Consider the following 72089-nt stretch of genomic DNA (forward strand, 5'->3'; position numbering starts at 1 on the left):
TCAAGATGATATTACTTAGGCCAACGTGACATACTATCAGTGAGGCATGTTTTACAACACACACAGAGGAGGTAGAACACCCATTCTCATGATTCGACAGAACACTTAGGCCATTGCACTCAAGTCACACACACTTCTAGTTCACCTTGTGGAAGTACATGCCCCCGGAAGATCCAACCTACAGTGTACACAGTCCATCCTCAACTAGGAAGAAGCACTTGTCATCAAAGCCATGTGCCTAAGCTATATGGGAGACTGTCAGTCTGATATGCAGACTCAGTTCATGCCAAGTCCCCGACCAAGTCTTACATTGACCAGTGTATTCCAAATGAGTCATCCCATTCCCCATTGCGGCCCAACTGGACTGACCTACAGCCCCTCAATCTGAGAGATGGCTAGGTATTGCTTTACAGAAACATAAGTCCTATTTGATATAACACTAAAACAACAATGCCAATGAACGGCCAGCGCATCAAATCATGAATTCTCTTGAACACACAGTAGTCCATCATGCTTCATTACCAAACAATGAAAATAGCACTCAGGCGACACTCACTGTAGGTATCAGGGTCCTCAAAATGTGCCACCTCTCCCACAGTGTACGGGGCTGGTCCACCTGTAAAGCATGAAAGGAAGAATATACTCAGACTGGGTGAACTGACAAATAATTTCTGTTACAATGACACTGTGTGAATATGACATGGTAATGATACACTTTCCCACATGCTCATACTGCATGGATGACTTTGTATTCAACATTAACATTGGATGAGTCTCCTGCTACAGTTACACACCCTACTACACACATGCAGTGGCCAGGACAGTCATGTGTCGTCCAAGTTAACCCTCCATTAGTATGCCCCAACAATAATGTTATCCATACATCTCAGCATGTGCATCCCAGAGAGACATCCCAAAACTGGTTCAATGAGGACTGCATGACCACTCACAATCAAACTGGCTAGGTGGACATGTTCAAGACACAGCAACCACACACACATGTGACATATCTGTGGACAACATATCTAACTTCATGTGACGTGAATGCACCACACATGTATAGCATCATCATGGGTTTCAAATTTTCTGTCTAGCTATGGCGTCTACATATGTAGGTATGTTGTTTCTACATGACTTACTCACTGGCCATTATGACCTGTAGAGTACAAATAGAGCCGTTAACGTGTTGCTTGTCTGACACAAATGCAACACTACATTACATACAGCTACAGGCATCTGGTATGTGTAGAAAAAATGAGCCATCTGACTGCTAGCATTGGTCTTCATACACATTGTGCAACAAATACACATTAGGGCACATATCTATACCTTTGTAGCGCAGCATCTGCATCATGTTGTCACGCAGAGTGGGGGCAAACTTGCAAAATACAGATATTTGTTGTAAGTTGCTGCTGTTTTTGCGTGAAAATGTGGTTAAAAAATGGGGATATATGTGTATAAACATGGGCCTAGGTTTCCCTAGCATTACACACAGTCAGCTACTTATCTAGCAGATTGGGTAACAATCATCACCTGTTCCCACACAGATTTCTATTATTCCCATGTAATTGATTTGTACTCACCAACATGGCCACCAATCCTGATTCCCAGGTGGTCCAGCAGGTCCTGTTCCCTGGTTATATGATCTGCCCAGCGGTGCTTCAATTGATGGACATTGCGCATGCTCCCGTAGACCCGGACCAGGTGATGGCGCACCTTCTCCCACCGGATTTTCCTTGCCTCCGTGTGATACCCCTGTATCACACGGCCCCCAGCCTCCAGCATCAGTGGGAGGAAATGGCAAACTAGCCATATGAATCCCCCCAATTCATCATCACCCATCCTGGACAGGCGAGGCCTACCTGACATATTGACAGCAAGAGTAATTTACAAATGAAATAAGAAAGTAAAAGTGGGAAATGGGGAAAGGTAGAGGTGTGAAGGAAAATGAAAAAGGAGAAAAATAGCCCAACTAACCCCAAAAACTATGCTACCCACAACAGACTCCCACAGACAATACAAACAAAAACAGGAATAGACAAAACTTGACTAAACATACTGAGACAATGTTATGCAACAAGAATAGATTCACAAAAAGACAAAATACAAGGTACACAGGACACAAAAGCAGTAAAACACAGGACAACACCTTTCACACAACCACACAGTCTAGATAAATCTGAGACTGCAAAGTGAAAGTGAAAGATAACTCCCAGTACAGATTTTGTAAACAGGATATCCTATTACATCACTTCCTTGAGAAAATGGCCGCCGTTTTTATTTTCCCGTTATGCGTCATATTTTCACGCATACACAATTGTGCGTCATTTTTTTTAACGCATAACATGGCACATGATGCCGAGTCCAAAATTATGATATGAATATTAATAATTTTTTAATGTACATGAGATGACCAACATATTGTCCATGTTGCGTCATTTTTACCACGCATACATCATGGGCGTCATTTTTTTCCACGTACAGTAGTGCACATGATGCTGAGTCAAAAAATATGATATGAATATTAATATTTTTTTAATGTACATGAGATGACCAACATATTGTCCATGTTGCGTCAATTTTACCACGCATACATCATGGGCGTCATTTTTTACCACGTACAGTAGTGCACATGATGCTGAGTCAAAAAATATGATATGAATATTAATAATTTTTTAATGTACATGAGATGACCAACATATTGTCCATGTTGCGTCAATTTTACCACGCATACATCATGGGCGTCATTTTTTTCACGTACAGTAGTGCACATGATGCTGAGTCAAAAAATATGATATGAATATTAATAATTTTTTAATGTACATGAGATGACCAACATATTGTCCATGTTGCGTCAATTTTACCACGCATACATCATGGGCGTAATTTTTTTCCACGTACAGTAGTGCACATGATGCTGAGTCAAAAAATATGATATGAATATTAATAATTTTTTACTGTACATGAGATGACCAACATATTGTCCATGTTGCGTCAATTTTACCACGCATACATCATGGGCGTCATTTTTTTCCACGTACAGTAGTGCACATAATGCTGAGTCAAAAAATATGATATGAATATTAATAATTTTTTAATGTACATGAGATGACCAACATATTGTCCATGTTGCGTCAATTTTACCACGCATACATCATGGGCGTCATATTTTTTCCACGTACAAGAGTGCACATGATGCTGAGTCAAAAAAATATATGATGTAAATTATACTTTGATGGGTAAATATGTGAAACTTTTGGATACAGTTATATTTGACTCTGCATTCTGTGCACTCATGTACGTGAACAAATTATGACGCCCATGCTGTATGAGTAGAATTTTGAACAATTTTTTTTAATATGTCTTCATGTTTTTAACTGGGGAAGGTGATTTGTCATGGTCAAACGGTGCTATGTGATACACATTTGTGGTTGGATATGACACATGTCCGTTGTTGTATGTATAGAAGGCATTCACACTGTAATGTTTCGGATACAGTAAATAATGTATTGACCATATTTGTCAACATATTTAGGGTAATTGCTGATGGCTATTTTGAAATGATGGATGGGATACCATGATGTATTCCTTCTCCAAAATGTGTCCACAATTATGATGGTGATGCTTTTATCTGTAGTCCTAACAGGGAGTGCAATAGTCACTTACAGTTTTTATGGGGCTAACCATGTCCCATTATGATTTTGTGTTTCTGATTTGAGTTGGACTTTTGACATGTAGCCCACACATGTGCCTCATGCATGTGTTTAGTTCACAAGTACAAGATTCTTGTATGTTTGGGGGCGGTAGAGGTGGACTTAGGCCCCCAGCACCCTAGGATTTGAGCATACTGAATAGCTACTGTATCCATGTGTTTTATTTATTATCTTATGGCAAACCTGCAGCAGCAGGCTAATGTAAGGCCATATGGTATGAATGACTGTTGACCATTCATTCATCTCATTAGCCCATTTGACGTTTGCAGTAATGATGATTTGGAGCAAACTTGCATACCATTTCCCAATGACTATGTTTGCAAGACTATCAACGTTCCTGATGTGCTGATGAAAATTATTTAGTTGTTGTCTGTGTCCCTTTCTGCATTACCTGGTTTAGTGGCATGTTACATTCTTCCTGCTAGGTTCAAACTGGGACACAACTGTGATGGTCTACTTTCAGATATTAGGTTGATTGTATGACATATGTGTACATGTGTGTTGGAATGTGGATCCACTATCACCTGTCTGGGTGTATGTTGTCACTGTGACTTCATGGTCTCCTCCTGAGTTAGTGGCAGCTAATGTTGTTCCTATTGTGTATTGCTCATATCACACACTTGAGAAAAGCCATTGATGACATGGTCACGTACACATGGATGGTCCCACCCTGTCTCTGAACACGTGTGATGTGACTTTCAAATGATCTAAATTTTTGGGCTGGGTGAGAGACTGTCTCAGGTGTTTGGATCCGGCATGTGTAATTGCCACATTTGGACTCCTGTTGGCCTCTGTGTATGTTAATGTATCATGTCACATCCTACCCTCTGTGCATACATTTGTGATGTTAATTTTGGTTGTCATGATTGTTATAGCATTATTGCTCAATGAGACAACATTCTTCTTCAGCAATGTCAAACTAAAGATGGTCAGAAATGCATAGGCCAAAGCATGATGTGGTGTTTGTTATCTGTGTTTATTTACAAGTGTGGAATACAAGTTATTATGATACATTAAGAAAAAAAATTATTGACAAGCTGTTGGCGCCTACGCACTCCAGCAGCCGTGTTAGGTTGTTCCCCCTCCTGTTGCAGGCCAGCATCCTCCTCTTCGTCATCCTGAGGCATGTCTGGGTCCAGTTCAAGGAGGGGAATATTCCTTTTTACACATATATTGTGCAATATGGCACAAGTGAGTATGATCTTACAGACCATCTCTGGGGAATAGAGTAGGCTACCGCCAGTGATGTCAAGGCAGCGGAACCTTGACTTTAGGATCCCAAAGGTCCGCTCCACAATGCTGCGTGTCCTCTTGTGGGCATCATTGTATGCCCGCTCAGCAGCAGTATTTGGGTTCCCAAATGGTGTCATTATCCAAGGCTGGATGCCATACCCCTGATCAGCTGAAAGAGAAACACAGAATGGGATCAATTAGATGTAGGAGGCACTGTTGTACGGATCTTTGATGGCAGTAGTTGTCTTGTGTTGTCTATGACTCTTTTGTGTACTAATGTGACGACCTATGGTTGTTGGTGAAAACTTTGGCATTGAGATTTTTTCCTTGGCTGAGCAAGTGTTTGTTGGCTAACTGTTTGTCAGCAGTATGTATTTGTTTTTCCAGTACAGTGTGCCCTCCCTAGCATTGTGACTTGTGATACAGGTGTCCGTGTGTCCTCACTGGGGGTGTGATGATAGTTCCATGCAGAGTTGAAACATGAAAGTGTATTTGAAACGTTCATATGAACATACCCAGGCCATCCCATACCTTTAAACTTATGCATTGTATTAGTGTACAGGTTATTGTGAGACTTCCAATTTGCAAGGTGACATTTGGGCAACCACAGTCATTAATGTCTTCACATTAAGCTGTAGAGTAAATTCCAATGTGTGACAGGTTCAATGGTGACTTCTGAAACATGGCTAGTGATGTGAGTACCTTAGTGTGTTCCTGGCTAGGTGTTGCTATTGTGGTGTATGTGTTGTTTGTCCTAGAGGGTTTCTGTGCAGTGTGTATATGAGTTTGGTTTTTGTCCTTACCAACAAGTAGTGCATTGCCATATCGTCCATCCTGGAAGTGTTGGTTGATGGTGCTGTGACGGAAGATGAATGCGTCATGTACACTCCCAGGATATTTAGCCACAATGTTGCTGATCAGTCCTTGGTGATCGACTATGGCCTGCACGTTGATTGAATGTGCGTGCTTCCTGTTGCGGTAGAGGTGTTCTGTTGCAGCAGGTGGCACAAGGCGTACGTGTGTGCAGTCGATTGCACCAAGGATGTGCGGGAAGCCACTGATGGCGTAGTACCCCTGTTTATTTTCCTGCTGCTCCTGCAGTGTGTTTGGGAAGCAGATGTGGCGGGGTGTCAGGCGAATGATGGCATCCAGTACTTTAGGCAGGAATGCGGAGAATGATGGTTGTGATATTCCACCAACCAGGGCACCAGTTGTCTGAAACGAGCCACTTGCCAGCATGTGAAGTACGGCAAGCAGCTTTGTTTCTGTTGGGATAGTGCGGGGAGTCACTAAAGTGGGGGCCAACTGCTGTTCAATATTTCTCAGCAGCTGCTGAATGGCCTGCCAGTTCAACCGGTACCTCTGGATGATGTCCCGTTCCCTGAGGCCATGCAGGGTTGTTCTTGGGCGGAATATCCTCTCCTGCCTTCTGCGCTGTCTTTGGGGTCCCTGCTGTTGTTGTTGTAGCTGCTGTTGTTGCTGCAGGGCTCTGCGTCTACGTGCACGCTGAAGAAAAAGCACCTCCATGTCTCCCTGTTGCTGCTCTGCTGCTCTGCTGCTCTGTTGTTTGTTCTGTGTGTTCTGATTAAGTACAGGTGTGTTTGCCCATTTTAATGCCTGCCCTGACCGAGGCGTTAAAATTTCACGTTATTCGTGCTTTGCGTCATTTCTTTGCGCCGCCTACGGCCCGGGAGTCATTTTTGCCCGGAAGCATAAATACGACGCACCGCTGTGTGCGTCGTTTTTTGGAAGGGGAACACCTACCCTGCATGTCATTAACGCAGGGCGGGGTGCCGCTTCCAGAAACTGACGCACATAGCGCCATCTACCTTTTGCGCCGGCTCGGGCGTCAGGGTTTAAATATGGGGCAACGTTTGCGCTGAATGTGCGTCAAAATTTTTGACGCACATTCGGCGGAAACGGAGTATAAATATGCCCCTAAATTGTTGAGCTGGTCCATCTACCTACAGGGAATGGCCTATAAAGAGGAACATAGACCTGGGAGTACCCACTCCAATGCAGATGGACTCTCCAGATATTTCAACTTAGACAATGAAGACTCACCTGGCAATGTTAGCCTTATTGTCCCTTGTTTGGGGGGGCGGTTGTGTAGGAAAGTACAATCTTTCTTGGCATGCTACCCCCAATTTTACATGTATGTCAGTATGTTTTTGCCTGTCTCACTGGGAGTCTGCAAGCCAGGACCTCAGAGCTCATAGTTTAGTGCCTAAATGTGTATGCCTGTGTAGTGCCTAACTGTGCCACTGAGGCTCTGCTAATCAGAACCTCAGTGCTATTGCTCTCTCTGCCTTTAACTTTGCCACTATAGGCTAGTGACTACCTTCACCAATTCCAATTGGCATACTGGACCCCCCTAGTATATGGTACCTAGGTACCCAGGGTATTGGGGTTCCAGGAGATCCCTATGTGCTGCTGAATTTCTTTTGCCACCCATAGGGAGGGCAGACAATTCTTACACAGGACTGCCACTGCAGCCTGAGTGAAATAAAGTCCACATTATTTCACAACCATTTTACACTGCACTTAATTACCTATACGTCACCTATATGTCTAACCCACACTTAGTGAAGGTTAGGTGCAAAGTAACTGAGTGTGACGGCACCCTGTTACTAGCCAAGGTGCCCCCACATTGTTCAGGGCAATTTCCCTGGGCTTTGTGAGTGCGGGGACACCAGTACACGTGTGCACTACATATAGGTCAATACCTATATGTACCTTCACAATGGTAAATCCGAATATGGCCATGTAACATGTCTAAGATCATGGAATTGTCCCCCCATGCCAAATCTGGAATTGAGGTGCCAAATCCATGCATCTCTGGGGCTCCAGCATTGACCCCGGGTACTGCCAAACTAGCTCACTGGGGTTTTCTCTGCAGCTACCGCTGCTGCCAACCCTCAGACAGGTTTCTGACCTTGTGGAGTCTGGTCAGCCCAGTCTCAGGAAGGCAGAACAAAGGAATTCCTCGGAGAGAGGGTGTTACACCCTCTCTGTTTGGAAATAGGTGTTAAATGCTGGGAGGAGTAGCCTCCCCCAGCCTCTGGAAATGCTTTGAAGGGCACAGATGGTGCCCTCCTTGCATAAGCCAGTCTACACCAGTTCAGGGATCCCCCAGCCCCTGCTCTGGCATGAAACTGGACAAAGGAAAGGGGAGTGACCACTCCCCTGTCCATCACCACCCCAGGGGTGGTGCCCAGAGCTCCTCCAGTGTGTCCCAAACCCCTGCCATCTTGAATGCAGAGGTGTGGGGGCACAGTGGAGGCCTCTGAGTGGCCAGTGCCAGCAGGTGACGTCAGAGATCCCTCCTGATAGGGGATTACCTGGTTAGGTAGCCAATCCTCCTCTGAGGGCTATTTAGGGTATCTCCTGTGGGTTTCCTCATCAGATAACGAATGAAAGAGCTCACCAGAGTTCCTCTGCATCTCCCTCTTCAACTTCTGCCAAGGATCGACCGCTGACTGCTCCAGGACACCTGCAAAACCAAAATAAAGTAGCAAGACTACCAGCAACATTGTAGCGCCTAATCCTGCCGGCTTTCTCAACTATTTCCTGGTGGTGCACTCTCTGAGGGTTGTCTGCCTTCATCCTGCACTGGATGCCAAGAAGAAATATCCTGTGGGTCGGCGGAATCTTCCCCTGCTAACGCAGGCACCAAACCTCTGCATCACCGGTCCTCTGCGTCCCCTCTCATCTTGACGAGCTTGGTCCCTGGAGCACAGGAGCTGGATCCAAGTGGTCCTTCTGTCCAAATTTGGTGGAGGTAAGTCCTTCCTTCCCCACGCCAGACAGTAATCCTGTGTACTGCGTGATCAGCAGCTGCTAGGGCCTCTGTGCAGTTTTTCAAGGCATACTTCATGCACAGCACAGCCCAGGTCCCCAGTACTCTGTCCTGCATTGTTCAAATCGCTGAGTTGACCACCGGCTTCATGGAACCCTCTTTTGTAGTGTTGAGATGACCGTCATGCTCAGATTTCTTGAATGCCTGTTCAAGTGCTTCTGCGGGTGCTGCCTGCTTCTTTGTGGGCTCTCTGTGCTGCTGAGCACCCCCTCTGTCTCCTTCTCCAAGGGGCTACCTCCTGGTCCTTCCTGGGCCCGGGCAGCACCCATTTTCTTCACCCACGACTCTTGCAGCTAGCAAGGCTTGTTTGTGGTCTTTCTGCATGGAAACAACTCTATATCCTCCAGGACGCCGTGGGACATCTTCTGTGCAAAGGAGAAGTTCCTGGCTTCTTCCGTTGTTGCAGAATCTTTAGCTTCTTCCACCCAGAGGCAGCCCTTTTGCACCTTCATTCGGGGTTTAGTGGGCTCCTGCCCCCCTGGACACTTGCGTGACTCTTGGACTTGGTCCCCTTCCTTTACAGGTCCTCAGGTCCAGGAATCTGTCTTCAGTCCTTTGCAGTCAGTTGTTGCCTTTGCAGAATCTCCTATCAAGACTTTAGTGTGTTTCTGGGGTAGTATGGTAACTTTACTCCTACTTTTCAGGGTCTTGGGGTTGGGTATCTTGGACACCCTTAGTGCTTACTCTCCCAGTGACCCTCTGCACACTACACTAGGCCTGGGGTCCATTCGTGGTTCGCATTCCACTTTTGGAGTATGTGGTTTGTGTTACTCCTAGGCCTATTGTGTCCTATTGCATCCTATTGTATTGTACAGTTTGTGCACTACTTTTCTAACTGTTTACTTATCTGATTTTGGTTTTTGTGTATATTTTGTGTATTTTACTTACCTCCTAAGGGAGTATGTCCTTTGAGATACTTTGGGAACGTACCTTTATTTTTAGTAACTCTGAATATTGTGTTTCTTATGATATAGTGCTATATGATGTAAGTGGTATAGTAGGAGCTTTGCATGTCTCCTAGTTCAGCCTAAGCTGCTCTGCTATAGCTACCTCTATCAGCCTAAGCTGCTGGAACACTACTAATCTACTAATAAGGGATAACTGGACCAGACACAAGGTCTAAGTACCATCAGGTACCCACTATAAGCCATCCAGCCTCCTACATTGGTGGTGCAGCGGTGGGATAAGTACTTGCAACTGCTTTACCACTTTGTCATTGGTGCTTTTCATAAGAAAAACATATACCAAATACTTCAGAATATGCACAGTTGTCCTAAACAGTTTAACTTTCGTTCTTTAAACCTTCTAAAAAGTTTCTGAAAAGTTTTCAAAAGTTTCAGAAACGTTTTAAAAAGTTATGACAAGTTTCAAAAAGTTTTTGTCTTTTCTTTAAACGTTTCTAAACTTTTTTCTCTCTGTCCTAAACTCTTTCTAACAATAATGTGTGCAGTAGAACTTACTCTCACAGTTGTCCAGGCAACCTATGGTAGTTTAAACTTTAAGAGTTTGAGGGGTCTCTGCATTGAAAGAGGTTTAAGCATTGGTAAGAATCCTACAGAAAGATCTTCTCCTTAGCCTTCTCCTATAAAGTGACCAGAGCCAGTCTGGCCCATCCCAGGATCAGGAGGTAGAGGCGGGGGGTACCCAGCCAGACTCAGAGGAGTCCCCTGAAGATGCTGCGGAGGGTTCTTCCAAAGACCTGCCAGCTAACAGGCTGTCTAGTGACACTGGTAGTGGCAGGGGGTCACACACTATTAGGGCACCTTTCACTCCTGAAGGCCAGGTTACTAGAGTCCAGCCAGTCAGGGACAGGTCACACTCTGCCAATTCCCACAATTCTTCTGTGTCACAGAATTCCCAAGCCTCCCACCCTGAGGATAACATTATGGAAAGGGGACTCAGAAAGCTAAGGTTGGAAGAGGCCAGGCTGAAGCTAAAACAGCAGCATCTGGCCTTAGACAGGGAATCTCTTGATGTAGAGAGGGACAGACAGAGGTTGGAGTTAGTTCCCCATGGTGGCAGCATCAGTGTTTTTGATAGTAATCCGGTGAGAGAACAAGATTCCAGAAACCTGCATAAGATAGTCCCCCCTTACAAGGAGGGGGATGGCATTAACAAGTGGTTTGCTGCACTTGAGAGGGCTTACAGTTGGTCCCTCAAAGGCAGTGGGCTGCTATCCTGTGGCTATGTTTCACTGGTAAGGGTAGGGATAGGCTCCTTACTGTCAGAGAATGTGATGCTAATAATTACAAAGTTTTGAAGGATGCACTCTTGGATGGATTTGGCTTAACCACTGAAAAATGCAGGATAAAGTTCAGAGATGACAGAAAAGAGTCCTCTCAAGACTGGACATACTTTGTAGACTGTTCAGTGAAGGCCTTAGAGGGATAGTTACATGGCAGTAAGGTGACTGACTATGAAAGCATGTATAATCTAATTGTGAGAGAGCATATCTTGCATAATTTTGTGTCAGACTTGTTGCAACAGTACTTGGTAGACTCATATCTGACCTCTCCCCAAGAATTGGGAAAGAAGGCAGGCAAATGGGCAGAACAAGAGTGAGCAGAAAAGCTCATACAGGGGGTGACAAGGATGGCACGAAGAAGGATGAAAAGTCTCATGACAAGTGTGGGGACAAAGACAAAAATAATTCTGAGTCTTCGTCAGGCCCACAAAAATCCTCTGGGGGAGGTGGGTCCAAATCCTCTTCTCACAATCAAAAGAAGCCATGGTGTTATTTATGTAAAAGTAAAGGCCATTGGGCAAGTGATCCAACTTGTCCAAAGAAAAACACCAAGGCTCCCACCACCACAACCCCAACTGCATCCACTAGTGCCCCTAGTAATAGCAGTGATGGTGGGAAGAAAACTACAAATAGTCAGACAAAGGTTGTAGACTGCACAGACTTTGCAGAATGTTCAGTGAAGGCCCTGGACGGTTGGTTACATGGCAGTAAAGTGACTGACTATGAAAGCCTGTATAATCTAAACATGAGAGAGCATATTTTGAACAATTGTGTGTCTGATTTGTTGCACCAGTACTTGGTAGACTCAGATTTGACCTCTACCCAGAATTGGGAAAGAAGGCAGACAAATGGGTCAGAACAAGAGTGAACAGAAAAGTTCATACAGGTGGTGACATGGATGGCAAGAAGAAAGATGGTGATAAATCTCAGGATAAGCATGAGGATAAAGGTAAAACTAAAGATCCTTCTTCACATCCTAAACACTCTTCAGGGGGTGGGGATAAATCATCTTCTTCCTCTTCTTCACAACCCACACACACTAAAAAGCCTTGGTGCTATCTGTGTAAAAATAAAGGCCATAGGCCAGGGGATGAGTCCTGCCCAGGTAAACCCCCTGAAACTACCACCACTAATACATCAAACTCTAGTGCCCCTAGCAGTAGTGGTTATAGTGTTGGGACTGCTGGCAACAGTCAAAATAAGGGTGTAGTTGGGTTCACTTTTGGGTCCATAATAGAAACTGCGGTAGTCAGTCCCAAGACAGTTTCTGTCACACCTGGTGGCATTGGCCTTGACACACTGGCTGCTTGTCCCCTTACAATGGATAAGTACAGGCAGTCAGTTTCAATAAATGGTGTAGAGGCTCAAGCCTACAGGGACAAACCTATGTGATAAATCTTCCTTCATACATTAAAGACACCAAACACATCTTAAGTATTCTCACTGATATCAATTGGGAACCAGGGATGACTCTTGTTACCCTGGATGTGACTTCCCTCTACACTAGCATCAGACATACCTTAGGACTACAGGCTGTACGTCATTTTCTTAATAACAGATCAGCTAGCCTATATAACCACACCATGATGCTGCTAAAGATGATTCACATTATTTTGAACAATAACTTCTTCCTATTTAAAAAAGAATGGTTTCGTCAGAAACGTGGAGTTGCTATGGGATCCAGATTTTCACCAGCTTACGCCAACCTCTTCATGGGTTATTTTGAACATAACGTGATCTGGAGTTCGAAAGGGAACACATGGAACATGGACATATTATTTTGGGGTCGCTACATTGATGACTGAATTATGATCTGGACGGGGTACATTCCCAAACTGAACAGTTTTATGGAATACCTTAACTCTAATGACCTCAACATTGCTTTTGCTTGGGAGCACAGTAATAAGAGTATTCCCTTTCTTGATGTTGAATTATTCATCCACAATAACAAGATCGAAAGCCGTCTTTATAGAAAAAGCACGGCATGCAATGCAACACTACATGCAACGAGCTCACATCCCAGGCATCAGATTGATGCGATTCCGTTTGGTGAAATGGTCCGAGCTAGACGCAACTGTAGTTGGACACTGATTTCTTTCAATGCATCAATGATATGGAGCACAGATTTAAGCAACGGGGATACAAACCATGTATTCTTAAGCAAGCCCGTAATAGGATTTTAAACATTTCAAGAAGTGACACTCTCAAACAAAAATCTAGAACATTTAATAGTAACATTCGTTGTGTACCTGACTATTCACAAGCCACCTCAACACTATGCAAATGTATGACAAGGCATTGGCCGATATTACGAGCGGATACAACTCTAAGAATTTTTATTTGAGATACTCCACTTCTTACATTCTGTTGTGGCAGAACTCTTAAGAATACATTACGTCCTAGCTACCCTAGTAAACAACACCACAAAGATTGGCTCACTAGCCGCAATAAGGGATTCTATAAATGTGGGCAATGTGGAATGTGTAGATGGGCAAGAACGGGGATCTCTATCTTTCATAATCAGATTGGTGATCGATTTCCCATCACCTCTCACATTACATGTAACAGCAATTACGTAATTTACATGATCATTTGCAAGTGCAGCAAATACTATGTAGGCAGCACTATCAGATCCCTCAAAATAAGAATGAGCGAACACTATCGAGCAGTGAGACAAAATGACAGTCGGTATCCTGTGACAATACACATCAATCAATGCCCGGCCCAGGGCCTAACCAAAAGTTTTGAATTTTATGGGTTTGAGAATATATCCAAAGACCCACGAGGAGGGAATAGAGAATTACACCTTAGAAGACGTGAATGTACTTGGATCCTCATATTAAGAGCAGTGGAGGAAGGTCTTAACACAAATTATGGAATGGAGTACTTCCTAGGTGATTAATTTTACTATCATAATAACGTATAATTTGTACACTGTATGTCCAAGTATGAATTTAATCATTACTGTCAAACTCTATCAACACAGTATACAACACTACCTAATATGGAAGAATGAGCCCAGTTTAATTCTGGTGCTAAGATGGTGAACTCTGTTCAAATGTGAAGTGTTACTATTATTACAGTATTTACATTACATATGAATTCACACTTTATTGGTAAGTATCACCAATCTTTGATGATCACGTGAAACAAATAATTAGGACGATGACTACTTAGGATTACTTAGTAGATTACACTTTGTTTTTACTATTTTGTATCATCTCTTATTCTCGGGACCCTTCAAACAAATTACTTCTAAGTTACATTATTCTCCTCATCGATTAAAAGAAGGACCAAGTAAACATACTGCCCGTCATGCCGAAGAATTTTATACACACTCCTGAGACCTTACTTTGTGTCGTGTGATACCTTATTCGGTGTCTTTCTATCAATTTTGTAAGCGCCTAAGGCTGTTCGCATTAATTAATGCATAGCAATTTCAAGATGGCGCCTACTTTTTTCTTTTAACACTCTGTCCTTTTTCTCTTTTGGGCCAGCAGATGATTCTCATCATCGATTAAAAGAAGGACCAAACAAACATACTGCCCGTCATGCCGAAGAATTTTATACACACTCCTGAGACCTTACTCTGTGTCGTGTAAGACCTTATTTGGTGTCTTTCTATCAATTTGTGTAAGCGCCTAAGATTATTCGCATTAGATAATGCTTAGCAAATTCATCCACCCAGTTGGACACTGTCTTTTAGTTGTGTCTTTCACACTCCAAGATGGCGCCCACTTTTTCTTTCAACACTCTGTCCTTTTTCTATTTCGGACCAGCCGATGATTCTCATCATCGAATAAAAGAAGGACCAAACAAACATACTGCCCGTCATGCCGAGGAGTTTCACACACACTCCTGAGACCTTACTCTTCTATACCTTATACCTCTGGGTAGGTGACATTAATGTTCACTTTTGTATTTTGCACTTTATTTTGAGGGGGCTGAGTCTGGTTGCTCAACTTAGAAGCAACATATGATTCTAATCTTTGTTACCTCGGTTTTAGGTGAGACGGAGGGCTTACACGTACTTTTTCTCTACATACACGCCAGCTTAATTATCGGGAAACAAGACACAGCGCCCCCAACACAAGAATTTACCCAAAAGAACTGTTTTGTTTATAGGTACGTGACCTTTTACTTTTAGAATTATGCCATATTGCTTATGCTTGTCACTACTTCCTTAGTATAGTGATCTCCTCTTCTAGATCGCACCGTAAAAGATTTTGGATCCATACGTGCTGACTTATGAGTACTCCCTCACGAAGACTCGGGGATAATAGTGTTTTGCCCCGTCACGTGATTCCCACTACTCTTTCTCTATTGGTACGTGATAGTCCTTTTGTTAGTTCCTTTTAAAATCAGCTTACTCATTATCTTCCTACTAATGACTTACAATCACTTTATTTCAGATTGTACATTTTCTTGAAGAGTTTTACTTCATTAGGATAAGCCATTTATTCATGTTAACACCTTACTTATATTTTGGTACGTTTTTCTTTATTCAGACACACTTGCGAATGCTTAATTTAGCACACTCACTCACCAATTTCCTGGGTGTTATGACGCCTTTCTGTTTCCTTTTTTCCTAATGACACCGGGTCATTAAGAGTATATTTCTCAACCTTAGTTTCCGTTTCTCATTGCCACATATCTAGTGGGAGTCTTTATCCCTATTTCTAATTCTCAATTTCTACTTCGTTTCATGTGCACATCAAACTTTTGGTGATATTTATAATAATAACAAGTTTATCACTTGTGGTAGACTGTAATCATAGTTTTTTCTCTATGGCTCCGTTTGGTAATGTCACTTGATGATTTTAGACATGCACGCGATACTGGTGAAGGACTTGGCCACGATTTTAGTGTCAGGTATTAATTTTCCATAATCATGTATAACTACAGATTATGACCAAGCTCATTATTATGTTTCTTACAGCCCTGAGGAAGCCAATGAGATTAATTTCTCGGAGACAAAACAAGTGTTGGCTGTTGAATGTTGTTGTGATGACCACATATGGAATCTTTCTGATGTGATGAACATGTATGAAAACCTCGCACAAGAATAAAGACACTGAACTTTAACTCTGGTTGGATTATATATTGATTCTCCGAAGACCAAGAACCTAACTGTACAGACTCTAATCTTATTTCGTACGAGTGCCCTGGCCTTTTGAATACAGGGACACAGGTGCCAGTATCACTTTGGTGACTGAATACCTAGTGTCTCCTGCACAACACATCATTGGACAACAGTATAAGATTAATGATGTCCATAACTCAACTCAGTTCCTCCCCTTAGCTATAATTCAGTTTAGTTGGGGTGGAGTTACTGACCCTATGCAGGTGGTAGTATCACCTAGCTTACCTGTAGACTGTCTCTTAGGTAATGACCTAGAGACCTCAGGTTGGACTGAGGTAGAGTTTAATACCCATGCAGCCACGCTGGGTATCCTTGAGGAATTGCTTCCTCCCATTTCAGCTGAAATGAAAAAGCAAAGGAGAAAGAAAGGCCTGAAAACTCAGGATCCTTCTCTAACAACAGGTAAAAAGGGCATCAAAGTATCCCCTACCCACCCTGCCATGAAGGATACCATTCATGTGGTGGGATAAACCTCTCCTGGGGTGGCACCTGTACCAAGGGAACCATCAGCTAGCACAGCTGTACTCCCTGAGGTGGAAGTACCTCTCTATGGGATAACTAATATTGGTGAGATAAAGGACACCATTTTAGTTAACATGGAGCATCCCTCCAACCCTCCCAGAGAAACTTTAGTGCAGCAACTCTGCACTGTCTCACAACACTTAGGACAGCAGCCCTGCCTTAGTGTGGAGCTTATATGACAGCATCCCTGCCCTGCTCCACCTCAAGAGAAACAGCAACCCTGTTCTCTCTTACAGCCATACGGACAAAGGTTGTGCCCAGCTATGGTTTTATTGAGACAGCATCTGTGTCTGGCATTCACATCACTTGATATAGGCCCAGTGGACAATTCCCACTGCTCTAAACTAAAACATACTAATAGGAACTCTGAGAATATAACTTCACATTGTTGGCTAGCTAAAAAACTCCAAACAAGGTGGTTGACATACCCACAGGGAAGTAACCATACAGTGGATGCTAGCCAGGGCCCCAGTGCTCATAGGTTGTGGCCTAAATATGCTCCCTGTGTGGTGCCTAACTGTGTCACTGACTCTGCTAACCAGAATCTCAGTGCTTATGCTCTCACTGCTTTTAAAATTATCACTCACTGCAGACTAGTGACCATTTATACCAATTCTGATTGGCCCACTGGAACACCCTTATAATTTCCTAGTATATGGTACCTATTGGGGTTCCAGGAGATCCATATGGGCTGCAGTATTTCTTTTGTCACCCATAGGGAGCTCAGACAAGTCTTACACACGACTGCCACTAAGTGTGAGGGCCAAACTTCTGCATTACCGGTTCTCTGGGTCCCCTCTCATCTTGATGGGCGTTGTCCCTGGAACACAGGAGCTAGGTCCAACTGACCCCGACAGTCCAGTGGTCCTTCTGTACAAATTTGGTAGAGTCCTTGCCTCCCCACGCCAGACAGTAATCCTGTGTACTGTGTGATCTGCAGCTGCTAGGGCTTCTGTGCACTTTTACAAGGAATCCTTTGTGCACAGCACAGCCCAGGTCCCCAGCACTCAGTTCTGCATTGTTCAACTCGCTGTGTTGACCACTGGCTTCGTGGGACCCTCTTTTGTAGTGTTGACCGGCGTGCTCAGATTTCTTGAATGCCTGTTCAAGTGCTTCTGTGGGTGCTGCCTGCTTCTGCGTGGTCTCTCTGTGCTGCTGAGTGCCCCCTCTGTCTCCTCCTCCAAGGGGCGACTTCCTGGTCCTTTGTGGGCCCGGGCAGCACCCATTTTCTTCAACAGTGACTCTTGCAGCTAGCATGGCTTGTTTGCGTTCTTTCTGCATGGAAACAACTCTATATCCTCCAGCACGCCGTCGGACATCTTCTATGCAAAGGAGAAATTCCTTGCATCTTCCGTTGTTGCAGAATCTTCAGCTTCTTTCACCAGAGGCAGCCCTTTTGGACCTTAATCAGGGGTTTAGTGGGCTCCTGCCCCCCTGGACACTTGCGTGACTCTTGGACTTGGTCCCCTTCCTTTACAGGTCCTCAGGTCCAGGAATCCGTCTTCCGTGCTTTGCAGTCAGTTGTTACCTTTGCAGAAACTCCTATCACGACTTTAGTGTGTTTCTGGGGTAGTAGGGTAACTTTACTCCTACTTTTCAGGGTCTTGGTGTGGGGTATCTTGGACACCCTTAGTGTTTTCTTACACTCCCAGTAGGGAATTCTAAGGGTGTTCTAGTGTGCCAATCAGAATTGGTCAAATTAGTCATTAGCCTGCAGTGCCAATTTTAAAAGCAGAGAGAGCATAAACAATGAGGTCCTGGTTAGCAGAGCCTCAGTGATACCGTTAGGCACCACACAGGGAACACATACAGGGCACAACATATGAGCACTGAGGTCCTGGCTAGCAGGATCCCAGTGACACAGGCAAAAACAAACATACATATAAGTAAATATGGGGGTAACATGCGAGGCAAGTTGGTATTTTCCGACAAGCTCCACAGCCAACTTTTCACGAATCAGGTCCCGGAGAATAACCCCTTTGCTGCCAGGCCTTTTCCCCCTCCTGTGCCCAGCCTTTTTTTGGCTATTTGGGGCAGTTTGCGCTTAGGCCCTCATAATTTTTTGTTCACATAAGCTACCCATTCCAAATTTGCGTCCTTTTTTTCCAACATTCCAGGGATTCTAGAGGTACCCAGACTTTGTGGGTTCCCCAGAAGGAGGCAAAGAAATTAGCCAAAATATTGTGAAAATTTCGTTTTTTTCAAACAAATGGTAAAAACAAGCAGACTTGAATCAGAAAACCCAATTTTTCAACACAATTTTGGCATTTTACTGGGACATACCCCATTTTAATGATTTTTTGTGCTTTCAGCCTCCTTCCAGTTAGTGACCGAAATGGGTGAGAAACGATTGCTGGATCCCAGAAAGCTAAACATTTCTGAAAAGTAGACAAAATTCCGAATTTAGAAAGGGGTCATTTGTGTACATCCTACAAGGGTTTCCTACAGAAAATAACAGCTGAAATAAACAAATATTGAAATTGAGGTAAAAAACCAGCCATTTTTCTCCACGTTTTACTCTGTAACTTTTTCCTGCGATGTCAGATTTTTTAAAGCAATATACCGTTACGGCAGCTGGACTCTTCTGGTTGCGGGGATGTATAGGGCTTGTAGGTTCATCAAGAACTCTAGGTACCCAGAGCCAATAAATGAGCTGCACCTTGCAATGGGTTTTTATTCTATACCGGGTATACAGCAATTCATTTGCTGAAATATAAAAAGTGAAAAATAGGTATCAAGAAAACCTTTGTATTTCCAAAATGGCCCCAAGATAAGGTGTTGAGAAGCAGTGGTTATTTGCACATCTCTGAATTCCGGGGTGCCCATACTAGCATGTGAATTACAGGGCATTTCTCAAATAGATGTCTTTTTTACACACTGCCTTACATTTGGAAGGAAAAAATGTAGAGAAAGACAAGGGGCAATAACACTTGTTTTGCTATTCTGTGTTTCCCCAAGTCTTCTGATAAAAATGGTACCTCACTTGTGTGGGTAGGCCTAGCGCCCACGAAAGGAAATGGCTCAAAACACAACGTGGACACATCACATTTTTTCACAGAAAACAGAGGTGTTTTTTGCAAAGTGCCTCCCTGTGGATTTTGGCCTCTAGCTCAGCCGGCACCTGGGGAAACCTAGCAAACCAGAGCATTTTTGAAAACTAGACACCTAGGGGAATCCAAGATGGGGTGGCTTGTGGGGCTCTGACCAGGTTCTGTTACCCAGAATCCTTTGCAAACCTCAAAATGTGACCAAAAATACACTTTTTCCTCTCATTTTGGTGACAGAAAGTTCTGGAATCTGAGAGGAGCCACAAATTTCCTTCCACCCAGCGTTCCCCCAAGTCTCCCGATAAAAATTGTACCTCACTTGTATGGGTAGGCCTGGCGCCCACGAAAGGAAATGGCCCAAAACACAATATGGACACATCACATTTTTTCACAGAAAACAGAGGTGTTTTTTACAAAGTGCCTACCTGTGGATTTTGGCCTCTAGCTCAGCCGGCACCTGGGGAAACCTAGCAAACGAGCGCATTTTTGAAAACTAGACACCTATGGGAATCCAAGATGGGGTGACTTGTGGGGCTCTGACCAGGTTCTGTTACCCAGAATCCTTTGCAAACCTCAAATTTTGACCAAAAAAACACTTTCTCCTCTCATTTTGGTGACAGAAAGTTCTGGAATCTAAGAGGATCCACAAATCCCCTTCCACCCAGCGTTCCCCCAAGTCTCCTGATAAAAATGGTACCTCACTGCTGTGGGTAGGCCTAGCGCCCACGAAAGGAAATGGCCCAAAACACAACGTGGACACATCACATTTTAACACAGAAAACAGAGGTGTTTTTTACAAAGTGCCTACCTGTGGATTTTGGCCTCTAGCTCATCCGGCCCCAGGGGGGGCAGAAATGGCCTAAAATAAATATGCCCCCCCCAAACCCCCTGGGGAGCGACCCTTGCCTATGGGGTCGCTCACCCTTGCCTACGGTGCCCTGCGTGACATTGGCGTAAAAAAAAAGATTCCTGGTGCCTAGTGGTTTCTGCCCCCGTTGGGGGCAGATTGACCCAAAAACCGCCGATCTGCCCCCAAGGGGAGCAGAAATGGTCTAACTACAATTTTCCCCCAGGGGAGTGACCCTTGCCTAATGGGTCGCTCCCCATCTCTAAAAAAACAACAACAAAAAAAAAAAAATTGCCCTGGCGCCTAGAGGTTTCTGCCCCCCCTTGGGGCAGATCGGCCTAATAACAATAGGCCGATCTGCCCCAAGGGGGGTAGAAAAGACCTAAAATAAATTTGGCCCCCGCCACCCCACCCCCCCGGGGAGCGACCCTTGCCTATGGTTTCTGCCCCCATTGGGGGCAGATTGACCTAAAATCGGCTGATCTGCCAAATGGCCTAAATACAATTTGCCCCACCAGGGGAGCGACCCTTGCCTAAGGGGTCTCTCCCCATCTGTAAAACAACAACAACAAAAGAAAATCCCTGGTGCCTAGTGGTTTCTGCCACCTTCGGGGCAGATCGGCCTAATTAAAATAGGCTAGTCTGCCCCCCAGGGGGGCAGAAATGGCCTAAAATAAATTTGCCCCCCAGGGGAACGATCCATGCCTAAGGGGTCACTCCCCTTGCATGAAATTTGCGGGGAAAAAAACAACTCCCTGGTGTCTGGGGGTTCTATCCCCCTTGGGGGCAGATTGACCTCATAAAAATAGGCCAATCTGCCCCCAAGGGGGGCAGAAATGGCCTAAATATAATTTCCCCCCTAGGGGAGCGACCCTTGCCTAAGGGGTCGCTCCCCACCTCGAAAATACTAAACAAAACAAAAACAAAAAAATGATCCCTGGTGCCTAGAGGTTTCTTCCCCCTGACCATATAGGCCCTCATTCTGAACCTGGCGGTTTGAAACCGCCAGGGCAGAGGGCAGAGGAAGCACCGCCAACAGGCTGGCGGCGCTTCTTGGGCCATTCTGACCGCGGTGTTAAAGCCACGGTCAGAAAAGGGGAACCGGCGGTTTCCCGCCGGTTTACCCCTGGCCCAGGGAATCCTCCATGGCGGCGCTGCTTGCAGCGCCGCCATGGGGATTCCGACCCCCTTCCCGCCATCCTGTTTCTGGCGGTTTTTACCGGCAGGAACAGGATGGCGGGAACGGGTGTCGTGGGGCCCCTGGGGGCCCCTGCACTGCCCATGCCACTGGCATGGGCAGTGCAGGGGCCCCCTAACAGGGCCCCATAATGATTTTCAGTGTCTGCTTTGTAGACACTGAAAATCGCGACGGGTGCAACTGCACCCGTCGCACCCCTACAACTCCATTCGGAGCCGGCTTCATTGTTGAGGGGGGTTTCCCGCTGGGCCGGCGGGCAGCCTTCTGGTGGTCGCCCGCCAGCCCAGCGGGAAAGCCAGAATGGCCGCTGCGGTCTTTTGACCGCAGTGCGGTCATTCGGCGGTTCCCTCCATAGCGCCTTAAGAGGGGGGCCGTCCTTAGATGCTGGGGAGTTCAATTTGCGGAATGTCTTCTCAACGTTCCCATCCACATTCTGGGTCGCTACCCCTGGAGTCGCTTGTCCCACACGGGGACCTCGGGATAAAAAAAAAAAAACGTTACATTAACAATATAAGACATAGACTATACGCGTTCTCTGAGGGTTCCCTCGATGCTGCGTTTATGGGGGCTTTTTAGATTTTCAAGGCGTTCACACAAGGACTCCTTTATTTACCTGCAAAAGCTGCATCCTGAGACATTGTGCTTGGACCATCTTGAGCCTGGAGGACCTGTTGCAGAGCATCAACCTCAAGCTGTAGTTCTGCATCAGAATCTGTACAAGCACACAAACACATGGGAAACCATTAATGGTAAAATTAAAAAAATAACAATCATGCCATCTTTGTTTAGAACGGCCTGTGACCCATAACTCACCTTGTTGCATTGTCTCCATTTCCTCTGGGGACCCTGCAGGCTCTTGGAGGTCCTACGTACCAAAGAGACAGAATTGACTTTAAGCACAACTCATTTAATGTTATATGCATAACCCCTTCATAAACTATGCAAAATGTTGAAAAAATAAATTAATTAATTAATTTAAAAAACAGAAAGTCTCTCAGGATGCTATTTGTTGAGCCCCTATGCTCTGGAAGTATCATACACAGAGCCACTTGTAGACCTTTTCTAAAAACTATACACTGTTTAATAAACAAAGTCCACAGGGCAGCGCTCTTGCACAACATAAGATCTAGGATTCTCTCTATAAGCCATTATTTATATATTTCAAAGGGCTCCACAACCTTATTTTGCTCATATTACAATGTACCCTAAAGTCTTTATAATTCCATATAATTACGCTAATTACAACACTATTAAAAAACGTGACAGTTCCTAGAATGTATACATGTAAAATAGACTGGAAGCCAGATCCTAGGATCCAAGACATGCTTTTGCCTTAGCTCAACAAGGCTCTGAACCATGTGTGGGGGCGGAGCTCAATCTAAACTCCAGCCTCCAGGGTGGAGCAGACAGGCTGAGCCAACTCCAACAACCCAGACACAGGCCCTCATTACAACCCTGGTGGTGAATCCCTCTTACCGCCATGCCGACGGCCGCCAAGATACCGTGGCCTCAGCGGTAATCCGCCACGGGTATTATGACACACACAGAGAATACAGCACAAAACAGACACCCACACAAGTCTGCCAGACCAAAGGTCAGTGATAAACTGGCGATAGCAAAACCCACTCCGTCACGCCAACAGGAATACGCCCACACTATCACGACCCAAGAATCAACGCGACGGTCTTTCAACCGCGGTAAACCATTGGCGGTACACACCGCCGCGCTAAAAAAACACATATACTTACAAAACTACACCACATTGGGCAATTCAAAATACACACACCTGACACACATTCACACACCACACCCACACACTCACACCACTATAAAACACACCCCCACATTACCCATAACACCTTACAACTAAAAAAAGAGATTGAGCACAGAGAGACAAGCAAAGAGCACACACTTAATCAGAGGCACAGAACACCATCACTCATACACCATCCACGCACATCACAGTATACACCCCAACACATCACCCCACACATCACCTCACACATATCACTCACACCACATCCATGGCACCCCAAAGACACCCCAGGTTTTCTGAGGAGGAGCTAAGGGTCATGGTGGAGGAAATCATCCGGGTAGAGCCACGGCTATTCGGATCACAGGTGCAGCAGACGTCCATTGCAAGGGAGATGACGCTATGGCAAAGAATCCTCAACAGGGTCAATGCCGTGGGTCAGCATCCAAGAACCAGGGATGACATCAGGAAGAGGTGGAACAACCTACGGGGGAAGGTGCGTTCTGTGGTTTCAAGACACCAGATTGCTGTACAGAGGACTGGTGGTGGACCCCCACCTCCTCCTCCACAAGTAACAACATGGGAGGAGCAAGTCTTGGCGATCATGCATCCTGAGGGCCTCGCAGGAGTAGCAGGAGGACTGGACTCTGGAAAGTCAAATCTTTATTACTTTCACCCCCCCACCTGCATGCCATCACATACCCCCAACCGTACCCTCACTCCCATCACTCCATCACCTCACATATACCCCACCATCACAGCCCACACATCCCAATATCAAGCCCTGCATGCAACAACAATGCATGGACACCCATCACAGCCCTGCAAGGACACCCATCACCACAGAATGCCCAGTAGAGAGACTCACCCAGCCCACACAATCAGAAATCACACAAGGCCAAGGCACAGGGAAAGTACAATTATGCAAGGGAAACGCAACCATTGCACAAGATGGCACACACCGATACAATAACAATGCATTTGCATCCCAACAGGACCCCTACCCAACGTCAACGGAGAGGAGGTTCCACCTACATCCAGTCCCCCCCACAGAAGAGGCCCACAGTGATGACAGCAGTTCTGCACGTCTGGATCACGATGACCAACCTGGCCCATCATCGACCTCTAGAGAGTCAGTTCCCCTGCCACAGTCGCTACCTACCACAGAGACTACCCCCTCAGGTAACACCAGCACAGCACCTATCCAGCAGGCCCATACCTCTGACCCCAGGACACGTCAATCAGCAGTGTGTCCACCACTACAGGGACCCCAGGCAACCCCACAAACCCAGGACGATCAGGGACCTGGGGTCAGTGGCAGTGGGCACACAGTTCAGGGGACAGAGGCACAGAACAATAGGGAAGCTGGGAGGACTTCTGTGTGACAGGGGGAGGACAGGCCCAGGGAACTGACCCTCCACGAGGCGCTTCCCAACATCATGGGAGCATACCACCATTCCCAGGAGACCATGGGCACGGAACTGGCCAAGTTACAGGAGACCCAGTGGCTTCAGGAGGGACAGTACCTGGGGATCTGGGAGGACCTCACAAAAAACTACAGCCTCTTGGTCACCATAGCAGGGGTGCTGCCTGACATGGGCAAGACCATGAGGGAGGCAGTGGCACAACAAAGGGCCCCTGACACTAGCCAAACCGAGGAACAGCCTTCCACCTCCGCCGGCACTAGTGGACAGGAGGCACCACCACAGGGACAACAGGCCACCAGCACCCTACCCCCTGCAGAAGGAGAACCACCCTGCAAACGGTCTGTGCAATGCAGGCAGAAGACAGAGAACATTGCCAAGACCCCCGCCAGGAAATAGGACTCTCCTGATTGTCACCCTTCTGCCCCACTCTGTCACCCTGTCCACCTTGAACTGCCATTACTCCCCTACCTATGCTCCATTGGACAATGGACCTGTGATACCAAGAGACTGGACTCTACCATGGACCTTCCTCCACCATCCCCCCAGCCCCTTGCACGTACCCCCATACTATTTAGAACAAAAAATAAACACCATTGAAATATAAACCATACTGGAGTGAGTGTAAAGATTGGAAAGATGTATTCTTACTACATTCTAAAAGTATTGCAACGTCTATGTTCACTGAATTATACCAATCTATGACAGTTGGTGGGCAGCAGTACACATAGCAGGAGCCAGAATGGGGTACACAGATCTGAAAAAAGGAAATCCAAAGGGAACAGTCAGTGGCCATAGACAGAGGCTAAGAGGCTGCCATACTCTCAAGGTCATTCTGACCCTGGCGGTCGGTGATAAAGCGGCGGCCAACCCGCCAACAGGCTGGCAGTTAAAAAAATTGAATTCTGACCCTGGCGGGAACCGCCAACAGAGCCCGCCTCTTTACCATTCCGACCGCCACGGCGGGACAGACAAACAGCGCAGCGGTCACCGCCAACAGGCAGGCGGCAGACAATGTACCGCCCACCCTATCAAAACTCACCAATCCGCCACCTTATCCGGGGCGGGAGCCCCGCCGATAAAAACACGGTGGAAACAGACTACGAACGGGAAAACGCTCACCTCTATACACTCCACGAGGACGGAGGACAGCATGGAGCCCGAATTACACATCCTACCCGCTCTCGTCTACCTGCTCATCTACCACGAGTATGAACTCCGGCGCAGACGACAACGGTGAGTACCGCACCTACAACACAGGGGAGGGGGGGAGGAGGAAGGGTTACGGGCACACACATACGCATCACACCCACCCCCCAACTATCTACACACCAATGCAGAGCACCAAGTCAAAGTGACCCCACCCAAACCCCCCGGAATAACGAAAAGATATGATTCAAGTGAGAAACAACATTTATGTACAAAATAGGTTCATGGAAGACATGGTTAAATAGGAAAATGATGGAAAAAATTTCAAATGTAAACATTGCGTGACCGAGAAATAGAGGCAGAAAGTCCCGCACAGTCACAGAAATTGCAAATGTCCGTGGGCCAAAGTGTATCAACACATGGGCAAAGCCCACACAGGAGACCTGAGTCCGTTGGAGAGAACACTGCAGGGGCATCAGATGACAAAACTACAGGCACCTCAGGGGGAAGGGAAGGGGGGGCACCACAGCCACATGAGTCCACGATGCCAGATCCAAGAAGGGGCCACCATGCCCACTGTTCAATCCTGGGGAGTGCAAAGCATCAGTCTCTCAAGTCTCTACAGTGGGTGGCTTGCCCACTGTCATATCCTGGGGAGTGCAAAGTCACAGTCCATCAAGTGGATAACAGTCTCCACAGGCAATGGAGGAGGCAGGGTGGGCCGAGTGCAGCGTGAACATTAGCACGACACAGAACCGGCACAGTCATTGGGCCAGCGGTGCTTAAGACGGCGGGGCCCAGCGGAGCGGTGTTTGACAGGAAGGGCCCAGCGGAGCGGTGCTTGACAGGAAGGGCCCAGCGGAGCGGTGCTTGAGACGGCGGGGCCCAGCGGAGCCGTGCCTGAGATGAAGGGCCCAGCGGAGCAGTGCTTGACAGGAAGGGCCCAGCGGAGCGGTGCTTGAGATGAAGGGCCCAGCGGAGCGGTGCTTGAGATGAAGGGCCCAGCGGAGCGGTGCTTGAGATGGCGGGGCCCAGCGGAGCGGTGCTTGACAGGAAGGGCCCAGCGGAGCGGTGCTTGAGACGGCGGGGCCCAGTGGAGCGGTGCCTGAGATGAAGGGCCCAGCGGAGCGGTGCTTGACAGGAAGGGCCCAGCAGAGCGGTGCTTGAGATGAAGGGCCCAGCGGAGCGGTGCTTGAGATGGCGGGGCCCAGCGGAGCGGTGCTTGACAGGAAGGGCCCAGCGGAGCGGTGCTTGAGACGGCGGGGCCCAGCGGAGCGGTGCCTGAGATGAAGGGCCCAGCAGAGCGGTGCTTGACAGGAAGGGCCCAGCGGAGCGGTGCTTGAGACGGCGGGGCCCAGCGGAGCGGTGCTTGACAGGAAGGGCCCAGCGGAGCGGTGCTTGAGACGGCGGGGCCCAGCGGAGCGGTGCCTGAGATGAAGGGCCCAGCAGAGCGGTGCTTGACAGGAAGGGCCCAGCGGAGCGGTGCTTGAGACGGCGGGGCCCAGCAGAGCGGTGCCTGAGATGAAGGGCCCAGCGGAGCGGTGCTTGACAGGAAGGGCCCAGCGGAGCGGTGCTTGAGATGAAGGGCCCCACGGAGCGGTGCTTGAGATGAAGGGCCCAGCGGAGCGGTGCTTGAGATGAAGGGCCCAGCGGAGCGGTGCTTGAGACAGCGGGGCCCAGCGGGGCCCAGCGGAGCGGTACTTGACAGGAAGGGCCCAGCGGAGCGGTGCTTGAGACGGCGGGGCCCAGCGGAGCGGTGCCTGAGATGAAGGGCCCAGCGGAGCGGTGCTTGACAGGAAGGGCCCAGCGGAGCGGTGCTTGAGATGAAGGGCCCAGCGGAGTGGTGCTTGAGATGAAGGGCCCAGCGGAGCGGTGCTTGAGACGGCAGGGCCCAGCGGAGCGGTGCTTGACAGGAAGGGCCCAGCGGAGCGGTGCTTGAGATGAAGGGCCCAGCGGAGCGGTGCTTGAGATGAAGGGCCCAGTGGAGCGGTGCTTGAGATGAAGGGCCCAGCAGAGCGGTGCCTGAGATGAAGGGCCCAGCGAAGCGGTGCTTGAGACGGCGGGGCCCAGCGGAGCGGTGCTTGACAGGAAGGGCCCAGCGGAGCAGTGCTTGAGACGGCGGGGCCCAGCGGAGCGGTGCTTGACAGGAAGGGCCCAGCGGAGCGGTGCTTGAGACGGCGGGGCCCAGCGGAGCGGTGCTTGACAGGAAGGGCCCAGCGGAGCGGTGCTTGAGATGAAGGGCCCAGTGGAGCGGTGCTTGAGACGGCGGGGCCCAGCGGAGCAGTGCTTGACAGGAAGGGCCCAGCGCAGCGGGGCCTGTCTTGGCGGGCCCCTCTTCAGCGGTGCCTTTCTGGACGGCGGGTCCCTCTTCAGCGGTGCCTTCCTGCACGGCGGGGCCCTCTTCAGCGGTGCCTTCCTGGACGGTGGGGCCCTCTTCAGCGGTGCCTTTCTGGACGGCGGGTCCCTCTTCAGCGGTGCCTTCCTGCACGGCGGGGCCCTCTTCAGCGGTGCCTTTCTGGACGGCGGGTCCCTCTTCAGCGGTGCCTTCCTGCACGGCGGGGCCCTCTTCAGTGGTGTTTGTCCTGTTATTCCAGGGAGTCAGACCTGGGCAGGACTCCCTGCTCAGTCGCCCTCCGACCGTGCAGTTGCTGGACCCTTCGGTGACGGTGTCCTGGGCCCTTGGGTGTCCTCCCTCACACCCAGGAGGGGGCTTGTGGGGCCCTCCTGGTCCGCACTCCTGCTGCCTGACTTCTCCGCCCTGCTGCCCTTGCCCTCCTTCGCTGTGGCTCTCTGGGCCTTGCCTCCCCTGGATGTTGTGGCAGGTGAAGTGTCCGAACTTTGGTCCTTGGGGGCAGCCGTGGCACTCCTCCCGCGGCGGCCCCTCACTTTCCGGGTCCTCTTTCCAGGGGGGGGGCTGGCTGTCCCCTTGCTGCTGACCGATGTCTCACTGCTGGCAAAGGGGGGACTCCAAAATCCATGGACTACGCTGACACGTGAACCCGGGCTGGTGGTGGCTGAGGTGCTCTTGGGACTCTTAGCAGATGGAGGGGGTGGGTCAGGTGAGGGAAAGAGGTCAAGATTGGAGAGGTACAACTTTTTAGGACCAAGGTAAACGGTAGGTGCGGTGGTTATGGGAGTGGAGGAAGAGGAGGTGGTTGTAGGAGAGTCAGGTGTGCTGTCCTTGGGTGAAGGTGCATGGGCTGCAGGCTGTCGTGAGGTGGTTGGCTGTTGGGTGAGTGGCTGCCTGCGTTTGTGTGTCTTGGAAGAGGGGGTGACAGACACAGTGGGAGAGGATACAGGGGACGTGTAAACGGCAGTGGGGGTGGTGACTGCACGTGTGCGGACTGTACTGGAGGGTGTGCTGGTGATGGGTGTACTGGCTGTTGGTGGTGTGCATGCAGGTGTGAGTGTAGACATCACAGGGAGGGAGGAGGGAGACAAGGAGGTGGGGGACACAGAGGTGGTTTTGGCTGTTGGCATGTCTGCATCTGGGTGTTGCTTGGGTGAATGTTTGTGTGATCTGTGGTGCTTATGTCTGGATGAGCTGCCCTTGGGTGTTGAGGTGTGTGCAGGCTGGTCTGATGGTGTGGATGGGATAGGCAGAGGAACAGGAAACAGAGACAGGGTGGAGGCAGTTAGAAGAGGGAGGCTGGAAACAGGGACAATGGCTGCCGTCAGTGCTGAGGCCAGAGAATTGAACGATCGTTGATGGGCAGACTGACCCGAATGAATGCCCTCCAGGTATGCATTGCTACGATGCACCTCCCTCTCTACCCCCTGGATGGCATTCAAAAGGGTAGTCTGCCCAACAGTGATGGTCCTCAGGAGGTCAATGACCTCCTCACTGAGGGCAGCAGGGGTAACAGGGGCAGGGCCTGAGGTGCCTGGGGCGAAGGAGATGCCCGCCTTCTTGGGCGAGCGGGCACGGAGCGTAGGCTGAGGGGCTGCTGGGAGGGCGGAGCTGGTGCGCTGGGTGGCGGCTGTACCTGTAGAGGCGGGGGGCACGGATGTTGGCGCCACTGCTAGGGAGCTCCCATCCGAGGACGTGTCAGTGTCGCTGGTTTCACCACGGCTCCCCGTTGTGAAGCTCCCCTCGCCCTCAGTATCACTGGTCGCCTCGGTGTCTGTGCCATGGCCCACCGGGGCCTTGTGAGTCGCAGCTCCCTCATGCTCCGGTGCCAAGTCTCCTCCGCCTGATGATGCTGAAGCACACATGCACAAGAAGATAAAGAAAAAGGGTGGGGGGAGACATAATAAAAGGTTGAGTACATGCATTGTCAACACCGTTGGCGGAGAGGACAGACACAGGAGCCTCATGCACTAAGCCACGCAATCGGGGTACACTACTGAGTACTTGTGACTGGGCCAACAGGTCTAGGGACAACAAACGCGCACATGGGTGATGCAGGACCATGGCTAGCTGTACCTGGCACCGTACAGAGGTGGGGGGCGGGGGCACAGGGACATGGCTAAAGGAGAGGAAAACAATACAGAAAGCGCCCTGGCCTAATGTCACCCACAGCCCTCCTCCCCCACCCAGGCACCTCCACTGCGCGTAAAGATATCTGAATGTGCTGGTACTCACCCCCTTGTGTCTGCTGTGATGTCGTCATGCGCCCATCCAAATTGGGGTAGGCCACCGCCGGGATCCGGGACATCAGGGGGGGCAGGGTACGACTGGCACCCCTCCTAGGTTGGGAGGCCATCCCCAGCAGTGACTCGGCGGTCTTCCAGGTCCCGTGGCGGATGTCCTCCCACCTCTTGCGGCAGTGGGTGCCCCGTCTGTTGTGGAACCCCAGGTTCCGGACTTCCTTGGCGATGGCACGCCAAATGTCGATCTTCTGATGGGCGCTGACCTATTTGACATGTACAGGGTGGAAATTGAAATATCATCAAATTTCCGCATGATAGATGCGATTGGCCCCCCCTCCACAACCTTGCCATGTGGCACATGCTCTCATCTGTCGTGCCTTGCACTCGTCATTGTCCCACTACCCCACCATCTTACATCCACCATACACAACCCAGGCATAGCCCATTCAACGTGCACACAGTGTACTTACCTGTTGGTCTGGAGGACCGTAGAGTCGCGCATACTGGGGCAGGACCCCATCCACAAGTTTCTCCAACTCTTCTGTAGTGAAGGCAGGGGCCCTTTCCCCAGTCGCAGCAGCCATTGTATCTCCCAGACCGAGGTCACAGCAGCACTTGCAGTATAGGTCCTCTCCTGTGGATGATCAGGTCTCGAGTGATTAACCAGATAGAAAATGGCGGTCACGCCCGCGGCGGCGCGTACCGCCGCGGTTCGTTCCGCGACCGCCGGCGCAGCTAGTCATTGGCTCGTGATACCCATAGGGTTCGATGTTAACCAATGCGGCTTTGCGCCGCGGCCTTCGACCGCCTACCGCAACGGTGTGTCACGCCAGCGCATTGACCTCACATCCCACTGTCACACTTCTCAGGTCAGGCAGCCGCCATTACAAGGGACCACAGGGCTTAATTACTACAGCGTCACACAGGCCTAGGCCTTGCATTGCCACTCATACAAGCCATTCAATGCATTGAGAATCGTGTACTGTGCAAGCTGTAGTTACGTACCTGTGGGTTGCTTGACTCTGTGCTCCATGTTGTCCTTCCTAGGCACCGTCCGCTGGGACTTGCGAGGAGAAGGATGAATCCTCCCGTGTACCGACCGCTGGTGGACCTGTCGACCATGGAGGAACGTCATATAATACTTCACTACCGACTTGACCGAGCCACTATACATGAACTGTGTGCCCAGCTGGAGCCAGCACTGATGTCCCCCATCCGCCAACCCACAGGAATTCCCCCTCTGGTGCAGGTTCTGTCAGTCCTCCATTTTTTGGCAAGTGGGTCTTTTCAGACAACAGTGGCCATGTCATCAGGGATGTCTCAGCCAATGTTTTCTAAGATTTTGTCCAGAGTGTTGTCTGCCCTGATGAAATACATGCGGAGCTACATTATTTTCCCTGAGGAGGTTGATTTGGCCACTGTGAAGCCTGACTTCTATGCCCTTGGACATATCCCCAACATCATTGGTGCCATTGATGGGACCCATGTGGCCTTAGTACCCCCAAAAGACGATGAGCAGGTGTACAGAAACAGGAAAAGTTACCATTCGATGAATGTCCAGGTGGTCTGTTTGGCTGACCAGTACATCTCCCATGTAAATGCCATGTTCCCTGGGTCAGTGCATGACGCGTATGTTATGCGAAATAGCAGCATCCCCTATGTGATGGAACAGCTACAGAGACACTGTGTGTGGCTAATAGGTGACTCTGGTTACCCCAACCTGCCGTGGCTCCTGACCCCAGTGAGGAATCCCCGGACCAGGGCAGAGGAACGGTACAATGAGGCCCATGGGCGATCTAGGAGGATCATAGAAAGGACCTTCGGCCTCCTGAAGGCCAGGTTTAGGTGCCTGCATATGACAGGGGGATCCCTAATGTACTCACCCAAGAAGGTGTGCCAGATCATCGTGGCCTGCTGTATGCTTCACAATCTTGCATTGCGACGCCAGGTGCCTTTTCTGCAGGAGGATGGTCCAGATGGTGGTGTTGTAGCAGCTGTGGAGCCTGTGGAGAGTGAAGAGGGGGAAGACGACGGGGACGACACGGACAACAGGGACACGGTCATACAACAGTATTTTCAGTAGCACCCAGGTAAGAATCCCCCACGTCATTTTACATTTACTTCTGGCCTCCTGCATCTCTACTTTCTGTGTTTCCCCTCAGTTCCTTTCAACTGAATTGTGACTTTCCCTTGGCTTTTCAGAGCTGTATGACCCACTGCGTGACTTCTGGTTTGTTCGGCCATGGAGTAAAGCAAATTGACATTGGTATGTTGTCATCACAATGTAACTGTACATTTTTGACCCGTTATGTGTAATACATTTGTTAAAAATACAAGCAGACTCCTGAGTGTTTTAAGTGCAATAAGTGATTTATTTAAAGTGCTACATATAGGTCCATGATAGTAAAACGGTGATGGGTGGGGGTGGAGTGATGTCCATGGCAGAGTCCAGTTTTCGGTCGCACAGGTGCATTGTCCATATGCCTGTGGAAGGATGGAGCAGGGGCAGTTCAAGGTTGGACCGGGTGACGATGTGGGACAGTGGAATGACGTCCAGGGGGATCTTAGGCTGGCGGGGGTCTTGGCATCCTACTCTGTCTTCCTTTGTGATCTCAGGCTCCTCTTGCGGGGTGGTTGATCTTCAGCAGGAGGTGGGGTTCTGGTGGCCCGTCGTTGTGTGGGGGCCTCCTGTCCATTAGCGCCGGCGGAGGTGGTAGGCTGTTCCTGGTCCGGGCTGGTGACAGGGGCCCTTTGGGGTGCCACATGGTCCCGCAATGTGGTGACTATTAGGTTCAGGGCCTGGACGATGTTCCTGAGCTCCTCTCTGTACCCCATGTACCGTTCCTCCTGCTGTGCCTGGATCTCCTGGAACCTGGCCATTACCGTCGCCATCGTCTCCTGGGAGCGGTGGTATGCTCCCATGATGGTGGTGAGGGCCTCTTGGAGAGTCGGTTCCCTGGGCCTGTCCTCCCCCCCTTCGCACTGCAGCCCTCCCAGTTGCCCTGTTTCCCCGGGCCTCTGTCCCCTGGACGGTGTGCCCACTACCACTGTCCCTGTTGTTGTTGGGGTGTTGGGTCAGCCTGGGTGCCCTGTAGTGGCGGACACACCGCTGATTGACCTGTCCTGGAGACAGAGGCATGGGCTCGCTGGGTGGGAGCGGTGCTGATATTCCCAGAGGGGGTTAGGTCTGCTATGGCCTGTGTCTGTGTGTGGGGAACCGACTGTCCAGAGGTCCCCGATGGTCCGGGCTGGTCATCAGGTTCCAGGTCGACAGAGCTGCTGTCCTCACTGCGGGCCTGTTCTGGGGGTGGGATGGACATATCTGGACCCTCCTGGCCGGTGTGTTGGCGTTCGGGCCCTGCAGGGGTGAAAGAGTATGGTTATTGCTTCTGTGTGTTCCATGGCGTGCGATTTGTGGGTGCCTTTGTCCCCCAGTGCTGGCATTCCCTTGTGGCAGGAGTTGTGGGGGTGGTTTGTGGGGGGGATGGGTATGTGCAGTGGTCATGCATAGGTGATGGGTGTCCATGGTTTGTGTTGGCATTCAGGATTTCGTTTTTGGTTGGGTGGGTTGTGCTGGTGAGACATTGGCAGGGAGGCTGTGTGCTGGGGGGTTGGGGGTGAGGGTGGGGGTGTGGGTTGGCATGCTGGTGGTTGGGGGGGGAGTAGTTGAGACTAGACTTACCAGAGTCCATTCCTCCGCCTACTCCAGCGAGTCCCACAGGATGCAGGATGTTAAGGACCTCTTGCTCCCATGCTGTGAATTCGGGAGGGGTGGGTGGTGGTCCGCCGCCAGTCCTCTGCACAGCGATGTTGTGTCTGGAGACCATCGACCGTACCTTCCCCCGTAGGTCGTTCCAGCGCTTTCTGATGTCTTCCCGGTTTCTGGGATGCTGTCCCACAGCGTTGACCCTGTCGACAATCCTCTGCCATAGCTCCGTCTTCCTGGCTATTGTGGTGTGTTGCACCTGTGTGCCGAAGAGCTGGGGCTCTACCCTTATGATTTCCTCCACCATGACCCGGAGTTCTTGGTCCGAAAACCTGGGGTGTCTTTGGGGTGCCATGGGGTGGTGTGGATGAGGTGTGGGGTGGTGTTTGCGGTGATGTGAGTGGTGGTGTGTGGTGATGTGTGCGTAGATGTGGTGTGGTTGATGATGTTGGGTTCCTGTGTGTGTTGGGGTTTTCGATTGCTGTGCTCGCTCGCTCTCTCTCTCTCGCCTTCTCTCCGATTTCCAACTAGTGGGGGTTTGTGGGTGATGTGGGTGTGTGTTTTATAGTTGCTTGGATGTGTGGGGGTGGTGTTTGTATGTGTATCAGGTGTGTGTATTTCAAATTGTCCAATGTGGCTGGGTTTTGGAGCCTGGGTGTGTATTGTGACCGCGGCAGTGTGTACCACCAATGGAATACCGCGGTTGAAAGACCGCCGCGTGGATTCGTGGGTCGTAGTGGCATGGGCGTGTTTGTGTTGGCGTGGCGGTGGAGGTTTGGTCATCTCCAGTTTATCGCTGCCCGCTGATGAGGCGGCCTTCCGTGGATGTCGGGTTTTTGGCGGCTTGGCAGTTGTTGGTCAGAATGACCGTGGTGGGTTACCGTGGCCGCAGCGGTAGAATGGCGGTCTTCTGACCGGCGGTAAGAGCCTTTTACCGCTGAGGTCAGAATGACCCCCACAATGTCTCTTACCTGTGTCAATGGAAGTACTGCTGTATAATGTTTGTTCTGTTGTCCAAATCTTCTTCATCTGCCTCTTCTTCCTCACTGTCCACAGGCTCCACCGCTGCCACAAGACCATCAGCAGGCTCATCCTCCAGCAGAAAAGGCACCTGGTGGCTCAAGGCCAGGTTGTGCAACATACAGCATGCCACGATGATCTGGCACACCTTCTTGGGTGAGTAGTACAGGGATCCACCTGTCAGATGGAGGCACCGGAACCTGACCTTCAGGAGGTTCTCTCAATAATCCTCCTTGTTCGCCCATGTGCCTCATTGTAACATTCCTCTACCCTTGTCCTGGCATTCCTCACTGGGGTCAGTAGCCATGAGAGGTTGGGATAACCAGAGTCACTTGTAAATATCGAGGGACAACTGTTAGACACACACTAACCCTTAGGGACAACCCATACCCAGTCACCTACTTATACTGTGTGGGGACCTTGGGCTCACCTTTTAGCCACACCCGGTGCCTCTAGAGTTGGCCCATCACATAAGGGATGCTGCTATTCCTCAATATATAGGCATCATGCACAGAGTCAGGATATTTGCCATTCAGATGGGAGATGTACTTGTCCGCCAAACACACCATTTGCACATTCATCGAAAGATAGCTTTTTCTTTTCCTGTAGACCTGTTCATTTCTGCGGGAGGGACAAATGCCGCATGTGTACCATCAATGGCACCAATGATGTTGGGGATATGTCCCAGGGCATAGAAGTCAGCTTTCACTGTGGCCAAATCCTCCGCCTGGGGGAAGACGATGTAGCTGTACATGTGTTTCAGCAGGGCAGACAACATCTGCCTCAGCGGTTGTGGCCTATGGAGTAGAACGGTGTGCAGAAGGTCATTTACCACATAGATAGCACAACTGTGTTTGACTTAATGTCACAGAAGCAGTGTGTGAATTTGAGAGTCAGTATATGTGCCAATATGTGCTGTGACGCATGGAGGTGCCATGCCATGTGCCCCCCTGAAATGGTGGCTGTCTGACCTGTGAGGAGGGACAAGGGGAAATGAGGTAACTGGGCTGGCGTTGTGCTGCATCATGGTAGGCGGTCGATGACCGCTGTGCAACTCCGTATTGGTTATCATTGGGCCCTATGGGTTCCAGGAGCCAATGGCGATGTAAGCCGGCAGACGTCACCGCCATTTTCTACCTATTCACTCACTTGCTACCTGACCATCAACAGGAGAGGACCTACACTGCAAGTGCTGCTGTGACCTGAGTCTGGAAGCGACAATGGCTCGAGTGTCTGGGGAAAGGGCCCCTGCCTTCACTGCCGAGGAGTTGGAGAAACTGGTGGATGGGGTCCTCCCCCAGTACACGTTACTCTACGGTCCTCCAGACAAACAGGTGAGTTCCATGTGAGCATGATGCTTGGGCAAATCCTGTTTGGAGTGGTGTGGATGTAAGCCACATGTTGTGGGGTGCTAAGGAGTGCTGGCCTGAGTGCTGCATGAGAGGTGGTCAGTGTATGGGCATCAGGGCATGGGTGTGAACTGGTGGCCAATAAGTATGACTGTCTAGATGGGTGAGTAATTACATTTTCCGCTGTCTTTTCCCTCTAGGTCAGCGCCTACCAGAAAAAGGGTATTTGGCGTGCCATCGCCAAGGAGGTGCGGACCTGGGGGTTTATCACAGGTGGAGCACCCACTGCTGCAAGAGATGGGAGGACCTGCGCAGCTGGACCAAGAAGACGGCAGAGGCCCAGATGGGGCTGGCCTCCCAACGTGGAAGGGATGTGCATTAGCATCATCTGGTGGAGGAGCAGAGGCACTGGTGACGGAGGGAGCTGCATCCCACATGGCCCATGAGGGCAAAGCCACTGAGAGTGAAAGCACCAGTGGGACGGAGGGTGAGGGGAGCTCCACGACGGGGACAGGAGGGGATACCAGTGACATTGACTCCTCCTCTGATAGAAACTCCCTGGTGGTGGCGGACACCTCTGTGCCCACCCCAACAACAGGTACAGCCACCACCCCCCCACCAGCCCCGCTCTCCCAGAAGCCCCTCAGCGTGTTTCCCATGCCCGCTCACCCAGGCGGGTGGGCATCTCCTTTGCCCCAGGCACTTCAGGCCCTGCCACAGTCAGCTCTGCTGCCCTCAGTGAGGAGGCTACTGAGATCCCTCACTGTTGGGCAGTCAACCATTCCGAATGCCATCCAGGGTGTTGAGAGGCATTTGCAACAAACAATTGCATACCTGGAGGGCATTCATTTGGGCACGGTGGCCCAACAGAGGGCATTTCAGGCTCTGGCCTCAACACTGCTGGCAGCCATTGTCCCTGTGCCCAGCCTACCCCCTCCAACTTCCACTACCCAGACCCAATCCCCTCAACCTCACCCTATCCCAAGCACACCTTCAGACCAACATGCACACACATCAACACACAAATGTGGCTCAGGAAAACATAAGCACCACACATCACACAGGCACTCACACAAGCATTATACCCATGCAGACATGCCAACATCCACTTCCTCCACTGTGTCCCCCTCCTCCTCTTTGTCCACCTCCCTCCCAGTAGCATCTCCACTCACACCTGCATGCACTACATCATCAGCCACTGACTCCATCACCAGCACGCCCATCACAACACACCCTCATGAGCAATCACCACCCCCACAACCATGCACATGTCCCCTGTGTCCTCTCCCAGTATGTCTGTGAGCCCTCCTCCTAACGTACACAAATGCAGACACACACCCACTCAACATCCATCCACCTCACAACAGCCTCCAGCCCATGCACCTTCACCCAACCTCAGCAGACATACACCTCCTACAACCACTACCTCTTCCTCCACTCCCAAACCCCCTCCATCTTCCCCTCCCAGTGTGTCAAAAAAACTTTTCCTGGCTAACGTTGACCTCTTCCCTAGGCCCCCCCGTCCTTCCCCTGGGGACAGGATGTCTAGATCCCAGGCCAGCACCTCAGCCCCCAAGTCGGCTTCCGCTGTGGTCCCTGCAAGTCCGAGAGGATCGAAGGGGGCACCCGTCAGGGCTGGGAGTGTGCCGCTTACCGATGCTAAAGACCACCTGATTCCGCCACCTGCCAAGGTTAAGAAGGGGCCGGTATGCAGCACGGACAAGACCCACCACCCACTCAGCAAGGCCTCATCCAAAACAAAAGAGGACAGTGCCAAGCTCCCAGCAGCGTCTACCAAGGTGGGGTAGGGACTCAAAAGCAAGGGAAAGTCACTTCAGGGCTCAGAGCCTCCTGGTGAAGGACTGGTGACCACCATTTGTCCTGACAGGCCAGCAAACTGTACCACGGTAAGCACCGCCACAACGACTGCCACCTGCACTGCCACCAGCCCCGCCATCTGCACCGCCCCCTGCACCGCCCCCTGCACCACCATCATCCCCAGTGGGCAGCCGTCCAAGGCTGCTGGAGATGGTCTGGTGTCTCCCTCCACTACTACAAGCACCTGCACCACGGGCAGCACCGGTAGCATCTCCGCCGCTGACACCGCCGCAGGCACCGCCACCTGCACTGCCACATGCACCGCCACATGCCCAGCCGGTGCCAGTGGGAAGCTGTCCGAGGCTGCAGGAGACGTCCTGGACCCTACACACACTACTTGAGGCACCACCACCAGCACTGTCACTACCAGCAGTTTACAGCCTAAGTCACCACAGGATGGAGTGTGGCTCTGCCTCCATGGAGTATCATGCTACCTGGTCCCTGCACATCTCGTGCCTCAGACATCCAGGTGAGGGAATGGGAACTGCCACACCCCAGGTGCAGCATCACTAGGCACAATGCCCCCTCCAGAACCAGTGGAGAGATGTATCCACTTACTGAATCCTTGGCTGGATGAAGCAGACTGGGCACAATGCCCCCTCCAGAACCAGTGCAGAGATGCATCCACTCACCCAATCCTTGGCAGGATGACGCACACTGGGCACAAGGCCCCCTCCAGAACCAGTGGAGAGATGCATCCACTCACCTAATCCTTGGCAGGATGAAGCAGACTGGGCACAAGGCCCCCTCCAGAACCAGTGGAGAGATGCATCCACTCACCCAATCCTTGGCAGGATGAAGCACAATGGGCACAAAGCCCCCTCCAGAATCAGTGGAGAGATGCATCCACTCACCCAATCTTTGGCAGGATGAAGCAGACTGTGCACAAGGCCCCCTCCAGAACCAGTGGAGAGATGTATCCACTCACCCAATCCTTGGCTGGATGAAGAACAATGGGAACAAGGCCCCCTCCAGAACCAGTGGAGAGATGCATCCTCTCACACAATCCTTGGCAGGATGAAGCAGAATGGGCACAAGGCCCCCTCCAGAACCAGTGGAGAGATGCATCCACTCACCCAATCCTTGGCAGGATGAAGCACACTGGGCACAAGGCCCCCTCCAGAACCAGTGGAACATGTCACCCACTTGAGAGACTGTGGCTTTGCACTCCCCAGGACCAAGCAGTGGGCAAATCGCCCACTTGAGAGACTGTGGCTTTGCACTCCCCAAGACCAAGCAGTGGGCAAAGCACCCACTTGAGAGACTTGAGAGACTGTGGCGTTGCACTCCCTAGGACCAAGCAGTAGGCAAACCACCCACTTGAAAGACTGTGGTTTTGCACTCCCCAAGACCAAGCAGTGGGCAAACCACCCACTTGAGAGACTGTGGCTTTGCACTCCCCAGGACCAAGCAGTGGGCAAAGCACCCACTTGAGAGACTTGAGAGACTGTGGCTTTGCACTCCCCATGACCAAGCAGTGGGCAAACCACCCACTTGAGAGACTTGAGAGACTGTGGCTTTGCACTCCCCAGGAGCAGGCAGTGGACAAACCACCCACTTGAGAGACTATGGCTTTGCACTACCCAGGACATCGCTGTGGGCATGTTGTCTCTTCGAGGAGCAGTGGCGTAGTACCATCTTTCGGCTGAGGTGCCCCATCTCCTCTTCCCCCTGAGGTGCCAGTGTTTTTTCAACCTGATGTCCCTGCAGTGTTCTCTCTGTTTTGAGGTAGGAGTCAAGTGTGGGCTTCGCCCATGATTTTTTGGGCCACTGGTCCACGGACATTTACAAAGGACAGTGTACGGCCTTCTGTACATATTGTAAATATTTGTATATACTATTTTTTATATTTGTTAGCTACAGCTGCATGTTACAAAATATCACTGATTGAACTCAATTTCTCTTGTCCTTGCATTCTTCCAGGGGGTTGCGGGGTGTATCTGTAATGTTGTTGGATGTGTTAGGGTGTATGGTGTTGAGGGTGAGGGTGGGGGGTGGGAGTGTTGCATGTTGTGTGTGTCCTTCTCTTTTTCCTCTCCCCCTCCCCTGTGTGCTACACCAGCATGAGGAGGACCTGCAGTTCGGGCTCCATGGCGTCCTGGTTCTTCGTTGAGTGTCGAAAGGTGAGTGGTTCCCCTTCAGTGTGCTGTTTCCGCCGTGCTATTGATGTCACTGATACCGCCCCGGAAAAGCTGGCAGATTGGCCTCTCATAATACAGTGAGCGGTACGTTGTCTTCCGCCTGTCTGTTGGCGGTGACTGCCGTGGAGTTTGTTGCTAACGCCCTGGCGGTCTGAGTGTTAAAGTGGTTGTCTATGATGGCGGTTTCCGCCGTGGTCGTGATCCCATTTTTTTGTCCACCAGCCTGTTGGCGGTATTACCGCCACTTTATCTCTGACCACCAGGGTTGTAATGAGGGTCACAGTCTTTTTTTAAAAATGGCCGTCTGTGGAGGCAGCATGTGTGGGGACCAGTGTCTTTCTCTGCACCATCCTTGGACACCAGACCCCTGAACTAAGGTGAGTGGCTAGGGGGTTGGAGGGCCAGAGCCTACTGCTCAATGCCCCCCCATTGATAAGCTGTATGATTAGGGCTGTGAGGCCTATAGGGGAGAAGAGGACACAGAGCACATGTGGAAACATACACACATACAGTACAGTGTGCTCTGGGTCCTCTGCCCTGTAGCCCACAGTAATTGCATGTTTAGTTTTTGTCATTTTTGTTTTTTTTTATTGTTAATAATATTTTTATTCCTTTCACACTTTTTTATTTTTGTTTTTTTTCAAGCCAGAATGCCAACCCCCTACGCTGTCCGATTTTTCCACACATGGATACATTATCTTGCACCCATTGTTGGTGACATCTGGGGATTACTGCATCGGGTACCACGGGGTCCTTACCGGACGTGCTGATGGATGCTTCCCCTTACTCCTCTCTCCTCGCCTCCTTTTCTTTTCCTCCCCCTCCTCATGCGGTACCTCCCGCCTGCGTCAACTGCGTGGCTTGACAATGCCACAGTACTCGTGGCCTCGTTTTACCCCAGGTGCACTCTGCTTAGGTCCCTCCCCCCCACCTCCTCCTTGTTCCCCCTTCTGCCTTGCGGTGCTGTACCGGCTTCCGCTGCATGCTTACGCGCCACCCTCCGGTGCTTCTATCTTCTATCTTATTTTTTATATCTCATATCTTATATCTAATATCTTATGTCCTGACAGGGACAATGGGTTGGCAGGACTGGGATGTCTTGCGCACCTCCACCCCCCCAGCCGGGGGCCCGCTGTTCGGGTGATCGGGCATTTGAGCTTTATAGGCTTAGGTTTAGATCTGCAGACTACAGATCGGGATCAGCAGGACTTCTCTGTTCCTGTCTCTTCTCCCTTTTCCTTTTCCCTCCTCTCTCTTTCTCTTCTCCTTTCTCTCTTCTTGTTTCTCTCTCTTCCCTCCTTTGCTCTTGAGGGTAGTATTGAGCTCTTTCTCCTCTTTTGGCCCATTTCTCATGTTTCCATTTCTCCTCTTCCCTCTTCTCTTTCTCTCTTCCTCTCTCTCTATTCCTTCTCCTTCTCCTTCCTTTTCCTGGGGTCCTCTACCTTTTTTCCCCTCTTTCCCTGCCCCAATCCACCTCTCTCGCTTACCCCCCTTTCCCTCTCTTTCTTCCCTTCCCTCCTATTATCCCCTCCACTGCCCAAGACAGACTCTACCTCAAGGTCCTTGACATTGCTCTTTGTCCTCTCCAGCCTCCTTCCTATGCACCCCTATCTCCTCCCCATCTGGACCCCCTGGCCCCTATTTCTGGGTTCCACGATGGCTGACTCCCCCCACCCCCACCTACTCCGCTGCGGATCATATCCTGGAACGTAAAGGGCCTTACCCATTTCATAAAACAGAAAAAGGTGCTCTCCTACCTTAACTCCAAACGGGCTGATATAGCCTTACTCCAGGAGACGCAACTGAACAGGGATGAGTCCGGCAAGCGACACAGGGGCTGGGTAGGAACGACATTATTTAGCTGCAGCCCTACCTCGCAAGAATCAGGAGGCAGTGCCCCCCGGAAATGTGGTGTTGCATTGCTGTTGCTGAAAACCATCCCCCTCACTGTCATTAAGTTGCGGACTGACCCAGAGGGGCAATGTCAGAGTCACCAGATCCTCGGGGTCTGTGCACGTTTCCAACACGTCCACCACTGAACAGCTCCAAGACTCTGATAGATAAATCACAGAGACTGAGAGAGTCCAATAGGGGAAGAGGGGATTAGGAAGGGAACAGCTGGGAAGGAGACCTGTAGTAAGAAAAAAGTTAGAACACACAATATGAAAATTATATCTCCTGAAATCAATACTAGACTAAGATTCTAAGCCTAGTCACTCTGAAAACATGAACAATCTAAGAGTTAAGTTTAAAATGACTAAGTTTCAAGATGGCCGGATACCTGTAGGGGAATCAAGATGAATTAAATGAAAACGTTCTTATTCAAGTACTTTCCTTTACATAAGAATCAGAAAAAACATTCTGACTAAATTTTAAAACAGTCATATAAATCCTGTTTTGAGAATTTATACTAGGACCCTACAATATTGCATCTAGAAACTCTGGCCTTCTGTGTACTCTTAAAATGTTTCAACACAAATTGCGCATATTGCAGATATATATATATATATATATATATATATATAGTAAACACCATAAAAGGATTGTGCACCATGAATAACACAATATGGATTCAGGAAACAAATCACATAACTTGTCAACTCGAATATTACATAATAAATATCTTAGAATAGTAGCATACAATAAACAACATGAATTAAACTCGAGGAGAGAATCGTGCGTCTTGCCAATTCGAGTGTTATCATGTAAAATACCAAGAAATGGTAGCACGCAATGAATATCAAAGTCAAATCATCATTAATCGAATCGCACGTCTTGCCGATTCGTAAAACACGATGTAAATGTCAAGGAATACCAGCTCACAATAAATAACAAGATCAAAGTACAATGAAACGAATCGCGCTTCTTTTGCCGATTCTTAAGCCACCATGTAAAATGTCAAGAAATGGTAGCGCGCAATGAACAACAAAGTTAAATGCTCATGAAACGAGTTGTGCGTCTTGCCAATTCGTAAAACATTATGTATATGTCAAGAAATAGTAGCTCGCAATGGACAACAATGTTTAAACACCATAAAACGAATTGCGCGTCTTGCCGATTCTTAATCCACCATGTAAATGTCAAGAAATGGTAGCGCGCAATGAATAACAAAGACAAACCTTTATGAAATAAATCGCGCATCTTGCCTATTTGTAAACTACCATATAAATGTCAAGAAATGGAAGCACGCAAGTAATCTGTTACTCATTTAAGAATTTAAACCAAGAATACGAAAATTCTAAATAACGGTGTCGGGACAGTCCAACCACCGTCTTACTGCCTGGAACAATGATCACCAATGAAGGATTAGGGCAGAAGACTGGAAGATCCAAATAGGCCGCCGGGACAGGAGCTCAGGAAGAAGCTGCTGCTCTGCACCGGGACCTCTGAATAGTGAGCACTGGGAGTTGGGCTGGCTCTCTTTTATAGAATCTTGGCCCAGCCCAGAACCACGCCCAGACATGTTGCAGGGAAAGTGTCTGGAAAGCCCTGGAAAGGGGCCACACCCTAACACACTCTGAGAACCTGCAGCAATACATTGCAAAGGAACAGTATTTGTAAGCATATTAAAAATAAGTTTTCAGGCTTGAACTCTGCAATGCAAAAGGTTAAACCACAACATATCAGCACAATGCATAAATTACTTTGTTTTGAGAGTGCTGGGTTTTTGCATTTTTGTCACCAATAGTGTGCGTATTGCTCTGGTGTTGACAGGCCTCCCCTCTCCCAGACGCGCTCCAGGGCCTGGTTTGCTTGGATTAAGACGATGAAAGCGTGTCACAAGTACTGGAGCATGAACATCAGATGCGGAAACCCATGAGTTACTTTCAGGACCTTAACCTTTCCATGAGATTAAGTATCATAGATTACGCCCTCTCAGTTTAGAATCCAACACTTTCTTGACTTCGTATTCTTCTTCCCCTTGGACTAGAACAGGAGCTGGATGAGGGTGGACCTTTTGGACTGCCTTTTTCAAGAGGGAAGTGTGGAACACTGGATGAATCCGTAAGGATCTGGGCAATTGTAGTTTATAGGTCACCGGATTGATTTGCTGAAGGACAGTATAAGGACCTATGAATTTAGGGTTAAACATGTGCTTCTAATTGAAGTCTATATGTTTTGTGGAAAGCCACACTTTGTCACCTGGTTGATATTGCGGTCCCTCACAATGTTTCTTGTCATAATGCCTTTTATATTTTTGTTTGGCTTTTTCTAAATGCTGTGGAATCAGTTTCTGGGTTTGATGTAAATGCTGAATGGTTTCTGACACAGCTGGAGTAAGAGAACTTTCTTGAGGAATTGTGATGGGCAAGGTGTCAGGATGATAGCCAAATAAACCAAAAAAGGGTGTAACGCCAATAGAAGTGTGGAATGAGTTATTGTAAGCTAACTCAGCTAACCAGAGCATAGATGTCCAAGAATGAAGTGCCTTTTCAGCGTAAGCACGTAGGTATTGTTTCAAAGTCTGATTTAGTCTCTCTGTTTGACCATCTGTTTGAGGATGGTGACTATTAGATAGCGTAGATGTCACTTGGAGTGTTTTACACCATGTCTTCCAGAAATTGGAGGAAAATTGTGACCCCCGATCGGAGAGGATAACCTTTGGCAGTCCATGATAACGAACCACTCTGTTCAGTAAAATAGTTGCCAATTCACTAGAAGTGGGCAATTTTTTACAGGCAATAAAATGTCCATATTTCGTGAGACTATCTACTACCACCAGAATTACTGAATGCTGTTGAACCACTGGCAGATCGGTAATAAAGTCTAAAGAAATGTGCTCCCATGGACGACTTGGCGTTGGAATTGGATGTAACAACCCTTTTGGTTTTGAATGACTTGTTTTAATGCGAGCACAAACTTCACAGTTGTTTACCATTGCTTTCACATCTTTTGTTAGAGTAGGCCACCAAAAATAGTGTTGGATCAGTTCAAGAGTTTTAGGAGTACCTGGGTGACCTGCCGTAGGTATAACATGCAACCAATGAAACACTATCTTGCGAAGTTTGGTAGTGGGTACGGACAAACGAGCGTCATGAAAGGGTAAGCCTTGCTTCATTGACCTTTTGGGATCTGCTTGGGCCCATGTTTGCCATTTTTCAACAGTGAAAGAGTTGCGAATTTCTTCAAAGAAATCTTCAGTTTTTATGATACATAGATACTTGTCAGGAGCAATGATAGCTCTGGAGGCTTGAAATGCAGGCAACGTGGTAGACTCTTGACGGGACAAGGCGTCAGCCTTGCGATTATCTTTACCAGGCTGGAAGGTTACTACAAAATCAAATTCGGCAGAAAAAAAGCATCCAGCGTAATTGCCGAGGGGGTCAAAAGTCTGGCGGAACTCATGAACTGAAGATTACGATGATCAGTATATACTGTAACAGTGCATTTGGCACCCAACAAATGATGTCTCCATTCTTTAAAGGCATCACAAATCGCCAGAAGCTCTTTTTCAGCAATGACATAGTTTTGTTCGGCTTCGTTCAACTTCCGAGACATATAAGCTACAGGATGAAGTTGACCAGTGTCCTTATTTCGTTGTGATAAGACGGTTCCTATTGCTACATCTGAAGCATCAGCTTCCACTATGAAAGGTTGATTCGCATCAGGATGAGTCAAGACTGGGGCAGTGGAGAAAGCTTCCTTCAAAGTCGAGAAGGCTTGATCAGCTTCTGGGAACCATACAAACTTTTCTTTCTTTCTTAGTAGCTTAGTGATTGGAGCCACTGTCTGTGAGAAATGATTTATGAACCTCCGGTAAAAATTTGCAAACCCCAGGAAACATTGTACATCACGAACAGTCTTTGAGGTGGGTCAATCAGATACAGCTTTTACTTTCTTTTCTGCCATCACCATACCTTGAGGGGTAAGAATAACCCCTAAAAACTCAACTGTGGTAACATGAAGCTCACACTTGGTTAGTTTACAATATAAAAGTTGTTTTCGAAGGGCTGCAAGAATTTTCTTGACATGTTGGACATGTTCGTTTTCATTGTCTGAGTAGATCAAAATGTCATCGATGTAGTCTATGGCAAATATGTCGAGGTACTCTCTAAGAACGTCATTCAAGAAAAATTGAAATGCTGCTGGAGCATTACACAGACCAAAAGGCATGACGGTGTATTCAAAAAAGCCATATCTTGTCTTGAACGCTGTTTTCCATTCGTCACCCTCTCTCATTCTGACCAAATGATAAGCACCTCGAAGGTCAAGCTTCGTGTAGATTTTTGCTTTCTTTACTTGTTCCAATAAGACCGAAATTAGGGGCAAAGGATATTTATTCTTGATGGTGACTTTGTTCAAATCCCTATAGTCGATGCAAGTTCGAAGTTCTCCATTAGCTTTTGAAACAAAAAGCAAAGGCGAAGCTGCAGGAGACTTAGAGGGGCGAATGAAGCCATTCTCCAAAAATTTATCTAGGTATTTTCGTAAATGTTGATTTTCATGTTCTGACAGGGCATATACACGAAAGTTGGGAAGTATCACACCTGGGGCTAGATCAATTTGACAGTCATAAGATTTAAGAGGAGGTAGAGTCTCTGCTCCTTTCTCATCAAATACATCTTTGTAAGATGAATATTGTTTGGGCAGCTGATTTTCTTTCTCCGCGGCAGTAGCTATGTAAGAGTGGCAAACATTTGGTACTTGAATCTTTTGGAGACATTGTTCGTTACATAGCGCAGATGAGAACACGATTTTTCGTTCTTCCCTATTGATCTCCGGATTGTGATGAGTTAACCATGGCAAGCCGAGGATAATCCCATATTGAGGAGCATGGATCACGTCAAAGATGATTTTCTCTTTATGTTTCTTTCTTTGAATCTTATCTTCACAAATCATCGACAAGGGGATAGTCTGAAGAGTTACCGGACCTCCAGTCAAGAGTTTTCCATCGACTGCGTGGATGATTTCTGGGGTCTTCTTTTCAATAAATGGGATCCCCCATGCACGAACTAATTGGACATCAACAAAATTCCCAGTAGCCCCAGAATCGACTAGAGCTTTTTTTTAAATAGATCGTTTTCTTGACCTGAACTCTTATTTCCAGTTTAAGATGTCTAAATTGTGAAGGGTCCACGGTGACACCCAAGAGCAACCCTTCTCTGCATCTCGGGTGTTTTAGTTTTCCAACTCGACTGGTGCATTGGCTGCGACCTTCTGAACTGGACCTTGCTTGTTCTTTGGTTTGATTGGACAATCTTTGGCAAAATGACCTTTTCGCCCACAATAAAGACATTGTCCATTTTTTCTGCGGAGGTCCTTTTCATCTTTGGTCAAAGGTATTCTGATGGTTCCAATTTCCATTGGTTCCGGCGTTCTTTCTTTCAGAGTTCTTGAGTCTCTGTTATCATGAACGCGCCATGAATATTTTTCAATCTTTTTGCATGTTCCTTTACGTTCTGCTAAACGATGATCAAGACTCAAGGCAAGATTTATTAATTCTTGACAGTCTGTAGGTTGTGGATCGATTTGCGCTAAGATATCTTTTAATTCTTCTTTGAGACCCTTGTAAAACAAGACCGCTTGTTTTTCTTCAGGCCAGGCTGTCTCGGCAACCAGCCGGTTAAAGTTGGCTAAATACGACACTAGGTCTTGATTTTCATGACGTAAATCTAATAATTCACGATCTGCTGACTGTGTTACAGTTCTACGATCAAAAACTCTCTCAAATTCACGAACAAAATTTCTCCAGTTATACAACAAGGACTATTTTTATGCACAAGAGAAATTGCCCAAGTAGCTGCATCCCCAGACAGATATGATAACAAGAAAGCTACTTTGGACTGGGCATCGGGAAAAGTATTTGGTCTGCAGGTGAAGTGTAGTTCCACTTGAACCAGGAAAGATTGCGCTTTCAAAGGGTCACCTGAGAAACGTTCTGGGGGAGCTAAAGGAATTGCAGAAGGAACATTTAGGGAAATTGGATTACTTCCAGAAGCCTGAGAAGAAGTACCTGGCCAAGACACACCTGTGGGACTTTGTTCCTTCTTCTCTACCTTATCTTGCAACTGACTCACTCTCCCTGCTAAGCTAGTTGTCAATTCTTTAGATGATACCACCTCTGCTTGGAGCTGGGTGATAGCCTTGACTAACTCGTCTAGCATGGCCATGCTGAGAACATACACAAGCCAGGAGGATAATAATTTGTGGGCTCACTATTCTGTCAGAGTCACCATATCCTCGGGGTCTGTGCACGTTCCCAACACGTCCACCACTGAACAGCTCCAAGACTCTGATAGATAAATCACAGAGACTGAGAGAGTCCAAGAGGGGAAGAGGGGATTAGGAAGGGAACAGCTGGGAAGGAGACCTGTAGTAAGAAAAAGGTTAGAACACACAATATGAAAATTATATCTCCTGAAATCAATACTAGACTATGATTCTAAGCCTAGTCACTCTAAAAACATGAACAATCTAAGAGTTAAGTTTAAAATGACTAAGTTTCAAGATGGCCGGATACCTGTAGGGGAATCAAGATGAATTAAATGAAAACTTTCTTATTCAAGTACTTTCCTTTACATGAGAATCAGAAAAAACATTCTGACTAAATTTTAAACCAGTCATATAAATCCTGTTTTGAGAATTTATATTAGGGCCATACAATATTGCATCTAGAAACTCTGGCCTTCTGTGTACTCTTAAAATGTTTCAACACAAATTGCGCATATTGCAGATATATATATATATATATATATATATATATGTATAGTAAACACCATAAAAGGATTGTGCACCATAAATAACACAATATGGATTCAGGAAACAAATCACATAACTTGTCAACTCGAATATTACATAATAAATATCTTAGAATAGTAGCATACAATAATCAACATGAATTAAACTCGAGGAGAGAATCGTGCGTCTTGCTAATTCAAGTGTAATCATGTAAAATACCAAGAAATGGTAGCACGCAATGAATATCAAAGTCAACGTTAACGTCTTGCCGATTCGTAAAACACGATGTAAATGTCAAGCAATAACAGCTCACAATAAATAACAAGATCAAAGTACAATGAAACGAATCACGCTTCTTTTGCCGATTGTTAAGCCACCATGTAAAATGTCAAGAAATGGTAGCGCGCAATGAACAACAAAGTTAAATGCTCATGAAACGAGTTATGCGTCTTGCCAATTCGTAAAACATTATGTATATGTCAAGAAATAGTAGCACGCAATGGACAACAATGTTTAAACACCATAAAACGAATTGCGCGTCTTGCCGATTCTTAAGCCACCATGTAAATGTCAAGAAATGGTAGCGCGCAATGAATAACAAAGTCAAACCTTTATGAAATAAATCGCGCGTCTTGCCTATTTGTAAACTACCATATAAATGTCAAGAAATGGAAGCGCGCAAGTAATCTGTTACTCATTTAAGAATTTAAACCAAGAATATGAAAATTCTAAATAACGGTGTAGGGACACTCCAACCACCGTCTTACTGCCTGGAACAATGATCACCAATGAAGGATTAGGGCAGAAGACTGGAAGATCCAAATAGGCCGCCGGGACAGGAGCTCAGGAAGAAGCTGCTGCTCTGCACCGGGACCTCTGAATAGTGAGCACTGGGAGTTGGGCTGGCTCTCTTTTATAGAGTCTTGGCCCAGCCAAGAACCACGCCCAGGCATGTTGCAGGGAAAGTCTCTGGAACACCCTGGAAAGGGGCCACACCCTAACACTCTCTGAGAACCTGCAGCAATACATTGCAAAGGAACAGTATTTGTAAGCATATTAAAAATAAGTTTTCAGGCTTGAACTCTGCAATGCAAAAGGTTAAACCACAACATATCAGCACAATGCATAAATTACTTTGTTTTGAGAGTGCTGGGTTTTTGCATCTTTGTCACCAATAGAGCGCGTATTGCTCTGGTGTTGACAGGCGATATGTGTTCGCTAAGTTGAAGATGGGGGACTCCTCCCTGTGCGTGGGCTCCGTTTGTGCAACAATCGGTTCAAAGGGACTGTTCTTTCTGAAAATCAACCGTCTCTTGACTGAAATAGGGGTGACTCATTATGTGATCGGGGGGGATTGGAATCTGGCTAGAGACGCAGTACTGGACAGGAAAGGGCCCACAGATATTAGCAATAATGCCAACAGGGCCTTACAGTCTGATATAATGCTGAACAATGGCCTGGTGAATCACTGGAGGCTGACATATCCGGTCGACAGAGAGTACTCCTTTTTGTCACTGGTGCACAGCACTCAATCCCATCTAGACTATTTCCTTATGTCACATAACCTAGTGGCCCATGCCCAGGATGCTTGCATACTTGAATGCAGCTTTCGGACCACTCCCCAATGCACGTCGCTATCCAGATGGGCCTAGTGTCCCTGGGTCACAAACCATTGAGATTTGCTGTACATCGCTACCATTCTCCACAGGGTAAGACTTTGTTGAGAGCTCATGCGTCCACCTTAGTTCAAGAAAACCTAGGCACTGTCGAATCCAAGAGGATCGTATTGGCAGCAGTCAAAGCAACCATTCATGGGCAACTGATGCGAGATGCGGCGTTGGCAAATAGATAGAGAAAAGCGCGGCAAGTGGCACTGGAAACTGACATTCGGCGTCTCACGTGGCGATACACGACCCACCCTTCCCTTCACACGCGTAGATGTCTGGAACGTGCCTGTATGGCCCTCAATGAGCTGTACACCTCGCAGGTCGAATACGCCTTGCAACACCTGCAAGGGAGGCACTATGAGCAAGGTGAGAAAGCCGTCCGGTTGCTGGCAGCTCAGCTTCGTCAGAGAACAGCCGCTCTCGCTATACCGGCCATCCGCACTCATACAGGAGATGTACTTATGCACCCACAAGAGATAGTCAACTAATTTGCGTCCTTCTACCGGCTTCCAGCCCTGCCCAAACTGAGGCCTTTCTTGCCAACAATGACTTACCCTCTCTTTCCGATGAAGGTCGCAACCTTCTAGGTGGAGAAATCAGTAGGCTGGAAATTGAGAAAGTCATCTCTGACCTCCCCTATGACAAATCACCTGGGAAAAACGGCTTCCCCACGTAATTCTATAAATGGGCACAGGAGGAGGTGATCGATGTCCTGCACGGGGCTCTGGGAGAAAGCCTGCCGGACAAAGGCCCTGGGTGCTATCTCCAACAATGGCACAATAGCGGTCACACAGAAGCTGGCAAGGGATCCCCTCCTTTGTAGCAGCTACCAACCCATATCTCTCCTAAATGGCAATATCAAAATACCAGCTAGTGTTTTAGCAAACAAAGTCATCCCATCCCTAATACATCATACTCAAGGGGGGTTTGTACCAGGCCGCACCTCCAGAAACCACTTGCGCACTTTGTGTCACGCTCTGTGGGTATCCCAGGACATGCCAGAGGCCTCACTGGCTTAGTCTCTGGATGCCGAGAAGGCGTTTGATCGCATAGAGTGGCCCTATCTCGTCACAACACTGGCGAAGTTTGGACTGGGGGATTTGTTTATTTCTCTGGTACGACTGCTCTATGACCATCCAACGGCACGGGTTAACTGTGGAGGTTTGTTTTCAGATCCTTTCCCCATCCGTAGAGGGACATGACAGGGCTGTCCCCTCTCACCCCTTTTGTTTCAGTTGGCAATAGAATCACTGGCAGCCGCCATTCTCTCTTATCCCTCGCTAAAGGGCTCCCCTTGCCGAATGGCACTTCTAAAATATACTTGTATGCCGACGATGTCCTTTTAACTGTGATGGACTTGGAGCGTTCTCTACCAGCCCTGCTAGAGATCATCAATGGGTTTGCCCCCCTCTCTCGTTATTGAATAAACTGGGACAAGAGCGAGGCTCTCCCCCCTTCACGAGTGACCACGAAAGCTGTGCTTCACGGCTTTCCCTTTCGCTGGACGCCGAGGCGCCTCAAATATTTGGAAGTGCTAGTCAATCAAGGACTGGCCCATATGGTGGCAGACAACCTAGATCCCCTCATTGCGTGACTGAAACTTGACTTCAAGAAATGGAACCACCTGGGCCTTTCCATGTGGGGTAGGTGTAGTGCTTTCCTCTTATTTAGTTTCTAAGCACTAACATAACACAACAGAAATGCACTTCTGAGGTCAAAGAAGACTTTTATTGTTGTTATATGAATGACGAATTAGTAGCTTTCAAGTCCGCGTTAATCAAACAAAATATATCAGTTTGCAATATACACAGCAGGTTATATTTATAAGATATTGAATGCAAAGCAAAACAAATACTTCACCGTGTAGGAACTAAGGTCTGCAAGCTGATGACCCCTGTCAGCCGCGAGAAAGAGTTTCATCTACCCACACGGGATGCTGGCAGCTGGCGCCAAGCTCCAGCACGAGGTCCGGCAGATTCGAATCTGACTCTCTGCAGCCTGTTACATTCGTTACAAAGGTGTGCCCCCTCCTCTCAGACCTGGGAAACTGAGCAAGCCTTTTGGAGACTGGCCAGGTCTCCAAGACTACTCCTGTTCCCAAGCTCAAGCGAGGAAAAACAACGCCCATGTACCCTCTCTTATCAGGTCTAGTCTACTGTGAGAGCAAAACATCTTGGTTCATCTGGTGCAAAAACACAGCTTGGAAAAATACAGCTTGGATTCTCAACTGCAATGTCTAACTCCACGTTAAAGGCAATGGGCAGCTAACCTAAATATCAAATGCAATGTCATGTTAAAGGCAATAGGCAGCTAACCTAAATATCAAATGCAATGTCATGTTAAAGGCAATAGGCAGCTAACCTAAATATCAAATGCAATGTCTAGTGTCATGTCAAAGCCAATAGGCATCTAAGCTGAATACAAAATGCAATGTCTTATATCATGTCAAAGCCCATAGGCAGCTGAGCTGAATATAAAATGCAATGTATAATATCATGTCAAAGCCAATAGGCAGCTGAGCTGAATACAAAATGCAATGTATAATATCATGTCAAAGCCCATAGGCAGCTGAGCTGAATACAAAATGCAATGTATAATATCATGTCAAAGCCAATAGGCAGCGGAGCTGAATACAAAATGCAATATATGATATCATGTCAAAGCCAATAGGCAGCGGAGCTGAATACAAAATGTAATATATGATATCATGTCAAAGCCAATAGGCAGAATATCTAATAGCATGTCAAAGTCAATAGGCAGCTAAACTGAATACATCATGTCAAAGCCAATAGGAATGCAATGTCAAAGCCAATAGGCGGCTAGACTGGATACAGCATGTCAAAGCCAATAGGCAGAATACAGAATGTAATGACAAATGCAATGTCAAAGCCCATAGGCGGCTAAACTGAATACAGAAAGTAATGGCTAATGCCATGTCAAAGCCAATAGGCGGCTAAACTGAACAAAACATACCATGTGCTACTGGTGAACATTGAGCAACTAATATGCGCAGTGGTGAAACACAAAGTCATTGGTCAAAACAAAATTTATCAAATAGCAGGACATTCCGCCCTTTGACCAATGAATTTTTGTTTCACATATCTCATATTTCAAACAAACAAAAAAAAAACATCAGCACAAAAAAAACATTATGATCAAAGCAATCCCTGTAAAGCAATAGAAGTGAATTAACACATTGATTTCATAACCTTTCACATCAGATACATCTACATAGAAAAGACTGAGCAATTTTTTTCTTCTGAATAAGTCTCTAATTCAACAGTGTTAGCAATTTGATGTGGCATGAGTTCTGCTCATGTAAAGGTGCACGGTCCACCTGAAAGGTTTGCTGGAAGATAAGCAAAAGTCAGAGTTCCATACGAGAGGGAAAAAAAAAAAAACACAGCAAACAAGTTGAACTTGAACTGAAGGCGCAGTTTGCGCAAAATGGATCCATGGTGCTGGCACTTTACTCAGCCAGGTTCAGGTTGGGGATTCGGTCCCTTCCCCGACCCCACACGCACACACCGGAAGGGGGACCACACAGCGCACTCAGGGACAGTGGCGAAACGTGGTAGGATCTGCAAAAGAAACAAGTATGACTTTTCTTGCAAATAACATTTTTCATTTAAACTGCACCCTTCCTCTTTCTTTCCCTGTTTTATAATCAGCAGGACGTTTTTGGGGCCCTTTGTTATATTTTCTGCAGGTTCTGGAGGGTCACTTGGGGCTTCAGCCCACACATCAGCACTGAGGTTTTTATCTGCTGCGCCACAGCTTCCCTTTTCTTGCACTGTCAGAAGGGCTGGGGCAGACTCATTCTTTACCAAACCTCCATTCACTGCACTTTTGTCAATTTGGGCCATTCTGTCTCCAATTTGTATGAATGAATCAGATTCTTTTCTAGGTATCAGCATAATTTCGATTTTTCCTTGGTAATTTGCAGCAATCACTCTCCCTAAAACCTGATCACTTTGCCATTTCTGATCTGGTAACTTTCCTCTCCCCAACTGCTCTGTGACTGCTTGCATGACAGATTGCTTTTGTGCGTGTTGCACAGTTTTTATCAAATCTAGGGGAATGTGCATCTCTCTCATCTCTGCCCACCTGTAAGTGGCTTTTTCTCTCAGCTGTTCACATTTCTGGGGCACCCACTTAGCCATCCCCACTAAGGCAGAATTCTGGGTGAACACTTCTCTATCTGAATTTTTCTCATTAACATCTGCAAGGTAATTGAACCAGTTAGGTACAAGCCATGTGGCTAAAACATTATCAAAGAACCAAAAATCAACATAAAAATGACACATCTCACGTAGCTCTTGCTTTAAAATCTGACACACATTATACAATGCTGTTCCTTCTACGGTGCCAGAAAACAACATTTCAGTCAATGAATCATTAGTAAAACAAACATGCTTTTTATCTTCAGTAGACACGAATTCAAATGGTGCACACAATTTCATCGGTAATTCTTTTATCTGTGGTACTCTAGCCCTGTCTTGCAAGTACCAGATCCATTGTATGATTCTAGCTAGGGGCACTATTTTCTTTCCTTGTTCTTGAGTTACGTGTACATAAGTATTTCCTTCTTGCACTGCGCAAAAACCTAAAGTCTGCATTATTTCATTTGCCAAATCACAAGCGCGCAGCTGCATATAACTTTTCACAGTGACCATATACAAAAGTGTTAGGATTTCACTCAAATGAGAGCTATTCTTTTTCCAAAAATCAAACAAGCTAATGAAAGTCGGCTCTTGCTCTAAACGGTAACTCGTAAATCACATTCTGAGCGTCCGTGTTATCAGTTAAGGAATGCATTTTGTCTGCCAAAAACCCTTGCTCACACGGAAACTCAGTGCAGCTCGGAGCTGTCTTAACCCCCTCATTACTGGAATGGGACAAGAAAGATTCTTCATTTTTATAACTTTCAGCATTATTTTGAATTATTGTATCCTGGCTAATTTGCTCACGTAAATTCCTATTTTCATGTTCCAACTTCCTACATTTCTCCTGCATTTCTCTGTAAGCAGATAAAGGTATCCAGACCTTTCTGTCATCATTACTTCCAAAAGACACGTTTTCTACATATATACAACAGGAATTATTTCTCAAAACATTATCAGGCCTTTTAGCTACACATGCATTTTCTTCTGTAATTCCCCAAGCAGAAAACAATTCACAGTTTTTCTTAGCACCATCAGGCAGTTCATCAACACATGTATTCTCAGACATGGTCTGCCGTGCTACTGTGATTCTCCAAACAGAAAACAATTTCTGTAATTCTCCAAACAACAAAAAACAATTACACTTTTAAAGTGTGCACTTAGAAATCTACTAACTCGTCAAACCCCTTCTTAATCACCTCTTAATGACCGACCCCACGACTCCAGGTACCAATTGTAGTGCTTTCCTCTCATTTAGTTTCTAAGCACTAACATAACACAACAGAAATGCACTTCTGAGGTCAAAGAAGACTTTTATTGTTGTTATATGAATGACGAATTAGTAGCTTTCAAGTCCGCGTTAATCAAACAAAAATATATCAGTTTGCAATATACACAGCAGGTTATATTTATAAGATATTGAATGCAAAGCAAAACAAATACTTCACCGTGTAGGAACTATTTACAGCTACATCTTTCTAAGGTCTGCAAGCTGATGACCCCTGTCAGCCGCGAGAAAGAGTTTCATCTACCCACACGGGATGCTGGCAGCTGGCGCCAAGCACCAGCACGAGGTCCGGCAGATTCGAATCTGACTCTCTGCAGCCTGTTACATTCGTTACAAAGGTGTGCCCCCTCCTCTCAGACCTGGGAAACTGAGCAAGCCTTTTGGAGACTGGCCAGGTCTCCAAGACTACTCCTGTTCCCAAGCTCAAGCGAGGAAAAACAACGCCCATGTACCCTCTCTTATCAGGTCTAGTCTACTGTGAGAGCCAAACATCTTGGTTCATCTGGTGCAAAAACACAGCTTGGAAAAATACAGCTTGGATTCTCAACTGCAATGTCTAACTTCACGTTAAAGGCAATGGGCAGCTAACCTAAATATCAAATGCAATGTCATGTTAAAGGCAATAGGCAGCTAACCTAAATATCAAATGCAATGTCATGTTAAAGGCAATAGGCAGCTAACCTAAATATCAAATGCAATGTCTAGTGTCATGTCAAAGCCAATAGGCATCTAAGCTGAATACAAAATGCAATGTCTTATATCATGTCAAAGCCCATAGGCAGCTGAGCTGAATATAAAATGCAATGTATAATATCATGTCAAAGCCAATAGGCAGCTGAGCTGAATACAAAATGCAATGTATAATATCATGTCAAAGCCCATAGGCAGCTGAGCTGAATACAAAATGCAATGTATAATATCATGTCAAAGTCAATAGGCAGCGGAGCTGAATACAAAATGCAATATATGATATCATGTCAAAGCCAATAGGCAGCGGAGCTGAATACAAAATGTAATATATGATATCATGTCAAAGCCAATAGGCAGAATATCTAATAGCATGTCAAAGTCAATAGGCAGCTAAACTGAATACATCATGTCAAAGCCAATAGGAATGCAATGTCAAAGCCAATAGGCGGCTAGACTGGATACAGCATGTCAAAGCCAATAGGCAGAATACAGAATGTAATGACTAATGCAATGTCAAAGCCCATAGGCGGCTAAACTGAATACAGAAAGTAATGGCTAATGCCATGTCAAAGCCAATAGGCGGCTAAACTGAACAAAACATACCATGTGCTACTGGTGAACATTGAGCAACTAATATGCGCAGTGGTGAAACACAAAGTCATTGGTCAAAACAAAATTTATCAAATAGCAGGACAGTAGGGTACAGGTCGTACGGATGGTCATGGTCCCTCGCTTTACTTATGTTTTGGGACTTCTATCTTTGCAGGTGCCTTTAACCACCCTGCGGTCAATTGATACACATATAAAAGCCTTTGTCTGGGGTTCTATGTGGCCACGTCTGGCATCAGCTAAGCTAATGGCCTGCCGTTCCCATGGGGTAATAGGACTTCCTTCAGTGAAACACTATGCACTAGCGCTACACCTGTCACAACCGGCTCACACACTGCCTGGATCGTCAGAGCCACTGCAGTGGGCGGCTTTAAAGAAAACTCTGCTTTCCCATGAAAGGGGGCTCGGCCGGCTCTATCGCAGAGGTCTTTCGTCATCTGGTACAGCGAATCTGATCCTAAAGGCGACCCGCACAGCCTGGCGCAAGGCTCATCGCCTGTTTGGGGTACATCCTCTCATGCACACCCAGTCCCCTTTATAGAACAATGGCCTATGGATAGGTAGGGAAGTGCTTAATTGGCCGCAATGGAGCAGAGTTGGTATCCTTGACCTTGCTCAGGTGCTGGAGGATGGAACGTCCAAATCCTTCGCTATGCTACAGGAGGAATTCAACCTTTACCCGCGGCAGGAATGGCGATATTTGCAACTCAAACACTGTTTGCAACAGGGCGCTGATTCAATTCGCTGGGGACTCCAGACCTTGTCTGTGGTAACTTACTTAAAAACTTGGGGAAAACGCAAAGTTGTTATGGCAGGCCTCTACGAGGCCATCGAACAACACCTTTATTCACAACCTCTCCAGGATAAGCTACATTTAAAATGGCAAGACTGACTGCAACGAACGTTTGACACAGAGGACTGGGCGGACATTCTGGAGGTCCTGGACAGGGGTACCCGAGAAGCTCGACTAAAATTCTGTCTCTTCAAGGTAATATATGACTGGTATTGGACTCCAGCGAAATTACATAGAAAAGGGTTCCTCCCACATGCAAAGTGTTGGCGCTGCACAGAACCACACGATTTGCTCCATATCCTAATTGATTGCCCGACGGTTCAGCCTTTATTAAAAGCTGTGGGCCTCGCTCTGGTTGAGTCCATACCGCTCCAGGTACGGCTCTCTCCCTCCCTTATCATATTGCATGACATGGCCTCCCTCCCGGCCCTGCCCAGGCCACATAGACGTCTGTAGCATATGGCGCTAGCCACCGCTAAAATCTGCATCCTTTGCCACTGGCGATCTGCAATCTCCCCAACCCCGGAGAAATGGATTGTGGCAATGACCTGCATAGCCACACATGAAAGAGTCATCTATAACCTCCAGGATCAGGCTGCCATATTTAACCAGGTGTGGACCCCCTTCCTTGCAGTAGGGCTGTCGAGAATTATTTGCCACCACCTACACCTGCCCATTGCCGCTCCCTGTCTCTTCCTCCGTCGGCCCCCGTTCAAAACCAAACATTCAAGACCAAAGTCCTAGCTGATATCCCCCCTCCCCTACACGCACTTCCCACTCTTATATGTCAGCCCCTCCTCATACTTTACATTCCCCCTGCCCTTCCTCCCCCTAGTACCTCAGTCTCCTCATCCCTTTTCCCTCCCCCCCCATCGTGGCGGAATCCAACTCAGCTCTCACCCTAGGGAGCTCGTGATGCATCCTTATCCTGTCCTTGCCACCCCCTTCCCCTCCCTCGCCCCCCCCACTCCTTTCTTACCCCCCTTTTTCCTTTTTTCTTTTCTTCCTTCCTTCCTCCCTCCCCCCTTTTTTTTCATACGGGGTTACCTGCTACCCTCCTGATATCAGTCTCCCTCTCCCTTCTCTTCCTCTCCTCACTCCTCAATCCTCTTCTACCTTCTCTTCTCTCTCTCCCTTCTTTTACATTATCCTTCTTTCCATAAGTTGGGCTGCCCTGCATTGTGCCCTCTGTGGGCCTTAGTGGGCATTGCAAACATCCTCAGTTTGGGGACTCAGACCCGGGTCCTTTGTTTCCTCTTCTACTGGGCCTCTCCACTATTATATCTTAATGAGTCACAGCTGTCGCATAAGGCAGTAATCTTTACCTGTAAATGGTGCACGGTATTGTGTACATGGACCCGGATATCCTGTCCTTTAATGCGAGGAAGGGTGACCTGTAAAGGTGTTCTGGACTGGACAGATGGTATGAAGTCCACCTGAATTGCGCCTCCTTCCAGTGAGCCACGCCATCACTGATATTGAACCACTAGGCCAACTATGTTGCACTTTTGCCATCCCTTTCCCTCCTCTCCTTTATCCCCCCTTTCTTTTCCCACCCCAAGTTTCTTCTTTCTCCCCCATCTTTACCTCCTCACTCTTTATTATTAATGTTCTTTTACAATGCATGGACGTGTTGTTGGCTGTATTCTGCCTAAATGTGATACATTTTATGTCATCTCTTGCATGTGTAGGGACTCAGATCCCCTTCTGCTTTGTACCACCTTGCAATGTTAATAAATAATTTCAACACAAAAAGAAAATGCCAGTTTTAGAAAGTAGGCATTTTCTTGCTTAAACCATTCTGTGACTCTGCCTGTTTGTGGATTCCCTGCCTGGGTTAGTGTGACAGTTGGGCCGTTTGCACCTCTCTCTATACATTGACACAAAGGGAGCTGGGGTGTAACATGCAAATCCTGAAAGGGCTGTGCCTGCCCTCACACAATGCAGTCTCCAACCCCCTGGTGAGTGTCTGGGGCCTGGCTTGGGCAAGAAAGGATCTCACAAACAAGAGAGACTTTCCTTTGAAGTAGGCCTACTTCAAAGGCAGAGAGGAGTATGGGAAAAGGACCAAAACCCCCTGAAAATTAGATCACTTATGGAATCAAGAGGAACCTCTGCCAAGGAGAAGAGCTGAAGAGTTGGGGAGAAGTGCTGTCCTGCCTATGACTGGGCTTTGTGAAGCTATCCTGCAGTTGCTGATTCTGCCTGTGAAAGGGGAAAAAGACTGGACTGTGTTGTGCATTCCTGCTTGTGCATAATCTCTAAGGGCTTGAACTGAACTTGCCTTCTGTTGTTGAAGTTTCAGGGGCATCAAAGACTTCCCCTGCCAGCACCTGGACTCTCTGCTGAGACTCCTGCCCTGCCAAGTGGTGACCTATCCAGTTCCTGGGCCCTTGAAAAGTGAAGCTGCAAGACAAAGACTGAAAATCTATGCACATACCGCAGTGCGGACAAATTTTCGACGCAACGTCAGTGACATGGCTGATAAACGACGCGCCATCGGCTTTGCAGCTGAAATCAACTCTTCACCTGCATTGCGGCTGAAAGATCGAAGCAATGAGGTTGGAGAAATGACGCGCAACACCTGCTAAGGGAGGCTGATAATGACGCAAACCCCAGGCAGCGCGGTTTTAGTATACTGTGTGACCGGATTTTCAAAGCAACATTGCTGGGCGTGGAGAAACAATGCAAAGCCTGCCCGGACCCGAGGTGCCAGCCCAGACCGGCGCAATGCTCTCTTGCAGGAGAGGAGGGAAACGACACATGCGACCCAACCAGAGGAGGAACGGTGCACGGTGTCACTTGAGAGTGAGAAATCGACGCATCGCTGGCTTTTTCCAACATACACTCACCCGTACAGTGTTATTTTGACACTACTCAGGTACTTTTGTATGCTAACAATGGTCTCACTGTTTCCTAAAGGACTTAAGACTCTTAGGCCCTCATTACAACCTTGGCGGTAAATCCCGCTTTCCGTCGTGCTGAAGACCGCCAACATTTCACTGCGGTGGCAGAAATCCGCTACAGGTATTATGACCCACATCACGGAATCCGCCACAATACAGACACCCACACAAGTCCGCAACACCAAAGGTCAGTGATAAACTGGCGATACCAAAACCGACACTGTCACGCCAACAAGAATACACGCACACTAAAACGACCTACGAATCAACGTGGTGGACTTTCAACCACTGTAATCCATTGGCCGTACACACCGCCGCACTCAAAATACCCACACACTTACAAAACACAACCACATTGGACAATTCGAAATACACACACCTGATACACATACACACTCCACACCCACTCATCCAATCCAATATAAAGCACACACCCACATTACCCACAAACCCTTACAACCAAAAATTTGGAAGAAGGCCAGAGAGAGAGATTAGCTAACACAACACCAGCATCCACAGACAAACAACACCATCACATATACAACATTGACACACTTCAAACAACACACACCAGCACATCCCCCCACACATCACAACAGACAGCACCTCACACATTACCCACACCACATCATGGCACCTCAAAGACACCCCAGGTTTTCAGAGAAGGAGCTCAGGGTCATGATGGAGGAAATCATCCGTGTAGAGCCACAGCTATTCGGATCACAGGTGCAGCAGACATCGATTGCAAGGAAGATGGAGCTATGGCGGAGAATCGTCAACAGAGTCAACGCAGTGGGACAGCATCCAAGAACACGGGATGACATCAGGAAGAGGTGGAACGACCTACGGGGGAAGGTGCGTTCCGTGGTATCCAGACAGCAGATTGCTGTACTGAGGACTGGCGGTGGACCCCCACCTCCTCCCCCACAACTAATATGGGAGGAGAAGGGGTAGCAGGAGGACTGGACTCTGGTAAGTCATATCTTTACTACTTTCACCCCCCCCACCCCACCTGCATGCCATCACATACTCCCACTCTTACCATCACCCCATCACACCATCAACTCCATATGTCCCACTATCACAACCCACACATCTCAATACCAAGGCCCTACATGCAACACCTATGCATTGACCACCGTCACCAAAGCATGTCCAGTACAGAAACTCACACAGACCCCAAAACAACTATCACAAAAGGGCTAACACAATGACGCAAGCACAGGAGTAGAGGGTACTTCACCCAATGCACAAGATGGCACACACAGATACTAAAATTATGCATTTACACCGCAACAGGACCCCTACCCAACGTCACCGGACAGGAGGTGCCAGACATATCCAGTCCCCCCACAGAAGAGGCCCACAGTGATGACAGCATCTCTGCACGCCTGGATCAAGATGACCAGCCCGGCCCATCAGGGACCTCGGGACAGTTGGTTCCCCTGACACAGTCCCAAACCACCATAGATCCTCCCCTCAGGAAACACCAGCACAGCACCCACCCAGCGGGCCCATCCCTCTGTCCCCAGGACATGACAATCAGCAGTGTGTCCACCACTACAGGGACCCCAGGCAAACCCACCAACCCAAGACAATCAGCGACCTGGGGTCAGTGGCAGTGGGCACACGGTTCAGGGGACAGAGGCACAAGACAACAGGGAAGCTGGAAGGACTGCTGTGCAACAGGGGGAGGACAGGCCCAGGGAATCCACTCTCCATGAGGCACTCTCCAACATCATGGGAGCATACCACTATTCCCAGGAGACCATGGGCACAGTACTGGCCAAGTTTCAGGTGACCCAGTGGCTGCAGGAGGAACACTACCAGGGGATCAGGGAGGACTTGAAGTCCATCACCACCACCCTGGTCACCATTGCCGGGGTGCTGGCAGACCTTGTCAACACCATGAGGGACACAGTGGCACACAAACGGCCCCCTGACACTAGCCTGGACGATGAACAGCCCTCCACCTCCGCCGGCGCTAGTGGACAGGAGGCACCGCCACAGGACCAACAGGCCACCAGCACCCTACCCCCTGCAGAAGGAGAACCACCCCCAAACGGTCCCTGAGATCCAGGAACAAGACACAGAATATTGCCAAGACCACCGCCAGGAAATGAGACTCTCATGAAAGTCACCCTTCTGTCCCACTTTGTCACCCTGTCCACCTTAAACTGCCATAGCTCCACTTCCTATGTCCCATTGGACAATGCACCTGTGAGACCAAGAGACTGGACTCTGCCATGGACATTCCTCCACCATCACCCCAGCCCATTTCACACCCCCCTCCACTTATTTGCAGAGAAATATATACCCTTGAAGCACAAAACAATCTGGAGTCAGTATGCGCTTTCACAAATGTGTAATTGGAAAATCTCTGGAATATAGCAATGTCAATGTACTTGTAAACATACCAATGTTACACAGCTGTAGGCCAGGAGTAAACATAGCAGAGGGCACAAATTTGGACCCAGATCTGTGAAATGGAGAGGAAAAGTGACAAGTCAGAGTCCATACACAGATTGAAAAAGGAAGACTAGTCCTAGGTCCCACATTAGTATGAGATGTGGGAAGCAGTTCCATCTTCTTACCTGTGTGTCACTGGAAGTATTGCATGATGATGTTGTTTTGGTTGTCTACATCTTCTTCTTCTGCCTCCTCTTCTTCACTATCCACAGCTGCCACAAGACCAGCATCAGGCCCATCCTCCTGCAGAAAAAGCACCTGGCGTAGCAAAGCCAGGTTTTGCAACATACAGCAGACCACAATGATCTGGCACACCTTCTTCTGTGAATAGTATAGGGATCCACCTGTCAGTTGGAGGCACCAGAATCTGGCCTTCAGGAGGCCGAAGGTGCGCTCGATTATCCTCCTAGTTCGCCCATGTGCCTCACTGTAGTATTCCTCTGCCCTTGTCCTGGGATTCCTCACTGGGGTCAGTAGCCATGACAGGTTTGGGTAACCAGAGTCACCTGCAAATATCAAGGGACAACTATTAGACATCCTCCAAACATTAGGGAACCTCTCATTCCCAGACAGCAAATTAAACTGTGTGGGGACTTTAGGCTCACCTATTAACCACAGACGGTGCCTCTGGAGTTGCCCCATCACATAAGGGATGCTGCTATTTCTCATAATGTAAGCGTCATGCACTGAGCCAGGATACTTGGCATTCACATGGGAGATGCACTGGTCTGCCAAACACACCATCTGCACATTCATTGAATGGTAACTTTTCCGGTTTCTGTACATCTGTTCATTCCTGCAGGGAAGGGACAAATGCCACATGTGTACCATCAATGGCACCAATGATGTTGGGGATATGTCCCAGGGCATAGAAGTCACCTTTCACTGTGGGCAAATCCTCCACTTGAGGGAAAACAATGTAGCTGTGCATGTGTTGCAGCAGGGCAGACAACACTCTGGACAACACGTTAGAGAACATTGACTGGGACATCCCTGATGCCATGGCCGCTGTTGTTTGAAAAGACCCACTGACCAGGAAATGGAGTACAGACAGGACCTGCTCTAGGGGGGGTATTCCTGTGGGATGGCGGATAGCTGAAAGCAGGTATGGCTCCACCTGGTGACACAGTTCCTGGATTGTAGCACGATCAAGTCTGTAAGTGATAATTATGTGTCTCTCTTCCATTGTCTAGAGGTCCACCAGGGGTCTGTACACCAGAGGATACCGCCATCTCATCACTTGCCCCAGCGGACGTGCCCAATGGAGGAGAACAGTGAGCAGGGGGTAATACAACACTTAGAAATCACAATTTGTTTTGCAAAAACATTACAATTTCTCCATGTGCCTTTGTCTGTCCATATTCCTGGCCTAAATAGGTGTGATGCAGTTATTTGGGCTGCCATGTGGCCCCCTGAAATGGTGGCTGCCTGACCTGGAAGGTGGGACAAGGGGAAATGAGGTAACTCCGCTGGCATTGTACACCGTCGCGGTAGGCAGTCGAAGACAGCAGCTCAATTCAGCGTTGGTTAACATTGGGCCCTATGGGTTCCAGAAGCCAATGACGATGTATGCCGGCAGTGAAGGTACGCACCGCTGCGGACGTGGCCGCCATTTTCTAAATGTTCAATCACTTGATACCTGACCTTCAACAGGAGAGGACCTACACTGCAAGTGCTGCTGTGACCTGTGTCTGGAGGCGACGATGGCTACAGTGCCTTCACTTCGGAGGAGTTGGATAAACTACTGGATGGGGTCCTCCCCCAGTACACGCAACTGTACGGTCCTCCAGACAAACAGGTGAGTACACTGTGAGCATGGTGGATGGCACATGATTGTATGGAGTGTCGTGGATGGATGGGGCAGGACAGGCCAGCATGTGAGGATAGTGTGTGTGTATGTATGTCTGGGCCAGGGTGGGAGGTTTTTAGGCAAAGCGTGAGAAGAACTGTACGGGATAGTAACATCCAATATAACTTCACTTTTCCTCTAGGTCAGCGCCCACCAGAAGAAGGGTATTTGGCGTGCCATCGCCAATGGAGTACGGACCCTGGGGGTCTACCATAGACAGAGCACCCACTGCCGGAAAAGATTGGAGGACCTGCACCGTTGGAGCAAGAAGACAGCGGAGGCCCAGCTGGGGATGGCCTCCCAACGTGGAAGGGGTGCCTGTCGCACCATGACCCCCCTGATGTACCGGATCCTGGCTGTGGCATATCTGGAGTTGGATTGGCGCTTGAGGGCAGCACAGCAGACACAATGGGGTGCACTCTCAATCAGCTGACTCTGCACGCTTGACAAGGTGTCTGGGTGGGGGTGGTGGCCTGTGGGTTCCCCTAGGCAAGGGCATATGTGGAAAGGTAAATCCATTGCCCCCTCGTGGAACTGAGGTTCCCCCCTCCCCGTCCCCCTGAGGTGCCTGTTTCATTTCGATCTGATGCCCCTGCAGTGTTATCTCCGTTTTGGAGTCAGTTATCTTGTGTGGGCTTCGCCCATGCATTTTGGGACACTGATCCATGGACGATGTTTGATTAATATCCGGACTTGTGTAGTTGGTACTTGTGTAGTTGGTGTACTTATTTGTATATACTGATTTTTGACATTGCACTATCTGATATTTAATAGATTACACTTGTTACAATAATTTCCTTTTTTCCTTTCGTTCTTCCAGGGGGCAAAGGGGTGTTTATGTAATGTTGCTGCATGTATTTGTGTGTATGGTGTTGTGGGTGAGGGTGGGGGTATTGCGTGTTGCGTATATGTGTCACTCTCTTTTCCCTCCCACCCTTCCCTGTGTTGTAGGTGCAGTACTCACCGTGGTCGTCGATGGCGTCTTTCCTGCTCCTGATACAGAAGGAGGAAGACCAGCATGGGCAGGACATGTAGTTCGGACTCCCTGGCGTCCTGGTTCCTCGTTGGGTGTCGAGAGGTGAGTGGTTTCCGTTCCAATTCCTGTTTCCGCCGTGCTTTTGATAGCGGTGGTACCGCCCCGGAAAAGATGGCGGATAGGCCTCTTGTAATATGGTACTTTGGCCTCTGCCTGTCCGTTGGCAGTGACCGCCGCAGGGTTTGTTTCTACCGCCGTGGCGGTCGGAGTGTTAAAGTGGCTGTCTATGTTGGCGGTTTCTGCCATGGTCGTGATTCCATTTTGTTTTCCGCCAGGCTAGTGGTGGTATTACCGCTGCTTTATCACCGACCGCCATGGTTGTAATGAGGGCCTGATTCTTTTAAAATTCATATCTTGACTTGTGTATGTTGGATTTTTGTTGTTTTGGTCTTGTTTTGTTTGGATAAACATTACCTATTTTGCTTAACCTCTGTTTTGTCATTTTGTAGTGTTTTCACTGAGTTACTGTGTGAGTTGGTACAAATACTTTGCACATTGCTTCTGAAGTTAAGCCTGTCTGCTCGTACCAAGCTACCAAGTAGGTCAGCGGGGGTTCACTGAGGTTGATTCTCCTTTTCCCTGACTAGATTGAGGGTCCTTACTAGGTTAGGGGGTAACCTGACTGTCAACCAAAGACCCCATTTCTAACACAAAAGTGTTTGGGGCCATTGATAAAAACATATATAGCATTTAACACCCCACTCCAACCCAGGGCCAATGAACAGGTGTTCAGGAATCAGAAGAGTTTCCACGCACTCAGTGTGAAAATGGTGTGCCTGGCTGACCAGTACATCTCCCACGGCACTGCCAAGAATCCAGGGTTGGTGCATGACGCCTTCGTCTTGAAGAATAGCAGCATCCCACATGTGATGGCACAACTACAGAGTCACAGGGTGTGGTTTATAGGTGAGCCTGAGTCCCCACCCAATGCATGTCAGCGTATGGCTTCAAGAGTTATCCCCCATGCCATTGTGCAAGGCTAATGTTTGTCTCTACTTCTTGCAGGTGACTCTGGCTACCCAAACCTGTCCTGGCTCTTGACCCCTGTAATGAATCCGAGGAGAGGGGCTGAGAATAGGTACAATGATGCTCATGGGTGAACAAGGAAAATAATTGAGAGGACCTTCGTTCTCCTGAAGGCCAGGTTCAGATGCCTCCTTCTGACAGGTTAATCTCTCTGCCATTTCCCTGAGAAGGTCTGCTAGATAGCTCTTGTATGCTGCATGTTGCATAACCTGGCCATCACATGACATGTGCCCTATCTGCAGGAGGAGGAGGGTGCTCCTGTGGCAGCAGTGGACTCTGAGGACAGTGAGTATGATCCAGCAGAGGATGAGGACATCAGTTATAAGGCAGTGCTTCCAATGACAGACAGGTAAGACAGTGGATCTGACCATTCCTCTGACTATTGGCTGTAGCATGATGGCAGTCACTTCCTTAGCATCCCAAATGATTGTCACCTATGCCTTCCTATTTTGCAGATGTTGATGTGGTTACAACTGTGTACTGATGTGATGACTACAAACTGCAACAGGCCATTTTTTGGATGGAATCACAACGTTCAGGAGATGAAGCAGTTCAAAACATTGCACTTATTTCTCAAATAAAGCACTATCACTCAAGTTGTGTTCAAGGGTGTTTATTGAAGTAACAATTTAGAAGGAATAATGCAATGGAATGGGGTGATGGTAGAGGTAAGTTCAGGATATTGGGCAAGTCTGTTTGTAGCACAGGTCCAGTGTCTAAGGGGACATAAGAAGGGGATCAATGGAAGTTCAAAGTGAACAAGGTGACAGAGTGAAACACAAGGGGGACATTCAGGAGGGTCTAATTTCCTGGTGGTGTCTTTGTCTTGGCAGGTGTCTCTAGTGTCTGTCTTAGTCAAAGGGAACGTTTGCATGGTGGTTCACCTTCTGCAGGGGGAGGGGTTCTGGTGGCCTATGGGTCCTGTGCCAGGGCCTCCTGTCCACTCGCTGTAGAAGATGTGGAGGGCTGTTCAGTTGACTGGCTAGTGGTAGGGGCTCGCTGGTGTGCTGTGTAGTCCCTCATTATGTCGGCCATATCACCCAGAACCTCTGCTATGGAGACCATGGTGTTGTTGAGGGCATGCAATTCGTTCCTGATCTCCTGTTGGTGTTCCTCCTACAGCCACTGGTTCTCCAGCATGATGTCTAGCACCTGACCTATCTTTTCCTGGGATTGTTGGTAAGACCCCAGGACATTGGTGATTGCCTCCTGGGCAGTCAGTACCCTGGGCCTACCCCCCCCCCCCCTGGTGCACAGCTGTCCTCTGTGTGTCCCTGCCCCCCTGTTCCTGTGTCCCCTGAACGGTGTGCCCACTGCCACTAACCCCAGGACTTTGATTGTCTTGGCTGTGCGGTGTGGACTGGGGTCTCTGTACAGGTGGGTACACTGCTGATTGATGTGTCCTGGGGTCAGAGGTTTGGGGATGTTGGGTGGCTGCTGTGGTGTTGGATACTGATGGGGGCGGCTCTGTGTTGGACTGTGTGGGGGCTGGGGTATCCGACTGACCAGTGGTCCCTGATGGGCCAGGGAGTTCATCCAGATCCAGTAGTCCAGAGTTGCTGTCATCACTGGGGGCATCTTCTGGTGAGGGACTGGGTAGCCGTGGCACCTCCTTGCCACTGCAATTGTCTGGGGGATGTAAGTGGTGTATTATGCTACATGTCTGTGACATATTCTGCATCCCTAGCTTCCCCTATATTGTTGCTGTTGCCCTGCCACCTTTGTGTTTGTTTTTGGTGATGTATTGTGGGATTGTTAGTTCTCCAGCTGTGCATGCATTGGTGGTAGGTGTACATGCAGGGCTGGGAGGGATGTGCATGCAGTGGGTATGGCATTCAGGGCTTGGCATTTAGGATTGTTGTTTGTGTAGGTGCACTGTGTGGGATGGAGTGGAGTGATGGGTGTCAGGGTGAGGGGTGGTGGTGGTGGTGGCATGCAGGTATGGGGGGATAGGTATTAAATATTGACTCACCAGTGTCCAGCCCTCCGGCAAGTCCAGTGAGTCCCTCATGATGCAGTATTGCCAAGACTTGCTCCTCCCTTTGTGGGGACATTGGTGTTATGTGGTGTGTGTTGTGCAGAGGGTGTTGAATAATGTGGTGGGGTGCGTGACGGATGAATGGGTGTTTGTGGTGTGTGTGTGTAGTTGTGTCTATGATTTGCGTGGCTATCTCTTGGTTATTTTTTGTGTTACGAAAGGGTTGTGGGTAATGTGGGTGTGTGTTTTATAGTGTGGGTGGGTGGGTGTGGTGTGTGTATCAGTGTCAGGTGTGTGTTTTTTGTATTGGCCAACGTTGTGTTGTTTTATATTTGGGGTGGCCATTCTGACCACGCCAGTGTATACCGCCAATGGATTACAGCCATTGAATGGCTGCTGTGGTGATTTGTGGGTCATAATGTGGAGGGAGTTGTTTTGTTGGAGTAACGGTATGGGTGTTCGTACCAACACTTTAACACTAACCTTTGGTCAGGCGGATATGTGTTTGTGACAGTATTCTGTCGGTTTAGTGTGTGTGTGTGTCATAATATGGCGAACAGATGTTTGCCTCTTCTATGGTATGTTGGCGGCCATCTCCGCGGCGGTAAATAGGTTTTACCGCCAATTTCATAATGAGGGACACTGTCTTCATCATAGTCGAGTATGAGAAATCTTTCTATAGGCTTGAGAGAAAGATCTTTTTTGCAATATAAATTTTAGCCTTCCTTCCTCAGCTATGCCAAAGTTTTTTTGAATGCCCTATTGCAAGGGTAAAGGCTCTTTTTGATTAGAAATGAAACATGACAGCGATGCCCCTTAATCCTCCTCTTTTTGCTACAGATATAGAACTACATCAGACTGAACTCAGCTGGATTCCCTTATGATTGCAAGAATTCGGGACAGCAACAGCTACTAAGGATTGTTTGCCACTGTACACCGATGATATGCTCTTCTTCCTGGAAAAAGCTGGGAGAATGTGCCAAAATTATACAACATTATCACACATCAGAATTTATTGGCCATCTCATAATCGTGATCTATATCTATGTACAACAGTGCTCCATCTGCATTTGTTTACCATGATACTTTTAATTCTTTGAGGTCGTGCAATGTATTATTGCTGTAGATACATGAATTGTCCTTTGTTTAAAGATGTTATTGAAAAGCTTAGGCTATGTCCTCAACTCTTTGGATCCTTGTGCCCTTAGCTGTCTCATGTGGGTGTACACAGCTGATCAAAAGATCCTCTTGCAACAAATGTTTTTTTTTTTCTTTAGCAGCTATAGTGGCAGGCTTTGAGGCACATGATCTTTGCCAGTTGAAGTTCTTCTTATTGTACTATTGTATTTGTAATATAATCCGTATAAATTGTTCATGCATCAAACGAAATACCACTGCTGCCTGATATTTGATTTTTAAGTAAAGTCCACTGTTCACAAAAAGCTTTTTACAATGACAGATGGTCAAATATAATTTAGAATCATTCCTTGGCATATAATACAGATTGTGGTTCTGGCTGAGTCTGACTTTTTTAATTATGCATACTGAGCAAACATAGGTAAAACTGAATTGTGACACTGTCAAGAATAGATCAGACTCTCTGGTCGAGTTTCACTGTGCAACATGCACCTAAGTGCTTTCCATGCTAAAACACCACTACCAGGTAGTGAAACTCTTCATATCGACTAACCACTTGGAAAGAGGTTAACGTTGATATGAACATTGTTGAACCAACGAGACAACAACATATTAGTACATTCGCTGCAAGCTGCCCCTCAAGTATTATAAAGATGCTTTTTAGCCAAACTTGTATCTGAGAGAAAATGCAGTTTTCACAGATAGCTGCTCTTATAGATCCAGGGAAAGATTGCTGAAGGTGTTTTATACGCTTTGGCTTATAAACAAATATTTGTCAACAAAACATGACATCAACTAAAACACATTTCGGTTGCACCTGTACCAGGCACTATGTAGCTATATTCTAAAGTAAATGCTTGTGCCTTTGCGTCCTCCGGGCCCGACTTAGGGCAACATTTGCAAAATGAGTTCGCCTCCATAAATTGTAATTCGATTATCGCTCGGCATAGTGATACATGGCTAAAGGTCAAAGTAGGCA

Source organism: Pleurodeles waltl, chromosome 5, assembly GCF_031143425.1.
Source record: "Pleurodeles waltl isolate 20211129_DDA chromosome 5, aPleWal1.hap1.20221129, whole genome shotgun sequence".
NCBI lineage: Eukaryota > Metazoa > Chordata > Amphibia > Caudata > Salamandridae > Pleurodeles > Pleurodeles waltl.